General features: G+C 44.3%; 1 protein-coding gene and 3 pseudogenes across 1 annotated transcript; 2 read left to right on the top strand and 2 right to left on the bottom strand.

Annotated features, from left to right (window-relative positions):
- Nucleotides 1-29,791: 29,791 nt before the first annotated feature.
- LOC146200799 (uncharacterized) lies at nucleotides 29,792-37,665 on the bottom strand (annotated as a pseudogene).
- A 2,292-nt stretch (nucleotides 37,666-39,957) lies between these two features.
- LOC146200798 (uncharacterized) lies at nucleotides 39,958-42,045 on the top strand (annotated as a pseudogene).
- Nucleotides 42,046-47,208: 5,163 nt separating this feature from the next.
- Nucleotides 47,209-48,641, top strand: LOC146200797 (uncharacterized; annotated as a pseudogene).
- Nucleotides 48,642-59,457: 10,816 nt separating this feature from the next.
- On the bottom strand, nucleotides 59,458-62,009 carry LOC146200796 (uncharacterized). Its single transcript, XM_084592979.1, has 2 exons — nucleotides 61,656-62,009; nucleotides 59,458-59,543 (listed from the first exon to the last, which is right to left on the bottom strand). Exons 1-2 carry the CDS (start codon nucleotides 61,909-61,911, stop codon nucleotides 59,458-59,460), a joined length of 342 nt encoding a protein of 113 aa, XP_084449105.1. The 5' UTR covers nucleotides 61,912-62,009.
- Nucleotides 62,010-72,089: the final 10,080 nt, after the last annotated feature.

The following is a 72,089-nucleotide window of genomic DNA, read 5'->3' as shown; positions in this document are numbered from 1 at the left end:
TCCCCACCAAGGGCAGATACAGAGGGCTTAAATCTAAGCGCTCTGCGGGAAACCAGGGCTGAATTCGTCTGATCAACGGGTCAGTCATTTTAATAGTTTTCTCCTTGCTTGTGTCTTCTTATGTGTAAATAATCAGTCGTGCCATCAAGTGATGTGAATGTGTGCGAGTCCGAATCTTCAATTTATCAAGATCAAGAGCATTGATCAAGTGTTTCCTCACCTGGCCACCTGAAGGGTAAACTCAACTACCCCTAAGAAATTTTAGTTCCTTTTAGGATAAACGTAAGTAAGGTGTGCTAACACATTCCTCGTTTGCGTGGTGGATTTCGCGTGCACGCTCCTCATTTTTTTTCCACCGCCATTTCGATCGCTTTTAAACGCCGTGTTGGCTGTGTATACTGTTCCTTTTACCGATTCTATTTTGTTTTGTTTTTTTCCATGCCTTTCACACCGTCGATTTTATCGCCTTAATTCTTTCCATATTTTTTATTTTACTTTTTGGACGTGAATAACTGCCTTCACAGATCGCAGGGCCTCACCTTGGCTCCACCCCTTTATGCATGTTTACATACATGTATGCTATGTTGCGAAATAGAATTTTTCTTGTTGGCGCCTGCATCTGTACTTTCTTTTGTGTGTTTTCGTGTAGTTCTTACCGCTGTTCTTTAGATGAATGCAACACCAACTAGCCCGGCACTTCGCAGTTGTGAAGTTCAATACAAGTGTTTCATTAGGCAGTCTCATTGAGGCAATTTTATAAAATTCGGATTCACTGCGAACCGAGCACATAAAATGGAAGCACAAAACAACTTATATACAATTACCTGATTAAAATATTTTATTGAAACCGCTCTATAGACTGTTTTTACTAAAACAAAGAAAGCCCATATAGTAGGAAAGCAAAACGCTTTCGATACATTTGACTCAGGAAATTTTAGCCAGCCAATTCTATAAAATTTGGATTGACTAGAAATAGAGCGAGTTTATATGGTGAAAGCTGAAAACAAGTTCTGTACAAAGCAGACATTAAATAATATTATTGAAACGTGTTCATAGATTTTGTTTTGACTTAAACGGAGCGAGTTCGTAAAATAAAAGCACCAAACAAGTTCAATTACTAAGCCAATGCTATAAAATTTGAATTGACTACAAACAGAGCGAGTTTATATAATAAAAGCTCAAAACAGCTTCTATGCAAAAAAGTCATTAAAGTGTTTTATTGAAACCTTTCTATAGGTTTCGTTTTGACTAGAAACAGAGCGAGTTCATATAGTTGAAGCACAATACAAGTTCAATATAGCTGACCCATTCAAAAGTTTTACCTAGCAAATTCTTTAGAATTTGGGCTGGCTCTGGTTAGCGCAAGTTTACAAAGAAAAATACAAGACAAGTTCTATACAACTAACTCATTAGGAAGTCTTATTAAGTAAATTCTATTTAATTTTTTTTTGGTGCATATATATGTGAACTTTATAGTTCAAGGTCATTTAAAAATAAATAGCCTCCTTAATGAGCTGGATCAATACACAGTGAGTCTTTATGGAGATCCTTTAGACTCATTAGGCTCCATATAAGAGCTGGAAAGGAACTCGACATGCATTTTTGTAAGGGAAATTTTGGAAATGGCTATGGCCGATTTGGTGGTACCAGTCTTGTCGGGCACAGTCAATAATGGTTGGATACCAATTGCAAATGTCAAACTTCTGGGCCAAATTCTAGAAATGGTCATGCCCAACCTGATAGGCAACCATGTGTCGAGGATGGTCAATGCAATTAGGAATTGATCGCTTTTTATGGCAATTGGCCAAAATAAAATTTCGAGGGTTGGTAAACTGTGTGTGACCCAAACCAAAATTTGGAGGTCACCATCGTGTTAGCCGTAATCGAATTAGGTTATCCGTTTATTTTGGTCCGAAATCTGCTCAGGTCAATCTGCTGGGGTGAGGGGACCAAATTTGAGGGTGGGCCCGGTCAAATTTGGAGGTGACTATCTTGTTCGCCATAGTCTGATTTTTGCCCAAATAGTCGAGGCCAAATTTCGGCGGTGGGTGGGAAAATTTACGGAAATAAAGTTTTCACCACCACCACCAGGCGGCTCTGGAGGTCACCATCGTGGTCACCGTAGGCGAATTATGTTGGACAGGTTTTGGACCAAATCGACCGAAGAAAAAGTTCAGCTATACCAGAGTGCGCTTAAATTACCGACGTACTTAGCCGCACATTTGTGACTTCCTCAAACAGCCTACCCAATTTAGAGCAAGTGCACACAAAAATTTCGGACAAGATTCTTGCTGTGGTGGTGAGCCGATTACTTCTTTCGCAATAAGAAAGAATGTTAGATTTTTGTTCCTTCAGAATTTTTCTTCGCATTTTTTCCGAATCTGCTTTTTTCTTCTTATTGTAAACTTAAGTATTGTTATGATGTACTCAAAATTGTACTCAACCTCTTGCTGCTGCCAATTTTTCGAACATTTTGATGCTCTCAAACAGTTACTTCGTGGAATCAGTTCTTGCCGTTGTATATTCCGCTTGGTGACCTAAGGCTTCGATACACTGCAAGCCAGCATATAATACAAGGTTTTTCCCGATTTTGTCAACTCTGTTTTGCGCCTAATGTTAAATGCTGATCTGAAGAAATTTCAGCCTAAATTAGCAATTCCGGTATCATTAAGCGTCATCAACGTCGGGCCTCCAGCGAGAGGAGGCAGTATTCAGTGGTGGCGTCGGTTTACTATTTCGATAGTTTCGGTTCAACCGCGTGCACTGGCCTCGCGACCATGCGCGGTTTTCGCGACGAACAGGCGTACAGCAGCAGTTCGAGCGCGTCTCGCACAGTGTCGGGACCGTGAATTTGGCACTAGATATTTTGCAAGGGCCTCTGCAGCCATGCCGAATCGCGGATGCTTTACCTTACATTCCCAAGGAACCTGTTGGCAGCGCTATCAAGAAATGCGGAATATGGAATGCGTTTAGACGCACAGAAGAATAGTTTATTCGGAAAGATAAGGGTCTCTATCAGACAGTACGTAGAGCATGACAGTGATCGCGAAAGTCCCGAAACCGAGAACACCTTCTGGTGCACATGCCGCGCACTTACGAGCAAGCGGTGCTAGACGCAAACATGCCCGAGCACGATGCATGCATGGTAGCCGGCGGCTGTTGCGCTGCGTCCCGCTACAGCGGTTGTAGTCCCACTTCCGAACCAGGGGACCGTGTGACTTTCGCGATTATCGGGCCGAATTTGATCTGCTCTTCTCCTCCCGGTGCGTGAAAATCTCTGATCAAGCGTGTAGGGAGCTAACCAGCACCGGCACGACAATGCGTGGCACTGTTCGGCTCATGGCGCGGGATGCCGTCGGTAACGCAACATGTTACGCGAAATGTTGCTTGAACGTTATCTGAATAGTCACAAATGTCGGAGAGTAACGTTGCCTGATTGTTGCTAATGTCACTATTTTTGATCACCAGGTAACGTCATAGAATAACGTTTATACTACATTCAGGGGACGTTGACGTGATGTTATTATGACATTATGCTAACAAATCATGCTAAAAGTTACATTGCCTGAACGTTAGCAGAATGTATTTTAATGCAATGCATGCACTAGCTCCTCGAGGAACTTATGGGTAAAAGCTATATCCAGCACCATCCGTTCATACTAGGAAAAGTGTGGCCAGTGCTGATGAATTGTACATCTCCCTGCTGCCTTCCAGAAGTCACTAATGTATATGCGCTTATACGAAGACGAGGCACACACCAAAAAGGTGGTTACACAGTAATTGTGGTCTACAATAGAATTACTCCAGTACTGCTCATCTGTCACAGTGAATGACAGGCACTACAGTGCAAAAATTACACCAGGTGCTCATGTGCGAGCCCTTCACATCATTTATTTTGCATTACACGTCATTTGGGTCATCCATTTCATGAATGAGACTGCACATCGCTGGGTCATCCCCTTCACTGGAGTCACTGGATTAAAAGAACAAAAACACAAAAATTACCATTATTCAGCCAAAGTTCAAGACAGCACTTACAAAGTAATCAGATATCTAAATAATTCATATGGTGAGAGTTGTGTATGAAATGTGCCAATATTTATTAGAGATAATGCGGAAACCAAAAAGACTAACCCCTTCTGAGTTTCTGCTTTTAAAACCATCAAAATTGCCGTAACACTGACGGCTTTAAATTCAATACTGACGGGCTTTCCAGGTTTAACATGTCTAACCAACTCGCCCGAACGCAGCCATTATTTATATTGTAACCTTAATTTTTACTTGCATTTCCCATAGGTTTTGCCTCTTCTGTCCCATATGACGTGCTTCACGCTGGAAAGCTAAGTGGCTGTGACAAGTGAACAGTTTTTGCACAGCTCGACGCACGAGCTTACTAAACGGTAGTCCAGCTTCCCTACACAAGTGTAATAGACTTGCCGTTTTTTTGCAGCGTGCCGGCGCATGACGACAATGGTCCCCAATATCACGTCTTAAGTCCACTCCTTTGCCCAACGGGCAAGACTGCCGCAGGGCCACTGCAAGAACGAACCAATATCACCGACTTACAGCAGTAAACCTAGAATCTGATATTTGCTACAAATATATCACCCCCCCCCCCCCCTTACATCTTTTATGACCTGTGAACATGCACGTGTTGAACTGTGCACCTCATTCTATTACATTACTCAGAAAATCCACTTTCGAATTGGTATCTAAAGTAACCTACTTGAGTATGAATTCTTCACTCTACAATAATATATACAAGGCAGCTTGCCCTTGACTTGATCGATATAGTGACATGCAAACTAAGTTTTTTTTTTTCCGTGATGAATTAAAATGACAAGTAAAGGTTCCTGCAAAAATGAATTTCTTCTGCAGTGAAAAAAAAAAATTGGTACCCGTGTACCCATGAATACGCTCATGATATTCAGGTTTGAAAATAGCTCCTTGCCCTTTCGATCAGTCAGGCAATATTCCTCTGCCAACTCGTCTGTGATGAAGCGCTTCATCATTTGGCGCACTATATCCTTTTGACACGACCCTCCAATTAATGCAAGGTGCGAAATCTGAACAGAAAAAAAAATGCAAGCAACTTTTAGATGGTGAGCTAAACTCAACTAAAATTGGGTCCCTTGTGAATAATGCATGAATACCTAATAAGTCCTTGACTGACAAGTATATACCCCAAAACGCTAGCATTATGCATTTTTATGAGCTGTTTTAATGGCAAAAAGCAGAGCACAGGCTGAGAGAACCGTAGTAGAGATCTTGATTATTTAAAAGATCTTGGATACTTCCCTTGCGCGCTAACATTGCACGGCATTTTTTTGCTCCTCCGAATGAGGCTATGGCAGCTAGAATTTTATTCTGCATTTTGACTTTACAGCTAAGCCCTGCAACTATTAGATCACCACAGTGAGTAAACTGCCTTCTCTCACAAGTGACAGCAATTGGAAATAATAGTATAGCTCTGCAATGTAAAAAAAGCCAACTAGCAGAACTTGTACGAGATAAAAATGCACTTGCCAAGGTTCTTTTGTTTTCTTCATCACCCAGTGTGTGTTCCATACTGGTTACTCCTTCTGCATTTTTAAGAGGCAAATACTGCAAGACCTCTACTCTTGCTGAAGGATCCACAGCGCTTTCCCGAGCATGTGCTATTCTTTGACCTTTTCTGTTAGAGCATCAATTTTTTCCTCTACCTTTGCCACCATTTGTGCAAGGTTCTTTAAAAGCCCTAGAATGAGCAAAAGCAAGGAATTGAAAAAAAAAAAAAAAAAAACATACCACAGCACAAATTACTGCTGGCTAGAATTTTAAAACTATCCAAACTTTTTATTTGTGCCAAAATGAGCACATCTATATAGAGCTAAATGTACACAGCACAATAAAATGCTGCTTACAATTAACTTGCTCGGTAGAGGCACGAAGTTTTTACCTTAGATTCCGCTTTCTGATTGTACCAGTGGGCTCGCACGTACTTGCGCTGGCTTCGGCGCAGGACGGCCAACGAGTGGTAGTTGCTGGAGTGGCTTTGCAGGGACTGCAGATGGTAGGCGACAATCATCGCAGCTTTCCTCGCTGTCCTCGCTTGCCCCAGAAACAGCCCTTTCTTTTCTTTTTTTCTTTGGTGCTTCAAAGCTGTCTTCTTCATCCGACACTGCATAGTTAAAAATTGTTTCAATGCAATGATTTCGGCATGAAAGTGGCTTGGTAAAGAAATATTTAAAAATTGGCAGCTAAGTTTTAGAATATGCATATTTAATACAAAATATGTGAACATTTCAACAGAGAAACCGGAATCATACTTCCATAAAGTGCCTTCTTTGTAGGCTTTCTCGGCCTCTTCATTCTTCGCTCTTCATCGGTGGTCAAATCTGAGACCTCTTCTGCTTTTTTTCCCCTTCGTTTTGCTTCAGCATATATTGCTGCATGCAAAGAATTCAATATAGAAAGATTTAATCACACAGCCAAAGCAGAACTCTAGGAAAAGAGCAAGCAGACTTTTGAAACCAATGTTTACAACCACCTAGAAACAGTAATAATTTGAAATAAGATCATAACAATAGTATCACCATAACATGAATCTCGAGCCAGACAATAGCCAACATATGATTACTGATGGGAGTCAATGTATCAAGGAGGTATCTGAATATTTTGCCATTTTCAGTCAAAGGTTTTCCACTCTGGTCACAACCCAAACTCAACCCTCCAACAGTGTAATATAATCACAATACTCTCTTGTGACGCAAAAATAAAAAAAAAAAGTACTGGCCTCGCCCAAGATTCGGCATTTATGTGTCGTCCATTCGTTCCCAGGCTCCTCGGAGTTTTTTATTGCATTCCGGCAACGAGATGGATTTCTGTATGGTGGCCAAAAGCTTTCGCCAATCTGCACCCAGTGTTTGGGAACAGCAGCGACTGCGTCCCCACTGCTAAATGCAACAATACAGAACATCCTGCAAGAACATAGCACAGTTAGCACACCGACACACTGCTGCCAAGAGACAAGCATCATTTTCTAAGGGCCTTTTTGATGAGACACAACTGATTTGAAGTTTCCGCTCTATGAGACCAATTCACATGATGTTGCTTGCATGCCTGGAGAACTAGTTATTTTCTTTGCTATCTCTTCGTTTTTTTTCTTCAGGAAAAGAAATCGCTCTGAGCACTCCTACTTGACATGTGATAGAAATCTTCAACAAAAAGTTTACTGGCGCTTTCCAATGTAAACATTGCGCAGCACAGTCGTGGCGTGGAATTTCAGCATGTTCGTCATAGAATGCAGTCCACGCAGATGGTACTCAGGAGAAAAAAAGCGCCAAAAAGCAAAACAAAGACGGTAAAAGACGTACAGACACACTGAGCATTGCATGTTCTATTAGCATACTTGGCTGGCTGCATGGTGGCTCCAACCAACGGCCTATGGGCCATCAAAGTACTTTAGACGAAGTTTCATTCACACTAGGAGCAGATAACCATTAACTCGCGCTAATGAATTGCACAGACCTAACGATGTGGCTCACGCCACGTGTGTGACAACTGATGCTTTATCGTGGCATTGCCGCGGTCGCTACGCCGTCAATGAGTGAAAATAATTTGAGCATTTGTCTCCTGATCAGACCTGCACACAAGCAGCTCTGCTTAACATTACGACCCATCTCCACGTTTTTACAGCGGAAGCAGCGCATCACCGTTATGCTGCGAATATACACGGCCAGTTGTTAACCAGAAAATGCAAGATTAACAAAGCAGCAAGAAATACACAGAAAAATAGTAACGCACCTAATGTGGCACATTCCAGATGCCGCAGTCAAGTCTAAAAGCTAAAAGAGAGGTCACCAAATCAGTACCAACTCGCCTGTCAGCGCTGAAAAGTGCAAGGAATCGGGCGATCGAGTTCACACGTTTTCAAAACGAGGCTCCAAAGTCTGCATCAAAGCACTCATGGCGCGAGCACATGGCAAGGCGCCTAACAAGGCACAAGAGTCGCAATATAATGGGCACGGTTTCTTTGTCCCGCGCCCTGACAAAAGTTTTGTAGCTCGCCTCGATGCGCGCGCTCATTTTGAACGTTTGGGGCGCCACCTGAGCGCAACAAAATAGAAATAAATATTTTTAAATTTTAACTTTTGAACTGAGGTAAGATACTGCGCGACAGTTCTTCTATTTACCAATAAATTGTTTTTGAGGGTTATGTATTGTATTGAAGCTTTTCCTAAGCGCTTCCAAGCCAAGCGAAACATGGCAAGCCGAAGGCTGGGGAGAGATGCACTCGAGCCAAGCCTAGCCAGCATGTTCGTGCGCAAGATAGTTTGGTTTGGTGTGGTGAATGCGGAAGCGCGGCTTTTTTCCCCTATAAGTTAGCCTTGCGCTTCAAATATCAAGAGTCTTCTGCGTAGCTGAAGCAATTACTCGTGCTGCATGTATGTGGATGACCTTCAGTGCACCATTATGCGTACTGCTAGTGTTTCCAAGTAGGACTGTGTCTACTACCAATGGAGAGGACAAAGCGACGTATTACTGATGTTGGAAGACGACAGAAATTCAGGCGCAGAGCAACCAAAATAGCAGCGCTCTACCAATCTGATGGTTATAAGGTGCAGCAGCCACAGCTGCAGACAGGCCGCGACTTACCTACTACCGATGAGCAGTTTCACGGCAGTGAGTCCAGTGACAGTTCCCAACCTGATGGCTCTACGGTGCAGCACTCGCAGACAAGCCGCTACTTACCTACTGCAGACGAACATATTGTGAGTGTGGTTGTGCATCACAGTAGTGAGTCCAGTGATAGTTATCAGAGCAATGACGATGAAGAATTTGTTTCTCCATTGTGCATCGCTGGTCCGCCGCTAACTGGCGAAGTTGCCGAGCCTCCAGAACAAATGCTACAGCAACTCATGCAGCGGTGAGGTTTATGATAGTTCGTCAAGCAAGAGTGAGGTGAACTTAGCGCCGCCTTTGCACGATCCACTTCGTTCATGGGCTGTGGACAACATTTGTGCCGCCCACGTCACTAAGCTTCTGAACATTCTGCAGCCGCACCATCCAGAGCTCCCTTCAGATGCCAAAGCACTGCTGCGGACGCCTCATGCCAGCAAAGTCAACAGCATGGGAAGTGGCGCTTACTGCTTTTTAGGCGTCACTGAAAACCTCATTCAACGACTAGAAAGTGGCGCCATAGCAATGAGCACTTCAGTGATTTTTCTGACGATAAACGTCGATAGCGCGCCCATATTTAGGAGTTCGACAAAACAGTTTTGGCCCGTGATTGTGCGGGCCGAAGAAAGATCACGAGATGAACCTTTTCTTGCAGCTCTCTACATGGGGGACTCCAAACCTGAGAGTGTTGCGAATTTTATGCAAGATGTGTTGAGAGAGCTCACTTCACTTCTAGAGCTCGGATTGCGCTATGGTGAAGCTGTGTTCCCAGTCATTGTCCGCGCATTTGTTTGTGACATGCCTGCGCGTGCATTCCTTAAATGTACAAAGGGACATGCAGCGTATTTTGCATGTGAAAACTGCATGCACAAGGGCTTGTACTCTGCACAGCACAGAAAAGTAATATATCCCGATGTATTGGCCCCGCTGCGCACAGACGAACACTTCGCCAACATGTCACAGCCTGAGCATCATAACTGCAAATCACCGTTGCTCTATCTGGGAATTGGACTGGTTAGTAGGTTCCCACTTCACTACATGCATTTGGTATGCTTAGGAGTTATGAAGAGGCTTCTGGTGCAATGTTGGGCATCCACTGTCCCATCAGTGTCAAAGCTACCTTTGAGTGCGCGTAGGGCAATTTCTGAACACCTGGTGAGTCTGGCTGTTAACATGCCACATGAGCTTCAGCGCACTCCGAGGACACTGCGTGTTCTGGAATTTTGGAAGGCATCCGAGTACAGGAACTTCCTTGTTTATTTTGGCCCCATTGTCCTGAAACAACATCTTGCTCGTCCGTTTTACATGCACTTTTTGAAACTAAGTTGCGCCATCACACTACTGGCCTCTCCTGATCTTTGCACGACTTCGTGCGACTATGCTGAGCAGCTGCTGCTTAGCTTTGTGGCAGAGGCAGGTAAGCTGTAGCTGTATGGCAGTGGTATCTACACTGTCAGCATAAACAGCTTCTCACATCTGACAGATAGTGTACGACAGTTTGGCCACCTTGCCCTATTTTCAGCCTTTCCTTTTGAGGCTTTTTCAGGAAAGCTGAAGAGACTAGTCAGAGGCCACGCCCTTCCAACAGAACAAATTTTTATGAGAGTAGCTGAACTAAAGCAGCAGTACAAACAACCAGTGAATCCTAGAAGGGGTGGCATCAAGCTGTTTAACAAGCACACAAGTGGATCAGTACCTGAAAACTTTATCGGGCAGTAGTTCAGCAAGGCTATGATCGGCAAAAAAAGTGCTTTTTTACAAAGCCAAAAGGCAACGGTTCGAGAATAAAAGATGGTAATTTTGTCTCAATTAGAAATTTTCTAACTGCTGAAGGTGAGATCCTTATTTGTGGACAGCACTATGCCGATATTAGCAACTTTTATGATGCAACACTGTGCCCTGTTGATACAGGTGTTTACAGCGCCCGAGGGCTCTCACAGTCTCTGAGTATGTATACATCAGTGAAATCTGTACAAAGTGTGTGTGCTTACCATTCAAGAAAAATTCAGATGTTCTTTTTCCTGTGCTCCCATTGTGAAAGTGATACTTTTGCTAAGTAAACTGACAATGGCAAAGCAACTCTCCCACAACAGTGTTTGTTTTCACTCGTGTGCATGATAACGCTTTGACTATATGCTAGGCTCTTGGTGTAGGAGCAGCAGTATTGCATATGAATAAAAATTTTCTAGGTCATATTTTTTACCTTGGTGATATGAACCTGATTTCTTCAAAAATAATTACAATCTAAAATGGTCCCCACATCGTAAATCTACCATTTATCACTGAGCATGTTTTTGTCCCACCAAGAGGTTTGCATTTCACTGTTAGAGCTTAATTAGCTTAGTAATATTTAATTCGAGCGTCTACTTAATGTTGCGGTATTAATGCTACCGAAACGTTAGTGAGATGTGCATACCCAACGTCAGTGCTGTGTTTGCCTATTAACGTTATGGTGACGTAATCACTAACGTCATGGCGACCTCTGTCAGGTAACGTCGAAGCAATGTGATATTTTGTCGCATAACGTTGTGTGGAAGTTCATACATACAGGCAACGTTTAGGCAACGTTTTGCGTTACCTGGGGAGTGACCGCGAATGCAACGCTAATTATTCTCTTGAGCTTTCCTTACTTTTACAAGCGGATGAAAACGTTTTTCCGTTCTTGTAACCCTGAAATTACACCTCGTATTATATGCAGGTCCGCATTATATTGTGGTTACGCGTTAAGCTGTCCGTATAAACAAAACAAAGCAAATGTTTTGATCTTTGAAAAGAAATTGAATACAGCTTGAAAAAAAAAGCATCTAGTCTACTGCCATTTTTTGCGCAGGAAGACAAGCAAAAGAAGCACAAAAACTTAAACATCACTCCCCAAGGAAAGAAAAACTGCCGACCTTGATTGTGGTGCTTGGTAGAGGTGGCGTTGCCTTGGAGATGCCTTGTTTTAGCCTTGACTTGAAATCATGCCTTGGAGAAGTTGATGTCTCGCCTGTGCATTAAATTCGAGGTTCTAGAACACGTCTACTAGTCACACATATAATCATTTAACACGTACGTGAGCAAACTTGGCTACTGCAATTAGTACTATCAGACAATTCCATATTTCCTAAAAATTGGCATTTCAATCTCCTAGTCAACGTAGTTGAGTGACAATGAACCTCCACAAATAATGAAACCTGCACCATATTTCCCGACTGCAAGCGTTTTTTTAAGCTTAGCTTGTGGGCTGTCCACAGCACTTGGGAAGGGCCTCCTTTAGCACTGCGCTCCGTGTGACAAAGTTTACGACATAACACAGGTGCGTCCAAGTAACCTTACGAACACCGCAAATCGAGGCACGCAGTTACAGTACTACATGTTAGAAGCAGCCACTACGAAAATCCAAGATATAAGAATTAGTAAAGAGTCACAACTTCTATCACATTCACCTGGACGATAATACTGGACGATAATAAGCCTGGGTGATAATATTGGTGACGAATGTTGAATATGAAGTTATAGTACCGCTAGATCGATCCCTGTTTCCAGCCGTTCCCAGAGAAGACCAGGGCCCGCTTGCGCGAACGTGAGGGTATAATTCCAGTTTTAAGACCGAGTCTAGTCTTATCCGAATCTAAAATAAGACTTGGCTTCCCGGCGGCCGCCGGGCGCTTGCACGAACCGATAAGACTGAACTACAGTTCAGACTTATTGAGGACTGTAGGTACTTTTCGTTCTTAGGCGAGGATTTTAGCCACCGGCAGGGAATGAGACGGGGAGCTGGCGGAAGTCTGCCGCGAACGCGGCCGGCGTTTGCGCCGACCAATAGCTGATCACAGTTCCATGTAAACATCCGGCTCCTTGTGCTTGCGCGCGCTTTTCGAGAGTTGAAAACTGAACATTTAGACAGCGCTGAATGTCTGATCGTGTATAACATTTATAAAACAGTGCGAGACACTGGCTATGAGGTTTCGCTCAGTTGCTCAACAGTAGCGTCGCTAGGGTCACCCGCACCCGGGGCGGAGGCGCGACACGGCACCGCCCCCCCCCCCCCCTCCCTTCCCGTGCCCGCTTTTTAAGCATCGATTCGTAACTTCCTTTCTGCCTGCTCTGTCCTAAAGGTTTGCTTTGAAGTCAAATTTGCTCTTACACTCAACCACGCAGTGCGAATGAAGTAGCATTTTTTTCTTTTTAATACTATGACGCAGCGATCGCGCCCAACGATTGGTAGCAAAACATCACATCAAAAGCACATATTTCCAAAAATGCGGAGGGCGTCTCCAGGATCATATTTTTAACCCTTTCTAATTTTAACAATGACTTTGCCTTTTCCGAGAAAAAAAAAGGCAACAACCGCATAATGCCCCGCGTGAGCACCCTTGGGTACATTCGCTCTCAATTCCCCTTTTAAAGCGCCTACTAAAGGCGTCCGTCTAATTATTAATAATATATATATATATATATATATATATATATATATATATATATATATATATATATATATATATATATATATATATATATATATATAATGTTTTTTTTTTTTTTTTTTTTCTAGTCGGCGAGTGGTGTTCAGACCAATTGCCCATTGGTCTGAACACCATTGTCCATTGTCCATTGAGCAACAGGCCGTGCCTTTCGGCGTTTTAAAAATGCTAGGGATGCGTGACCGGACCGAGGAGCGAGAGAGGCACAGGCGATAAATGAAAAAGACAAAAGACTGCCGGAGAGTCATCGCTTGGGAAAGGAGAGTGAACTGCATATACATAGAGGCGATGCGGCGGTGCGGCCGCTGATGGGTGTCGTCTGACACGCTCCCGCGCAGGTGTTTGCGATGGGTATCGGGTTAATGCTGGGTACACGCACGTAAACAGGCCCGGTCCAACGTCAAAATGGTGTGGTGTCTGGGCTAAATTAAGGCTTCCGTTTCCAACCACTCGCAACAGAATAATTCGTTCTACGAGATCACACTTACCAGTCAGTGGCACCGATGAACGCCTTTTCGCGTCTGTACACAATAATCCATTTCGCCCCCGCCTCTTCCTCCCTCTCACTACCAAGCTGCACCCCTCTGAGCTCTGCACCCGGTGCGGACCGCACCCCCCGCACCACCCTCGCGACGCCACTGCTTGTCGCTACAGCAGCACGAGTGAATATGACCTCTCAACCGCCGGCGAAGCGACTTAAGAGCCAGCACTGATGTGAGGCCGAGAAGTTTGACTTTGTGCAGCTTATCAGTGAAAAATCGATTGTTTTATTCTCTAAATTTAATTCGACCATTGCGAGGAAAAAACGAAAACAAGCTTGGGCAGAGATTACTCGAAAATTTAATTCGCACCACACCACGAAGAGGGACACAAAGGAGCTGAAAAAACAACAGTGGCAGAACCTGAAACAGCAGCTGAAGGTGGCCATTCAGCGTGTACGCCAGCACGAGCGACAAACCGGTGAGTTTACCACTTCTCCTTGCAGTAAATGTTCCGCTGCGTTATACATCGCAGCGGCCCTTTTTGTACACCTCAAATTGTTTATGCTCTCAGGCAACACTTACGTTTTATATAAAAAAAACGCATTTGCACTGCATTCTGAACAAGGCTAGCGCTAGGGTATGTGGTTCTAAATACGTACTGTTAAATAGTTTTATTTCGATCGATGCCGTAACGGTCATGCTGTTTGGAACTGACTCGCGGATCTAGTTTGAGCCGTTTTGCACAACGCGACTGCAGCCTGCTGAAATGTGGCCTCCTTGATTCTGTCGAGTGCATTGCATGTGAACCATATATCTACTCCGAGCGTGAAAATGCTGCTCGTACAGTCTGCGTCACCCTTGTGTAGAGCGCTCTGGCAGTGTTCATCCCGCAATAAAGGCTAAAATTAGAAAGCAGCGCATGTTTTCCACGCAAAGTGCTTCCGCTCACACTCTTCGCAGGTCTGTGTGGACCTAATTCACAAGCGTTGCCTCTAAAAAATGGGAACTGCGGATGATGGGTCGAATTTTATGCAGGGAAGTGCGCCGATCGAGCGCTGTACACGAGTGACGCAGACTATACGATGATGGACGACAGCGCGACGACGAAAGGAAAATCCACATCCATCCAGTTTCATTTTGTTGCGTGTATTTCGGCGGCTGCAAAATATTTGCGTCCTGTGCATTTTTCTTGTTCATGTTTTCAACACATTCAGTAAGAAGAGAAAACTGAAATTTGGCCATTTGATGTTTTTCAAAACCTGCCATTTATTGAACTTACTCAAAATAAGAAAAACGTCATTCCTGCAACACAACAAACAACATCAAGAATAATCCAAGTGCTGCAATTCTCGCTAGAATTGCAAAAAAAAAAATGAAGTTACACAATAGATAGCACTTCATAGCATACACAAACATTACAAAATTAGAAAGAAGAAAAACTGCTTTATGCTACTACACCAGTTATATTTACTTTTCTTTCTTTTACAAAAAAGGACTACTGTGTTCCCAGTGTAACAAAGGCATTTTCCCGTACTACTCAATGAACATGAATCATGACGATTTAGTATTTGTTCTATTTGTGTCACCACTGAAGTTCGTAATTAGTTACTACTAATGCACACGCTCTAAAAATATCTACAGAAGACGCATAAGAAAGCACAAGCCAGCAGCAATAGTCGGAACACATTTTAAAGGAGCGAACAGTCACGGGTCCAAGGCAAACGTTGGGGATCTTTTTTTGGTATTAGCAAGAATTAGTCGTACGGTGATTATCAGGATAAAGAATATGAAATGCAAAGCTGAAGGAAAAACAAGGCGCCGATGGTGGATATATATATATATATATATATATATATATACATATATATATACAGATCAATTAAGGGGAAGTGAGGGTGCTCGTTATAATACATGAAGGAAACAAGCCAACAGTCGGCGAGGCCAAGGAAAGCGTTGGGGATGGTACTTTGTCTTTTTTTTTATGTTTACTTGGATAATCACAGAGATTAGTAATGTAATATATATATATATATATATATATATATATATATATATATATATATATGAAGGAAAGAAGCTAACAGTCGGCGAGGCCAAGGAGAGCGTTGGGGATGATAATTTGTTCTTTTTTTTATTGTTTACTTGGATAATAACAGAAATTAGTAATGTAATCTGTTTAGGGGAAATATAATTAAACACAAAGTAGAAGAAAAAACAACGTGCCAATGGTGGGAACCGAACCCACGACCTCCGAATATCGCGTCCGGTGCTCTTCTATATATATATATATATATAGTCGACGTCGTCATCGCTGCTTCCACTGAAGGTAGCGGGATCCCGTTGACGAATTGCACCTGTGCAGGTGACGGGCGGAGGTAGGTGCAATGAAGTCGGCTCCGTCATCGGGGTAGTCAGCGTTCTGCCTCGAAGTTACAGGGCGAGATGGGTACAGGGAACCTCATGAACTTCAGGGAACCATTAAATCCACATTATCTGCAGACTGACCTCCACCAAGTGAAATGTGGATTTAATAGTTTGGTCGAACGGCTTGCGCTGCCAGTAGCTCGAGCACAGCAGGATCGAATTGCCAGCCGCAGGGCACAGCTTCAGCGCGAGAGATGGGCGCCGGAGACAAGCGATGGCGATGCCGCAGCGTTGTCTATTTTTTGTCTTCTTTACATTATATATATATATATATATATATATATATATATATATATATATATATTATACATACAAATGAAAAAAGTGAAATAGGAAAGTGGCATGCACAACACGCGGCTGAAGAGTGTAGGGAAGGAACAAGATTTTTTCTGTGGACGGACAAGAGAATAACAAATTGTAGGGCTAAAAAAAAATCATTCAATCCACAAGATGGCATGTGCTGCACAGGAGTGTTCAGTACAAAACTTTTGTTGCTGGCAATTACAGCTGAACGTGGTATTTCATTGTAATGTATATATTGTAGTGTTAAGGATTCTAAAGCAATGCTAGATGAATTCTAATGTTATTTTTTTAATCTGTGCAGGTGTTGGACGCAATGACCATGAGCTTCCTGCCCTGCTGGCGGCTGTTAAGTATGTCGTTGGCGCCTATAATCTTAGAGGGCATACCTGATGCGGTGAATCTAGACGAGTAAGTATGACGATTCTTCGAGTGCAGTGCACTGCAGTCATTCTGGCCTCACGTTTGCTATTAGAACAAAGAGCTGTGGTGTGGAAATCGCGTGGCATATGAATTTTGAAGTTGATGTTTGGTAAAGACACACTAAAATGACTCAAAATAATTATATAAAGCAAGAATGCATGTGTACACATCTGACAAGAACAGGTCACATCAGTTTCCGCTATTCATCACTATGAAGCTTTATTCTTAGTGAAGCAGCTGTGTCACATAATGGTTCTTTATTGCTTTTAAGAAAGTCTCAAATAAAACTTTCACACTTCTACCATTATGTCCAGTTCCTTAAAAAAGAAGTGAGGAAATTGTAAGCCCACTATGTGTGTCACTTTTCGTACAAGTAAGCCAACCTCAAATCAGAGCGCATTGAGCAGAATTGTTCACAAGCAGAAATGCATTCTCGCGAGTGTTGACTAATTCTACAGGATTACTAATGGTCAAATCATTAATACAGGCTCGTTGAAGATGGCTGAAATGAACCTTTGCCAGGCACTGCTGATGAGCCAGAAGAAGATGGGCAGCATGACAGCAGTGCAACAGAGTTATTTGCTGACTTCCAGCCACCAGCAGATGCCATTGAAGAAAGTTTTTTTTCATGCGGTTCACTAAATGGACAAAGAAGCCCTACAAGTTCTGTAGATATAAATGAAGTGGATTTGCACAATTCGAATGATGAGAGTGCCATGGAAAGAACAACTGTGGTGCGACCAGCAATGGTTGCCACCACAGCGCAGCCATCAGCAGCACCACCACAAGCAGCAGTAGCACCAGCAGCAACAACAACAGCAGGGAGACTACCTGCTCCACGCCTCTCAAGGCCAGCCAAGCAAGCGCAACACCTTGAAAATGCTATAGAGCTGAACAGCAGGAACGCAGAGTTGGAACTGGCAGTCCTGCAGGCCAGAAGGACGGTGACAAGTATGGAAGAGAGCGCAGCAGGAGCTGCCGCAGAAGCAGCTGCACAAGTGTCAAGTGCAGCTGAAGGATTGAAGACACTGTGCAATGCTGCGCTGTCTGTTGTTTAATAAATATGGGGCTGTTGCGGATGCAGTATTAGCAGCAACACAAGCTCAAATGAGAACGCAGCAACGCAAGAGACAACTTGAAGTGGAGCTGCTGGAGCTCGAGAAGAAGCGTCGCAAGCTTTAGCTGAAAAAACCTAAGCTGGAGCTCAAAGAAAGGAAAAGCACAATTCCTGAAGATGAGGAAAGCAACTGAGTGGCCTCACATTCTCCTTACGAAGAAGCACTGAACAAGGGTCAGTGCTCCTTCATACCATGTAAACTTTCTTCCTCTCGTTCTACCTGGATCCTCACATCAGTATCTCTTGCTGGGCTAGTTGGTGTGACATTGCGTTAAACCAAAGGAAATAAAAACCTACCCGCCCATTGCCGCTCTTGATGAAAATAAAAAAATCTGTGAACCACGATTTGGAGAGATTAAAATTCTAACCAGGAGTAAAGACAGATTAGCTCGCGAGCTCGCAGAAGCCTTTTTTATCAAAGAGAGGGGGGGTAAGTGTGTCAGCACGACTTCTTTATCTTTACGCGAAAGTGAACACAGATTGTTAAAAAATACGAGATTATGAGAAGGTTTTTACCTTAGGGTGTTTGTTCTGAATGGTTTTTTCCTTCTTACTTTGGGGACATGCGCAAGCGTTCACTGTCTTCGGGTCATATATGTGCACATGAATCTTTCAATAAACTTAGTTGGAGTTAGCGCCTGTCCCGTCCGTCTTTCTGTGTGGTTCGTCTAAAACTTAGCGCTGTATTTCCTTTGGTTTAACGCAATGGATCCTCACATTCTCCTTACATTTAAGCCCTATTGGCACTTATAGTTACCCTACATTTTATGTTACACAACCTATATATATATATATATATTCAGTCAGCATAACTTATAAGCATAGGAATCTGCAAGGTTTATATGTGAAGATTTTTAAAAATTTCATTACAATATATGCTGTTCAACATGTGAAAGCAATGCACAGCGGCATTATATTTCGTGCCTTTCCTATTTCTAGACTGTGATATGTGTAGTTTTCACACTGCTGTAAAAAAAAAACCTCTACAGATATGTGCCCAGTCCTGATGCAACCGTCTTTTTTTTTTTTTTTTTTTATGCTGCTCAAGTGTGCACTTTCAGCCTTGGTTCATGGGATGTTTCTGTGTATCATAATTCCGCACATAAACAAGTGATGACTGTGATGACAAAATTCTGTGTAGGTCTCATGAGTCGTGAAAAAATATAAATAATTGTTTCCTCATCGTCTTGATTAGCCAGAACATTAAAAAAAGCCAGCATGCCTCAAAAGCTAAAATCGAGACGAGTGAAGAAACAGCAATTGTATCATAATTGTCCATACCTCATGTGACTTATGTTGTGGAATGAAATCACTGCTGTCACTGTACTGCTGAAACAGAGACAGCAACTGTAAGAGAAGAAATTGGATAAAAAATATTGGCAGTCATAGCAAATACCATGTGCTGATCTGTGTATAGGAATGTCTTTCATGCTGCTGCAAATAATAAAACAACCAATATAGAAGTCTACACTCCTTTAACAACAAAGTCTTAACGCACAATCATCTTTCCTACTGAAGTTCAGAATACTGTACCAAAGTGAAGTGCTAAGAAGCAGAAGAATTTCGACATTATGCAGTCCAGCTTATGCACTACTTTCTCTTCTTTTGGCCCTAGCATGTTAAGTTTTTCCTCTGTACACAATTAGAAAACATGTTTCTGTCCACCTCCTGCTAGATTATCATTGATTATAATGAATAAATGCGGGATAATAGACTGGAAATCAGTGTAGTCTGGGGCAAGAAACATCCATGTCGGCGCATTCACATTGCCGGTAACATCTTGTCTCTCGCATTTAGCTGAGAAACGTCATCATAGATTTTATAGACAGTGATATAGATGCATAGGTCTCATATTAATTCAGTAACATAACTGTAAGCGATATGTGTTTCCTTGTTGCAACCACTTTTTGGACCAACATGCAGTGATCAACTATACGGGTTTACCCTGCATGCATGATGTGCTTCCATGTCCCAAAATTCATCACCAACTTGTGCTGTCATGGCAACACACACTACTCAAAGTGTACAGAGTAAGGTTTGAATACTCAGTCAACTTTTGGGCGAAATGTTAATATGCTTATAGAAAAAGCTAGCAAGTAGTAAGCGTATTGATGTATTTTTGTGAACATTGTTTTCTTTTTGCTGGTGTTAACTTTTGAACTTTAGTAATGTCTCTGTACACAACTGAAATAAATTGTCTTGCTGTGCACTGTAATTGTTTGCTTACAGTTATGTCAAAATAATTGCTCAGTACGCAGAAGCATTTGTACACTCCAGGGCAAGATTTGACTTATAATACAGGGGATAAAAATATTTACTTTAGAAATTACAAAATAATTTGATACAGGGAGAAAAGTGTTGATGCACCAGTACATTCCGAACCGTGTTGCCATCATCGGTCATGCCACTGGGGTGAACTGGCACTTCTGGTGGTAGAAGGCATTCTTCATCGCTACTGCATGCGTATTCGTTGCCAATGTGCAGCACACAGCAGGCGACAATGACTGGAGAACACCGATGAGGTGCCATTCGGAGCTCCCCATGCAGGCAATGGAAGCGCCGTTTCAGCTGCCCAATTGTCCTGCACAAGCAAAATGCTGCCCTGAACTGCCACAGACATGCTGAAACAATAATACAGTTCAAACACTGATGCATGCATCTGCCTCAGGATATGTGCATTGTCAGCTGTTAAATGTAAACTGTACATTTTGCAGTAACATTTAGAAAGTTGTTTTCCACTCAATAATGCATTTTCGCTTGGAAAAATATACCATCAAAACACAAAGAGCACAGTGCACTCAAGGTTAATGACAGATGAGCACACTTCCAGATAAAATGATTGCTAATTGAATGAAATGAAATCTAGTAACATGTACAAAATATAGTGGACCTACATATAGTCTGCAGGCTAAGAGAGCATTTCACCGAGTCTGTTCTAATGTCTCAGTGAATGAAAAGCAAATCAGAATAAAACAAAAAAGCTAGCCAATAATTCTCCCCTAATGTCATTGTTTTTTTCCATGGCAGTATGACAGACTACATGAGATGTCGATCGCGTACATAACGGTAGACGTGCTTGTTATTTCGAAGATCATCTTGTGCGTTCATTACGGCCTCAGACTGCGTATACGCAATAGTGCGAAAACATTGACAGCGGTGTTTACTTTTACAAAAGCGCTAAACTTACCTGTCCACAATCGACCTTGTAGTGCCATGTACTGCGTTGTAGCGCCGTTTCCCTGGCGTGTCCGCTGTCCGGAACGGCGTCATTAGCCAGGGCCTGCACGGGTACCCGCTGTCTCCAAGCAGCACTCCGGTGTCAACACCGCTGTCGAAGCATTCGGTGATACTGCTGTTCACCAGCATCGTCGTGAGTGCCACCCGGCCACCGCGAGTTGACGTCCATGATGCGGCAGTGGCTGTCAACCACCAGCTGCACGTTTATAGAGTGGTAAAAGTGTCGGTTGACATAGGCCTCCTCATGTTCTACTGGTGCCTGTATCCGCACATGAGTGCTGTCGATCGCACCCACGACGCGCGGAAAACTGGCGACCGCGTAGAAATCTTGTACATCCCGCAGCTCGTTCTGCGACGGCCAACTGGAAAAAAAAAAAAGGGCGTAGTGATCTTTAGTTCCCCGGCTATGTCATGCGCAGGCTTGCACACCCTCGCACACGCACATATGATGAAAAACACGTCGGCCGAACTAAGTTGCGAAATGCGCACGGTGAGTGATACCTTTGCTTTACTCTGCGCGTCAAATATTTGGCAACAACTTATTTGATTGTGCCAGAATATAGGGCTAAATATTAGCAGTCTTCAGTAGACGCTTTCAGTTTTATAATAATCTTTATAATTTTAAACAATAAACTGCAGCGCCTTTTCAGTCCCTAATAATTCTGAGGTACTGAGGGTTCTAGAGGGAGATTTCAATAATATTCGAGGGTGATTGTTTTCTTATTTGAATCAAAGTTGCTCCTTTTTTTGCTGTTTTCAAAGTTTCGCCGAGCAAATATTTGTAACTTCAGTACTAATACTCACTGTATGTAGAAATTTCTAAATACAGTTATAACTATATGTAAAATGGCTGTACTTTGCAGGGTGTTGATAGCTGAGCTTCTTTTACAACAGATAGTTCTCAAATATAATGCACTACAGCCAAATAAAACGAACTTTAACACACTTCTTAACATTGTGAGCTTCGTTAAGTTTCATGGCAAAAGTTGCTTCTGAAATGATAATGTATATAACATATATATATATATATATATATATATCACCAGTACCTGCGAAGGAATGTTTACATCCATTCAGAAGCTGATATATTTGCGTTATTTGCTTTTATGCGCAGGAACTTTAGTTTTCATGTTCTCGTTATATGTATTTCTCACAGTAAACACCTACAAGGATACACGCACGCACGCACGCGCACACACACAAAGCAGGTACTACATATATACACACTTGAGAGATTCTATACTCCGTTTCATACACCAAGTGAAACACTGCCAAGGCTACAGCTCTTGTTTGCGCTCTCCGAATCCACGATGAAAAATAGTGCCTGCTCTTTACGAGAGGAAATAATAGTTATTCTGTCTACAAGCTTAATACATCTCACATTTGCCATCAACTTCATAAAGAGCACCATTTTTAGGGAGAAAGGATCGGATTAGGTGAACTTGTATGTTTTTTATGTGATTTTCGTTCGTGTCGCGTTTTCGCTGCCCCGCAACCTTGCCAGCTGTGCCACTAGATGGCGCTGTAACTGAGTGGATGACTGTGGTTGTGCGTGGTGTAGTAGTGTAGTGTGGAGCCAGCTACCCCACCCCGAACTTCACCTGAGAGGGTGTGGCATCATCCTAGCTGTTCGTGCTTCTCTTCTCCCAGTCCTCTGTCTTTTGTTTGTTCCTTTTTTTTAACTTTCTTCTTTCTCACTTTCACTTTTGGCCTGCGCACCAGTTTTGGTGCCTATCCGTTTCAAAGGGTATGGCCCTGAGCATCATCATCACCAGCAGCACTGCGCATCTCTTTTTGAGAAAATAGTTCTTCGGTGCGCGTTTTTTCTATAAGATCCGCACTGCGAAGATGTCTAGGCATGCGAAGCAAGTTATTGCAAACGTGTATGCTCGGAATAGAGCTTGTTTCCGCAGGAACCACTCGGTCACAAAACGAGCGCGTAGTGATACGCCTCCTTTTTTTTTCTTGCGGACTACTTGCGTAGCTTTCGCTGCGTTGCACCTGATGTATGAAACGGAGTATACGTACAGCACGCATGCTCAGCTGCTTCGACCGCGCGGCTGGCCAAGCCGCGTAAGCTAACGCACCCAGTCAAGATAGGCAAGCGGCAATGAAACAGGCAAGGGAAACAGATCCGGATCCAGTCTTTGCTGCGGTGGACGAGGGCGAGAGCAACTCGACGTACTGTGCGGCTTGCTGTCAATTCGTGGGCGCCGATTATATTTCCGGCAGTAATCAAGAAACATCCGGAGGCAAGAACTTTGAGCGCCAGCATCACCTGCAGCTCGGCGCTCAAAGCACCGCTCCGGCGCGTCGGGCGCTCGATTTCAGGGCGAAGCATGTCGGCTATGCCACCCCGCTCGAAGCTTAGACGGCGCTGCAGCTGCTCCTCGCTGAACGCATCGAGGGGATTCGTCCTGTCACGAAACTTGGAACACTCGTTCGCGGTGCGACAAGAGTTCGGCGAGCATCTCGAGGCAGACCAAGCGCAGGGCAGCCACGTTGGACTGCCTTTAAGAATGGGATAAGACTGCTCGAGGCAGCTTAGGTTCCAGTCTTATTCCAGTTTTAAGTTTGTCTTATTCCGGTCTAGTTTGTTTCGTGTAAGCGTCTTATCGGCTAGGGAACGTTTAGCCTCTAATAAGATCGATTAAGCCTGAAGATCAGAATAAGACGACTTAAATTTCCGTGCAAGCGGACCCAGACCAGGACTGCCGTCCGTCGAGAGGTCACTTTGGCCCCTCGCTCCAAAGAGGAAATCTAGTTATCGAACACCTTTCTCTGCGCAGTGAAAGCAACCGCTGTAGAAAAAAGAACTCAGGCGGGGCGGCCTGGGTGTCCACGCAAACAGCTCCTTCGTGTTCAAAAGAGCAGAACCCAGCAGCCGGCAGCTCTACTGTTCTGTTTGGTGTTGGCTGGAGTCGTGTAACGCCTCGCACGCGGCTTTTTTCCCGCGTACATTCGTCTACTAAAACAAAGAGCAAAGCTGCAGCTGAGGCTTCCAGCGATCACCTTCCCAGCAAAAGGCGCGGCACATATGCCCAGCTTTACGTTACCGCTCATACAGGCACCGGGAGCCGCACCGGGAGCCTCATGCAAGTCACTAAGAAAAACAACTGTCGATCGCTGGGTGAGCCGCCATCCGTTAAACGAACGTTCTCAAGCTCTGCGCGCGCGTGCGCTCGCACACGCTGAGTTGCGTTGGCGAAAACACTCCGCCGATAGTTCCGCCCAACGTAACCGGCGGTGGCCAGCGCGCGCCGGGCCCGATGGCTCCTTTTCCATTCAAGCGTCGGCACCGCCGACCGCGTCAACCCGCAATGCATCGCGCAGAGAAAGATCAGTTCAGTTCAGGCGTTCAGTCGTGTCCGACTCTTCGTGACCCTATGGACCATGTCACGCCACGCTTTCCGGTCTCTCACTATCTTCTTAACATCACATAGCTTCATCTGCAATGCCTCGAGAATGCCATCTAACCATCGCGTTCGCTGCCTACCCCTTCTCCGGCGACCCTCAACCTTTCCCAACATCAAATCTTTCTCCAGCGACTCCTCTCTTCTCATCAGATGACCAAGGTAGCTGAGCTTTAACTTTAGAATTTGACCCTCCAATGAGCAGTCAGGGTTTATGGTCGACAATATCGACTGATTTGATCTTCTGGCAGTCCAAGGAACTCTTAAGAGTCTTCGCCAGCACCACAATTCAAACGCGTCAATTCTTCGGCGGTCAGCCTTTTTCACAGTCCAACTCTCGCATCCATACATCACAACTGGAAAGACCATAGCACGGGTTATACGGATCTTGGTTGGCAGACTAATGTCTCTGCTCTTTACTAGGCGGTCAAGGCTAACCATTGCTCTCTTTCCCAGAAGCAGGTGGCTGCAGTCTCCTTCCGAGGTAATCTTGGCGCCCAAGAACAGAAAATCTGTCACAGCTTCCACTTCTTGTCCATTGATGCTCCAGGACTTGATAGGGCAAGACGCCATGATCTTCGTCTTTTTAATGTTCAGTTTAAGCCCAAACTTCTCACTCTCACGGCCGCATAAACAACGTGAGTGGCGCGAGCGGCACAAACATTGAACTCGCTTCCGACAGCTTGGTGGAGAGGTTTATCGAAGCCAGCGACTGACTTACTGCGCCGGGAATTCCCTCCTGGGCCTGGGCGGCGGCTGTGTGAACCTTGAACCACACGTCCCGACGTGAGTGCGTCTTGGAGCTTGTAAACTGATAACCCCACCTGTAGCGTGCCTCCGCCGAGTCGCCGCCGTGCCATCCGTCCGTGTTTACTTTGTTTTGGTTGTGTTTTCTTTTGAAATGGGCCTAGTGCGCAGCGAATACAACGTTCATGTTTTGGTGCGAGAGAGTGCGATCACGGGTGGTGGGATACCGAGCAAGGTATATATACCGAGCAGCAGTGTCGACAATGAGAGGGGGAGCGTGAAGAAATGTGCGAAGTAGTCAGCGGTGTGTCAGCACGCATAGTGGACAATTGAAAACTGTGTGCGAACTCGCGTGTGCGAAACGAAGAAGTGTATTTGTAATCGAGTGATTAATTGTTATTATAGCCATTGTTCTTTTTCGTATTTTGTTTGTGTGTCCAGTCTTTTCTTTCACATCTTTTTTTTTTTTCGTTCTATTGCTAACCCTAGTGAGTACGACACGAAGCGACTCGACTTCAGAGCTGGAATTACCTGGCGAAGAGCGCTGCATTGGCTATCTTATCCGTGGCCGCAATAGCGCGCGGCTACCGCGCGTAGCCAGCAGTGAGTAATTCAGTTAAATTAAAATGAGAAAGCGCAATGTACAAGAAAGACAAAGTCAACATTGCTAAACTCCCGAGCCTATTCCTAGCGCATACAAGGAGGACGACGATCTGAATGACTGGAAGTGTGTTTCAACTGCCGACTCTTGACCGCGCATTTCTAGCTGCTTCAAGCACTTTCACTTAAGGAACAATATTATCGGCAACTATATATAGCGAGCTAGAAATTCCATTTCGAGCGCACTTTACCGCCAAGCTAAGTCATGGAATTTCATATTTAATAAGCACTCAATCTTTCAGTAATTGTAACATGTTCGCATAGTGCGCTGCCAACTTGTTTTGGCCTGCTCGATAAAAAGGGCGTTTGACGCATGTCTCATCTTACATACGTAGCCAAGGTCATTCACAGGTTAATATATACATGAATGCCTGTGAGAATGCTCTCATTTTTGTTCTTTGCTCTCCAGGAGAGACGCATGAGTGCAGATGCAAATTAACGTTCTCCACGATCGCTTGCAGAGAAATTTGCGCGATCTCCTGATGTTCTTCATTATACTTGGAAATTTTTTATTCGAATGCACGTCATATATTATGCTTATTTTGCACCCCTCATAGCCGATTCCATTTTGGGACATTAAACTCCATGTACCATATATACTTAAATATCCTGCTCGACCAGAGCTAGGTTGTACGTGGATATTTAATTCGTACGTTCGTCAGGATCTTAATGACCTTCAAAAAGGAAATTTATGACTATGAGAAATAACGCTGCGGGACTGCCCGGATCATAACGATGTTACTATATAATCGGTGATGAAGAGACACTCGAAACTCGCGAAAGTAAAAACAAAGAAAAGCTACTTTACAATTAAGTCCGCGGGCCTGTTATATCGGCAATATCGCGCTGGAGTGACCGCTCAAGGTAATTGCAATTACCTTCGCAGCAGCTTTTGTGACTTTTTCTGTGTGAATACATCCACGGGCAATACTGCATGTGAATGGAACTAGTGCAGCTTCCCTGCGGGATCATACGCACACGAAATATTGCGTCTAAACTCCTTATGGCTTGATAGTATACCAAAACGGGCAGGAGCTGCAGGGGTTTATTATTTCGCTCTTCGTCGTGCCGCCGAAAAGTAACCACGACAATTAAGGGCTGCAAAGGAACTCATCTAGTTGCAGTGAAGAAGGCACGTTAGCCGCGAATGTAATCCGTCACCGAAGTCTACTTATCGCCCTCGACGCCGCTGCCCTTCGCACTGATCTTTATCCGACCGCAAGAAACATGTTAAAACAAGTGCCGTTTTGTTTTTGTTTTGTTTTTGTTTTGTTTTTCCTCGTGGCGCAATCAACCGCACCACAGCTTCCAGAAATATCGGGAATTATGGCCGAAAACGCAGCAAACGCCGCGCATCCAATGCAGACGGTTCGGGCTTTTGCCTACACCATGAAAGTCACTACTGTCGCCAGCGCCGCCGCTTGATCCCGCATCTTCACTGACGTCACTGGTTGACGCTTGTTTATAAAGGGGATACATTTCGTCTGGCGTAGCGTGACTGACCGCGAGCGGCGCTTGCGCGCGCGCAGAGCACGTCCGACTATATACGCGCCTTAAGCCGCGTGCGCGAGCAGCGAATATCTGCTGGCGCTACCGTGCACGGTCGATTTGCTCAAGCGCAAGAAGGGTAGGGAGTTCGATGCTCAACAACTACACCTCCACGTGAAGAATCACCGCAGAACTAGCCAGCTAGCAACCTGAACACGTGCTGACCTTAGCGGCGGCGCTCTTTTGAGCTGTACTTCGCCCCTCGCGCGCCGACCATGCCATTAGTGATTCTTTTTTTTTTCTTTTTTTTTTTTTTACCGTGGTCGCCTTGAGTGCACAGATGAAGGTGTTTCTCCCGCCGAAGGAAGAGACGGGAAGTATTGTTATGAAACACCTTTCTCTGCCGACTGCAGGCGGCCATGGTAGACGAAAGCAAGTTGGACTGAGCGACGTGGCCGTCCTGTTGCCCGTAGCGGCGAGTTATATGATAGCTCACAAGAGCAGCGTCGAAGGACGGCACGTGTTCAGGAGGTCGCTAGGCCCCGCCGCTTGATCAATTCGACCCTTGAAGCGTCAGCAAGACGCGGTCTTCGAAAGAAAATATCTGTACCACGCAAGCCGCATACACTGCCCTGGCGGCTTAGGCGTCAAATGCGAAAACAATCTTAAAACAGATGGCAGCTCGCCAGTCATCGGACGTTAATTCTTCCAATGTCTGCAGTCCCATAGGTAGCAAAAAAAAAAAAAAAACTCTCCTATAAATACCCTTTGATAGAAATATAATAGCTCAAAAATCCCCAGCCAGCGTTGTCCTCTGCTTTAGCAGCCGAATGAACACGTTGTATTATCTTTGTATTTTTATGGAAATAAAGAAAAAATTTATGGGGTATTCAAGGAACAGGTTGCTCACGTCAACTTAGTGACGGGCCTTAAACCCAGTCTGAGGACAGTGGCAACAGACACAGGCACTGATTCAGAAAAGAACAATACATAATAAAAAAAATGTTATATAGATGTTGGTTAGACATTATGCCAGAAAAAAAGAAATACAATATAAAGTGTACACTTACTCTGCTCGACACCACAATATTGCAGCCCGCTGCTAGGTTTTGCGCTTTTGAACATGCGAGACCCCTCTCTGACTGCTACTCATGAGTCACCGAGAACACGTTTAACATATGCGCCTGTGTCGCCCAGCGTGCCCCATGCACGCTTCGAAAATTACATGCACATTGCGCCGTGAGGGACGCTGATAGATTCAATCTACGGTTCAGATCATGAATTAACTACAGCGGTCATCCAGAATCAACAACAGCAATAAAAATAGACTCTGTGTTTGGGGCTTAAGGACGTAAGACATCTCCGACTGTGAGGGACGCCGCTATAGAGGTCTCCTGATAATTTAGACCACATGTGGCTCTTTAGCGCGTTCAAAACCGTGTACCACATTAGCCGCTAATCCATCGCGGCGGGGTAATACGTATTAAACAAGTCAATAAAACAACTATTTCTCAGCCTTGCACTGGGCTAACATTTCATTCGCGTCGCTGCGTTAACATATTTCTCTTCAGAGAATCAAAAGCCGGACATCTGCCTTCAATATATGCGTGCTCCAGCAAGACCGCGCGCAGATATCGTACAGCGCACGGGTGTCTTCTGCACAGTAAAACATTTTGCGCCCTTAAGGGTGTAAATGGCTTGTCGCATGGGGAGCACCCTAAACAAGTCTATGTTAACATCCTTCTGCTGCAGCACCCTTCCTTGGGTAAGGGTGCTGCAGCCAAAGGGTGTTAATATAGATCCTTCTGCAAGGAAGGGTGCTGCACACGCTATACGTTCTCGTGCGGCAAAACCCACCCTGAGCCTTTCAAATGACTTTGTAAGTCATTCGTAAAGCAAAGGGTAGGCTTGAGCACAATACGTGTTTGTGTGCAGTTGCGAAGAAATGAAGTAAATAAAAGTAAAGTAAATACAGGCAAAAAATGCACACAAACTGCTTGCATCAGACATCCTCTTCATCCAAGCATCAGACCAGCTCAGCGCATCGTGTGTACTGCACTGCATAGCTTTCTGAATCTAAAAAATATTTCCAGTAGAAGTACACACTTCTTTCAATACCTACTCATAACCGCCTTGGACCCCAAAAACCTATTTGCATGCATTGCCGCCATATGATTTAAGCTATGTCAACGATTTCTTCAGCCAGTGCTGCGAAAAAGAGGTCTCTTTGCATTTATAAAACATAACAATGAAGTCTCACTGAAACAGCATTTGCACAACTGACAAAAACAATATTTATTTAAATTATGTAAGCATGAACATATATGTACATCTCACAACTGTTCTGTTTAACAAATTGAAGCAGCAATCATTTCAAGCATCTTTAAAAATCCTGTTAATAAATTTTGTCACAACTGCTCGTGGAGCAGTGACATTCATCTTTAAGAACAGCTTTTCCATGACAGTTAGCGTATTAAACGCTTCGCGTGCATAACAAATGTTAAAAAGCCAGTATGCCCCAAGCAACACAATAAGTCCTTCTGCGTTGGTTGTAGAAAAAAGGCGCTTGTGGTCAACAAAAAGGTAGAAGTCTGCCTCTTCAATGCATTCACCACAGTACACAATGCAAGGTGTTATTGGAGTTCTAGTGTCTTGATCCTGCAGAAAAAGAGATAAACCTTGTATGGGTAATGGTGAAAAGCATCAGTTTGCACTTAGCAGCTCTTCTCAGTTAAAGCTGGCAGGTACCATTTAAAATGCAGTATTTAGGCCTGATAGCAAAAAAATATTGGGTTCAGCATAATAACTTGCTATTTTTCGCTAAGCTGAATGTAGAATGACATCATTCTGATACATGTGTATTCGTCAGAAATGGTCTTGCAGCCTCAAATATAGCAGTATCTTTCTTTGGATAACTGTCAGCTGTTACATACGAATTAGATTAAAAAGTAACCAATACCATTTTTTTTTTCTCATTTGTTGCAAATGTGCAGGCAAAAATCAATTCTTTGGCAGCAAAACACTGAAGAGTGTAAGGCACATATCTGAAGAAAATCAAGTTGGCAGTACTTACACCCTGTTGCACGAAGGTGACTTCAAGAGCTTTGGGTTCTTTGACGTTTAATGCGATGATCTTCATTACAGCAATAGCCAGGAGATCTGGAAAAAAATATAGGTGCACACGTCACATTCTGCACATTTGACTACTAAGGAAAACCTTATGTTGGGGCAGATTTTCTTTTCAAGACAAGCAAACCCGGCTTCTTAAGAGATCACTGCTTATTTTGTAAGGACAATAAATGCTATTCCACGTTGTTTTTAGCAAGGCTTGATATCTAGTGTCAGTTCAGTGGTCGTCATTTATGCCACAATATAGCATGAAAATTTGTTAAAAAGTATTTCTATATTTTATAAACATTTAGACATTTAAAGTGAAAAGTGAATAAACAGATATTGACTATTTTAATAAGGTAATTGTGTAAAAATGTAGCTTATGTACATATTACTGCTCTTCACCTTGCGAGCATAACAGTAAGGGAATCAAAAGTTGTTTAAAAACATTTTAAGAAAAGCAAACACACTTGTAACCAGTGGGAAGAAATCAATCATTAAAGGTTGTTTTTGAATAGGAAAAAATAAAATCTGAGAATTCTTGTCCCTTTTTAGCAGCTTTATCAAGGGCATAAAACACTAGAGAGCAAGCAACAGTCTCGCTTTTGTCAGGTAAATTCTGCTTAACTGAAAGTCCTATAACATCGTAACCCAATCAGTAGGTGGCAAATGTGGTGGAAAATTTAGTAACAAAATTGTATTGCGGTAGCCTTCACATTAGGTAAAAAAGAGCACCAATCACTTACTCTCTCAGACTGCATCATATGCGGGTATAGCTTTTTCACATCCTCAATCTTCATTCCTGCAATACTGTTCAGCCTACTGTTCGCAGTCAGAGTCATTCTATCTCGTATGGCAGCTTCATCAGGAATCTCCTTTTTTTGCCTCATTAAGAAGCCATTCCTCATGAGCTACCAAGCTGATCTGATCTTCTCCCAAGATGACTGTATGGTTTATATACTGGAATATTCCAATCAGGCTGCTAAACAATATATCTGTCTTCTAGCAAATAAAAGAAAATGGCAACTCTGATCACATCCTTCAAATTAATGGTTTCATGCAAGCTGACAGTTAAGAGCAAAATCTGATAACTAGAGTACAAAAATGAAGTTTAAACCTCGCCAGCTTACACGCACCTCAAGATACATTTCCCTGAGGGATCTTACAATAAACACATTTTTTTTCCTCAGCTGCCACCATTCTCTTGCAAGCTTTTTGCTTACCTCATATGATCCAACTAATTTACCTTAAAGACTGTTTGCAATCTTTGCATTGGCTTCATCACTTTACTATTCAACTTGTGAAATTGCAAAATATAACATGGTTTTTTGCAGCAGCCATTCAATAAATTTAGAGTGCTTTTAAACAACGCTTTGACTAATAAAAGGCTGCAGCATATATACCGTGAATCATCATCATCAGCCAGACTATAGTAACTGCAGGGCAAACCTCTCCCATTTTCCTTCAATTAAACCTGCCTTGTGCTAGCTGCATCCACTTGACCCCTACGAATTTCTTAACCTCGTCCGCCCACCTAATTTTCTGTCGCCCTCCACTATGCTTATCTTCCCTTGGAATCCAATTGGTTGCTCTTAGAGACCATCGGTTATTCTCTCTTCAAACTACACTTCCTGCCCATGCCCATTTCTTCCTAATTTCTGCTAGAATGTCAGTAAGCTGAGTTATTTCCCTGATTCAATCTGCACTCTTCCCATCTCTTAACATTACACGCACCATTTTCTGTTCCATGACCCTCTGCATTGTTCTCAACTTAAGTCGGGTTAGGTTGGGTTGTGAGGTTTAACGTCCCAGAGCGATTCAGGCTATGAGGGACGCCGTAGTGGAGGGCTCCATAAATTTCGACCACCTGGGGTTCTTTGACGTGCACTGACATCGCACAGCACACGGGCGCCTTGCTTTTCGTCTTCATCGAAAAGCCGCCGCCGAGGCCGGGATTTAATCCCGCGTCCTGAGTAACAGAGCGCCGTAAAACCCTTTTCATTAACCTCCATGTTTCAGCCCCGGTCAGTACTGGTAGGATGCAACTGTTACACATTCTTCTTGAGTGATATTAGTAAGCCTCTAGTCATGTTTGAATAATTTCCAAATGCGCTCCATTCTAACTTTATTCTACAAGTTATTTCCCTTTCGTGGTCCAGACCTGTGGTCACTACCTGTCCTAACTAGACATATTTGCCTACCATTTCTAATGCTTCGCAACCCATTTTAAATTGCTGTCTTTTTCCCCTTCTGTTCATCATCCTTAGGCCTACCTTTCTGCTTCTCCTGTCTAGATCATTTATCATTAGTTGCAGTCGGTCTCCTGAGTTACTTAAGGCAATGTCATCTGCAAATCGCATATTACTGAGATATTACTGCTTAGCAGGAAATGTGATCAGATTGAAACCTTTATGACTAGAGCATAAGTAACTGCATGCACGTAGTGGTAAACTATTTCAACAGGCATGCACATTCAATTCTGGGTAATATCAGTCCTGTAATTGTCTGTAGACTTCCAGAATGCAAGAAAAAATCATTCCATTATTTCATATTCTAGCAACAGAGATATGGGTTGAAACAGGCGTCTCACCAGCTTTGGCTTCTTGTGCCTTTGTTACTCAGCTGTAGCGATGTCTTGCGTCTTCCTTTGAGAACCAAATTTTCTCTTGTTCTCAACTACTCGAGCATCTTCTGAAAGCCATCGTCTCTGATTTTTAAATTTATATCGCAATGTTATTTTCCAAGAATCCTGCAAGGAACAGACCGCAAGAAAAAGCAGCAATAACTGGTAGACGCTCTTGTAAAAATAGCCAAACATTAAAACTGCTTTACAGGAATAGAGCATTGAAAATGCATGAAATATTAGTTAAAGTATTATAGACATCTGTGAAACGATGTCCATACACAAGAGCTATGAATGGTTTTAAAATCCTAATGAAAACGTTTCATGCAGAAAAAGCCCACCAGGTAATAAAAAGGAGCCACACTAGACTCTTAAAAGCCTGAAAGGAATGAATTTTTCTTACTGATCCAGTTCCCACGACGTCAGTCAGTTGTGGATACTTCTGTAGGAGAAGGTGAGTCACTCTGGAGTAAAACTGTCTTGTGGGTACCCTGTGCCACAATCCACATAATTTGTATAAATTCTGTAATGCTGATATAATTGGCTAGCTAAGAATCTTAAGACATTTGTAACCTTGTTCAAAATAAACCCAGGAATATAGCCAGGCTAACTGAACTGAATTAGCTAGCAGTTATTTCACCAGTTACGAGAAATAATGTAAAGTTATCACAATGGTCATACTGCATGCAATTAAAATATTGGTGGCAGAGTTTGCCAAGTTTACCTTTAAAGCGGATGTGTTCAGCATTACCATATGATCCTATGTGGGCATTATGTAACATGTATTGTTTTAAATGTGCAAGTCAAATTTTCAATTTGTAATCAGATGCCACCAACAACTTACCCATTTTAGTTCCTTTGTGATAATTAACAACTGTTCAATGCCATATACTACATACACTGGGGCCAGCACGAATCATGCTCCAAGTTTGAATTATCTGAATATATATGAACAGCACTCAAAATAACGAAGTTTTACTGCATGCACAATAAATTACCTTATAATTTGAAAACTTGATATATTTTTTAACATACTTAGGTTATTTTTGAAAGTGAGATGCAACAAAATGCTCAAAAGCATCTTAGTATTACATGCTTAAACACAAGTGCAACTATGACTGAGTTCTGGAAGAGAGAAAAATGTAATATTTTACATACATAACACAGCTGTATAGCCCTTGCAAATGCAATAGGTGATGACTAGTTTAATTACACTTACACTGTGTACTTCAGCATGGCATGGAACAGAAAATCCACAATCTTTCGCTGCACTGACAAAGTTAGTGGCTCATCAGACATGATTATATCATGAAGTCCACCAAAACTTGGCAATTCAAATGCTTTTCCATCTTCATCTGGAACTGGTAACCTAAACATGAAAAGATTTCCCGCATATAATTGTTGCCAGTGAAACAAGTCGGATTGCATCCACTTTTAAAGAGTCAGCAGAAATGATGCGAAAGACAGCAACAGATTTAAAATCACCCTGAAGTTACCTAGCAGCCTTGAATATAAAGATGCGACCAAATTAAAATGTGCCAGGCGTAACATTGGAATTGATGAAGAGCCTGAAGGATATCCAAACGTGACAGTAGTCAGAAACGCATCACTCTCAGTACCTTGCTAGTTAAGAGGATGTGTTTTCGGAAATATTTCTTACCCCTCTTGCCTGTGAGCTCACATGTGCAACATGACTCAAAATTTGTAGTCAGCTCTAACTACAGCACTGGCATTTTTATACCCTAACATATAGCTTTTCACCTATTCTCTAAGTTACAAGACAACTTTATTTTGGAGTAGAATATCCATACTTCAACTTACCACCTCTGATCATTTTTCCACTACTTGAAAAAGCAACTATAGCTAAACTGCACTCTGACAAATGCTAATAGTTCCATTACTGTTTTCAGAGTCCGCAACAGATGCAACCAAAGCATATTTGCTCTGAAACAATCTTTGTGTTATTCAGCTTTAATGTTTACCAAGAGTAATGATGATTACACGAACCTCTGTAATGTAATGAGCACAATGATAGTCACTGCATGAAAAGAGACTTACAGATCAAACGACACGGGCTCTTGTGATGGTTCAGCACCAATTCTAGGTTCAGCGCCAATGTCAGGGTCATCAAGCACATTATGCTCTGTCTCAAGCGCTGTCCTATATTCACCATGGAAAACAAATATAAAATAAAGGAAAAAATTTTTTCTCATCAAACTTTGTACTAATTACTTTGAGAGTTTCAAGACTGTTCACATGGCAGTCGTAATGGAGGCTATTAGTTATAAAAGAAAATAAATTGTGCGTACTCCACACACTAATAAAAATTGCTGTTTTACAATTTCTACTTTGGTACAGATGCAAGAGTTCAGTAATTAAAAGTAGTAAATTATGAGTGCATTACGGTTCTAAATAACAAGAACACTCTGATAGTGAAGAGGTGTTGTCCCCAAGCATATTTTATGATGCAGCTACAGTTTCAATGCATTTGATATTAGGCTGGCGATTGGCCCCCTGACTTTCATTGTCGGTGCACGATGAATTAGATTTTCTTGCGAACACCGAATATTCTATTGAATTGCCTACATAACAGTGCATAATAAAAATAATCAAATATTAAGAAGATACCTATCACATATAATTAAGAAATCAACAAATTAGTCATAATAGATGGCCAAAACATACAGGGACTAAGAGTTGGTTTTTAGGAAGGAGGGGCGCAGTATCTGTTCTCAGTGAACACCTGAACTTGCTTGAATCATAGGGAATCAGGTGAGAGTTATAGGGAAAGCAGTGCCGCATGGAAGGCTACTAACACGCCCCGACGTCTTACATCTGCGTTTTGCCTCATCTAAACGCGGCCGCCATGAGATTTTTTCTTGGGGGTTTTACAATTAGTGAGGTCCACATAAAATAATAGGCATTGAGACATAAAATTTAGCATTAGTGCTGCAGCACTACTATCCGCATTCTCGCTGATTTGTTTTTTGACCTTTCCGAGAGATTTTCCACAGAAAGAAGTGACAGATACTACGCCTTTCGTTTCATGTTGACTAATTATAGAACGCTGGTGAATTTTGATGGCGTTCGACAGAACGGTGGTTGTGTTCCACAAGGGGGCGCGATTCTCTTTTCTTTTTTGTTCTTTCCTCTCTATTTTCCTTTCTGTCCGCATGAGGCAGTGGAGGTGGCTCAGCTACAGAGCCAGTGGCAGGCCTGTGCATTTTCTTTTGCTTCTGCTTACAGTTGCAACATGTACCGTGTGCAGCAACAAGGCTTAGGCTTTCGTACAAATTGTGATTCGTTTGGTTGGTTTGGTTTGTGGTGTTTAACGTCTGAAAGCAACTCAGCTAGGCTATGAGAGATGCCATAGTGGAGGACTCCGGAAATTGCGATCACCTGGGGTCCTTTAACGTGCACTGACATCGCACAGCACACGGGCGCCTTGCTTTTCGCCGCCATCAAAAAGCGGCCGCCGAGGCCGGGATTCGATCCCGCGTCCTTGGGAACAGTATTCGAGCGCCGTAACCACTGCGCCACCCCGGCGGGGCAAGTTGTGATTCGTATCCAGCCTTCACTAACAAAAGCATTACGTTAAGATAGTATCTGTGAAGCAGATGCAATGTGTGGTCTAGAAGCATGGCTGCCTGATTAACACAGCAAAATAACGTTTAATAATTGAGAGATAGGAAACAATCCTGTCAAAACAACCTGCTGCTGCGCGATATTCCTTGATTAACTGAATTAAACCATCTGTATTATTTTTGCTAATTGGGTGGTGGACTGTTACAATTAAAACCAAGAACATATAGAAGTCTCTCAGATGAAAGCTACATTAATCATATTTAACTGAAAAAGTCACCTTTCACCTTCGGCCCAAGTTAGAGCAAACGAAACGGAAAGCGCAATGGCGTCAAAACTGCACTAGACCACTAGAAAAAATCGCTGAGGCAATCAAAGGGCTTCAAATTGCATTGAAAATATAGCTGGCCAAACAAAATCTAGAAGCCTGTCCTAAGTAAAGGATAACGCAGATTATAGATAGATTATAGATATAGATAAATATAGATAGATTTTATATAAGATATAGATAGTGCAGCGCTCCACATATCGCGATTCTTGCGTTTTGTAATAAGCTCAGAAAAAGAAAAAGAGACCCAGATTCATGAAAATGCATACGTCCGAGTATATCGCAATTATTACTGCGTGTTGCTTACTATTTCATTTCTAACTATGCCTTGAATATTATCGTTTACAACATACTTGGTTGAAAATGTCCCTTTGTGAGCAAATAATATTGAAAATCGAATGCGTTTTATGTGGTGTTACAAATTCCACAAAGGCATGCGCATACGCACCAGAGACGAAGGTTCACACGAATCATTTGGGGCTTGGGCGTCAGTGGGTTTTAATGTAATTTTAGCCATGTCCGGAATTTCGTCTTTTGCTGCCAAGTCAACGTGCTCTTGGAAATGGACATCCAGCATCTACATAAATTTCCAAGAAACATTACACGGACACTATGAATGACCAAAATGATGTTCGAAAAATTATTGTTATAAACAAGTATTTTCATATTCTATAGCTGCAAAACTTCAACATCCCATGAAATTTGAACAAATTATGGATATGCAGAAGTCACAAGAATGGCCAACAAGCAAAATGTCACCACAAAATATACGATCTCCTTCGCGGAGACATGATGCGACGTGGTAGCGACGGCGTCTCCTACCAATATCCGCGCTACACCCGCACGAAGGTCCGAGAGGTGGTTGAATGAAGTCTGCGTTCTGCGGTAATGGCGGTCACGCCGTGTCAGTCCCTCACTCATCATTCGTTTTATGGAGGAAAAACAATGTTTAAGACCAAAAGTAAAACTCATTTACGTAGCAAAGTGACTTTCACTAGTGGGAGCAGTTCAGAATTAATGGCAAAGAGGCCTAGAGTGGTACAATCCGTCGCTGCATCCACCTATAATGATATACCAAGAACGCGGAGACAGGTTTGTTTTTTTGTGAGAAAATCTTTTGTTCTTTTTGTTCTTTTGTTTGGTTTGTCAGGAGTCAAGTTTGTTCTTTTTTTTTTCCGGAGAAAATCTAACTGGCATAGCGGACTTTTACAACGATCAGTGGCAGCTACGTGGTACGCTGCCCGTGCGAATTTGGCTGCGCTCACAGTCGGAGATAGCCCTCGACGCAACTCATGTCATCTATCCCCGATTCACAATCTCCGTTAAAACATTTTTTTCTGCTGTGTCAGTTTCACGCGGACACGTAGCGGACGGAGAAAACAAAAGGTCAATTGCTAGCCTAAGTTGCCACAAATTTTATTTCTATGCGCTTACCTGTCCCGTCCTGCGTACCTAAAAACCATGTCGAATAGAGCAACTTGCCTGCCAGGTCTCCAAAATACGTTGAACAGAGCTCGAGTGAACAGCACGTTGTCAACAAACACCACCAACTATATATCCCACTTGCGTCAGTGACATTTGAATATAAAATCCACAGAGCGGTAATTATAAAATTTCTACAACTACAAGCATTCGTAATTTTACCCTCAAAATCTGACAAAACGAAGCAGTACTATAAATGCGCTTACCTGAAACTTCACGGACGACGGATTGACGAGCCCTCCCAACACGGGGCATGCCGTGATTGCTTCCGTCAAGCACGCCAACGAGCCTTGAGCGATAGTGAACGTCATCTTCGCATTGATATGCGGTACAGAGACCAAACAGCTATCCAAAGCACTATATAACAAAGAGCACGGTGGCTTCGCCGTCAACACCAGCGCGCCAGCCTTCACACGAAGAAATGGCGCGAAGAATCAAGTCATGTGATCACAGATTCAAACAAAGACTACACAAAAAACGCAGCCCCGGGAACACGTGACAAAACCACGTACAAGGCTCTCCAGATCTAGCGAGCGGTAGCTTTGGAAGAGCGGTGCGAAGCTAAAAGTACAAAAAGCAATGTTTCGGACGTGTCGACGCTGGTCTGTCGGCCTCTGTGAGTTCCACTCCTAAGAGTTTGCCGGACACCGAAATCCGAGACGCCTAGCAACACGAAACAGTTTCAAGCGTAAGGTTTGCGCTCTCTGCAGCCAGACCAAGCGAAGCAAACATGCACGCATATACACACAAACACAAGCGCGCCCGCGCGCACAATCATGCAGCTCGGACAACGCGGGCTTCTCCTTTCGCTTCCTTCCTCAGTGCTGCGCGCGCGCACACACGCACACACACAGCCGGTCACACTCATGCAGTGGGTACAGCAAGGGACAGCACAAGCCTCTCCTTTCCTTTCCTTCTTCGATGCTGCCCTCCGGGCAAGAGATCTTCGACGGAGAAGGAGTGGTGTGGGCTGCTACTGGCCCTTTCTCCTTTTGGTCCTGTTGCCCACCGGGCAACGGGGAATATCGCGACAATATGGCGTTCATGTCTGTGTGAGTTGCTTTGTTACTGTCAAACATCGAGGAGGTTCACGACTGCCGAACAAATGCAACCGACTTTCCAGTGAAGCAGTTTCTGCCAAGGTACGTTACAGCAACGTCTATTTGTTTCGCAGCCGTTAAAATTGTTGCTAGAGCGACATGCGAGAACTGACAGGAGGCCATTGCGATTGATGGGGGCGGGGAGAAGGGGGTGCTCTAGAAAAAGGCGGCGTGGACCCTCGCAAGTAATTCGTGGGACTAAATGTATAGCGGTGATTTATACATACGACAGTTGGTTTTTAATCGCACAACAGCGTAGCTTACAACTGTGTCCTAATGAGTGTTAGGTAATAGATCGACAAATGTCGAGAATATAGTGATCAGGTTGGTAACAAATTGCATGTGCACGAACAAAGATTCGCAAGGGGAGTCGTAATACCGATCTCGCGTGATATTTTTGAAGACGGAGTTTGTGTCCCCAGTTTTGCTGCTGTTGCTCTTGTGTAATACCTGTTGTTTAATGAAGGAAATAATCTAGATGCAAGACATTTGGAGGTCGTAGTCACTCACACGGGCACATTATTCTGATTTTAAATGAGCGACACCCGTCTTTAGATTCATTCTCGCCGTACTAATGAAAATATGGTCGCTTTTGTTTATTTTACAGATGCCAGGCATCCGCTTTTTTCGCTGTCCTAGGTGCGGCTGTCAGCGGTTTTCGTTCAGGTGTCTCTTCAGACATCTTTGGTTAGTGCATGGACACGAGGCTAACTGGGTGTGTGGACTAAATGGCTGCATGAATACTTTTAGAGTGTTTACTTCGTACAAGAGGCATGTTTACAGGAATCATGCCGATATGATCAAAACAGATGCAGCAGCAGTGGATAAACAACTAGTTCCTGTCGGACCAGGCGAAAGTCAAAGTACTCCAGCAGAAGGCTTTGAAGAAACGTATCCTGAACATAAAGAACAGGACGAGTTGCGCAGTGGGACAAGTGACTATGTGAAGCAGCTGGCAATGCTGCTGCTTAAATGGAAAGAAGGAAAGAAACTTCCAGAGTCGACCGTGGATGAAATAGCTCGTGACGTGATTTCATTTCTTAAATCTGTTATTGAAGACGGGCACTCTACCACAAAGCAGATCGCAAATTTTACACATCTCTTATACAGCCCTCAAACGGATGAGCTTTTGACACGACACGGCAGGTTCATGCACTGGAAAATGCACCTACCACTTGTTGAACCCCGTACTGTTGTGTTAGGAAGGAGAAATGGAAAAGTTGACTGCATGCAGTATGTACCCTTGTGCACGGTACTCGAATCTCTTCTGGAAAGTCCTGTTTTTTCAGATGATTTCAATGATTACCTGAAGCATAGTACCAGCTTGTGTTCTGTGTTTGATGGAAAGGCTTTTCGTGAACACGCATTCTTTGCTGGTAACGACAGTAAGACTTGTTTGCAACTGTACAGTGACGAATTTGAAGTGTGTAACCCGCTGGGAAGCAAACGAGGCAAACACAAGATGATTGCAATGTACTTCTCATTGCTTAATTTCAGCAAACGCTTACGCTCCAACTTGTCACACATTCACTTGGCTATTTTACTTGAAGACAAACATGTGAAAACATATGGCATGACGGCAGTTCTTGATCCATTGCTTGAAGATATTAGCAGATTGGAAGATGATGGCTTAATTGGTAATGAAAATATTGTGAGAGGGTTCATCTTTGTTTTCACCGGTGACAACCTTTCTACCATAGGACTGGAGGCTTTCAGCAGAACTTCAGCCATGGAAGAATTTGTAGGTTCTGCATGGCGCTTCACCATGAAATCACGTACAAGTATCTCGAGAGTGATTTTTCTCTTCGCACACTAGCAGGACATCAGCACCATGTAAATATGTTGAATGCTGGCTTGCCATCTGGACCTCTGTATGGAGTAAAGCAAGCTCGTGCTATCACAAGCCAGGGATTCGATCCAACCCAACATTTTCCACCAGATGTTATGCACGATATGCACGCGGGTGTCATACCGTTTGCACTTAAACACATCATATCTGCTCTAATTTCACAAGGTTTCTTTACCCTTAACCAGCTGAATAAATTAATCACTGAGTGGAGGTATGACCCAAGAGATGTGCGAAATAAGCCAGAATCTATCGGTGAACGTGCCATCTGACAACGAAATTTGGCAGCTTTATTTGCTTCTTCGCGAAATAATGGACATAATAATGTGCCCGGAAATTTCTTCTTCGTCCATTGCTTTTCTACAGAGAAAGATTAACTTTTTTCTTCTTGACTTCAAGGCCCTGTTTCCAAACGTGACATATCCTTGCAAGATGCACTACATGATTCATTATCCGTCTTGCATTGAAAAGTTTGGGCCTTTAACCGAGCTTTGGGCTATGAGGTTTGAAGCCAAACATCAATACTCCAAGGACATTGCTCGCAGGATACACAATTCCAAGAACCTGGCCTACAGCCTGGCAGTGAGACATCAATATTTTCAGTTTTTCTTTAACGGTCGGGGCTGGCAGAACTACACCAGAGACAACTGGATGTGTGCCTGTCAATTTTGAGAATCTTCCTGACAAAATCAACGCATTATTTTCTGAGCAAAACCTTGAAAGCACTCATGCTATGCAGTAAGAACAGTTCTTATAGATGGAAGAACGTACGAGAAGGGATGTGTTGTTGTAGAAGATGTACCAAATGATGCTCTGCCAACATTTCTGCAACTCAGTGACCTATTTTATGTCAACAAGGTCTTGATATTCCTCGGCAGACTGCTTGAAACTCTTTGCTTTGATGAGCACTTCCATGTTTATGTTGTGTCTGCTACTCAGGAAGAAAAAGTGTTAAAATTGTTGCCCGAATTGAACACCGAAGTACTGTACATGAAAGAGCACAGAGGGCGAACTGTTTTGAATCCACGCCACTTATTATTTTAATGATTTCTGTATGATTCTGAAGACCCTCTTTCCTTTTCTGAACCTTGGCATTGTGTTTTACGACGATTGCGGACAGTGCAGATTTTATGTAATTAATTGTTCACACAATCAATTGATTGCTACATGCCTTTTTCTATATAAGCGTGCATTGCACTACCACACGTGTCTTCATTCACATTGCGGTAATTTTGTTGTGAACATATGTAATGTGTGTAGGCTGCACTTAGCTAAGATCAAAGTGTTGTTGTTGTTTTTGCGTGCCCTTGTTTCCTCGTTTTGTTTTGGGTTTTGGCAAGAATAAATATTGTTTTCCAAAGATATTACTTTGTGTCTCTTTTCCTGCAGGATCGAAACAAAATATGAATTTTATCAGCAAATATGAAGTCTCTTTGGATGCGAGGTCCTAAAACAAAATATAAAATTCATTTTTTATACTAACAGAACAGAAATTGCAACCTATATCTCAATATATGAATAGGTGGGCTCTGCGGCTGTGCCTCCGCACGGGCCGCTAATCCGCTTATGTTCGCCATGCAGGTCATTGTCCAAATCGTCACGTTTGTTCTTCTGCCAGCCTGGACGGCAGGGACATCTGGCTACACAGCAGTCATCCGGACGCCCCATCAAGAAAGCGAACTTGGTGCACTACACCTAGTCGCCACCGACAATTGGAAACCCCCGGCAGCGCCACCTCTGGAACGCTGGACCAACGAAACTACCTCCGCAGCACCATCGTCACCGACAGCACCGTACGGCTTACCTATAAAGGAGCGACACCCACCTTCGGCACACTGTGGGCTCTGCTAAAACCCCTCAATAAACTAAAAGTAGCGCCATCTCCTCTCTCCTCCTCTGGCGGCGCCGCTCCTCCTCTCGCATTTCGACCGTGGCTCCACCTACGGGGCGCGCGACTAGCGCGCGCTCTCCGGAGCAGGCGCCCTTCACAGCCGTCTCGATCAGCGCCGCGCGCGCGCCGATCGAGGCGGCCGTGCGCCGGGTCTCACCAGAGCCTTGCATTTTGTCGCAATGTGTTCAGGTTAAAATATTACTCACTGCTGAAACATAATTACCGAATGCTGACAGGGATTTCTCGCCAGAATAGTTTCAGCTGTGTCATACACCACATATACGCGATTTCGGCGTTGGTTCAACTCGCCGTCATCTCCGTGTGCCCGTAGTTCGTCACATTTGGCCACTCTCAGCGGCATGCTTTATAAAATTTGTAACTAGGCGGCGGAGGGGAACAATTTTGGAACAGTCTGTGTATGGTTTCTTTGCAGCGTTGACTGGATTGCGAGCTGCCGGTAAACTTGAGAAGTGTGGCAGCAGCTGTCGTCCATGTGTTTTCAACTTCAGCTGCAGATCAAATTAACTATAGGCGGCGGAAGCTGCAGTCTGTGTGGAGTCTTTGCAGCTTTGATTGACTTGTGAGCTACCGGTATACTTGGGGAGGGAGGTAGCAGTTATCTTTTTTTTATATTTGCGTTGAGACGGTGCCGTGTTCAGCTGCCATGGTGTGTCACCATACGTACACGATTTTGGCGTCGATTTAATTCGCCTTCACCTGCTTGAGTCCGTCAGCCATTGACAAAAGTGCGCAACATACTTGAAAAAAAAATTAACTAGGCTGCGGAAGCTGCAGTCTGTGTGGTTTCTTTGCAGGTTGAACTGAATTGTAAGCTACCGTGAAACTTGAGAAGCGTGGTAGCAGTTTTTTTATATTTTGCGCTGAAACGGTTCCGTTTTCAACTGTCAGTGCGCGACACCATTTGTACGCGATGTCTGAGTTGGTTGAACTCGCCTTCACCACCGTGCTTCTATCAGCCGCCGGCCAAAAAGTGCAACATGCTTGAAAAAAAATTAAATAGCCAGCGGGAACGATTTAGTAGCAGTCCGCGTGGCAGCAAAACACACGGCGATATGTGCCGCGCGCGCGCCGCCCGCCCCGCTGGAAAGGAGGAAGCTGCACGCCCAGCAAAAAAAAAAAAAAGCGCGCGCGCGCACGTGACGGCGCTCGACCAATGAGAGGGTCGAACGACGAAGGAGAGCGCAGGAGAGGAGGCGGGCGGCAAACTTCACATGTTGGCGCTACTTTTAGTTTATTGAGGGGTTTTAGGCTCTACGGCTGTGCCTCCGCACGGGCCGCTAATCAGCTTATGTTCGCCATGCAGGTCATTGTCCAAATCGTCACGTTTGTTCTTCTGCCAGCCTGGACGGCAGGGACATCTGGCTACACAGCAGTCATCCGGACGCCCCATCAAGAAAGCGAACTTGGTGCACTACACCTAGTCGCCACCGACAATTGGAAACCCCCGGCAGCGCCACCTCTGGAACGCTGGACCAACGAAACTACCTCCGCAGCACCATCGTCACCGACAGCACCGTACGGCTTACCTATAAAGGAGCGACACCCACTTTCGGCACCCTGGGGCTCTGCGGCTGTGCCTCCGCACGGGCCGCTAATCCGCTTATGTTCGCCATGCAGGTCATTGTCCAAATCGTCACGTTTGTTCTTCTGCCAGCCTGGACGGCAGGGACATCTGGCTACACAGCAGTCATCCGGACGCCCCATCAAGAAAGCGAACTTGGTGCACTACACCTAGTCGCCACCGACAATTGGAAACCCCCGGCAGCGCCACCTCTGGAACGCTGGACCAACGAAACTACCTCCGCAGCACCATCGTCACCGACAGCACCGTACGGCTTACCTATAAAGGAGCGACACCCACCTTCGGCACACTGTGGGCTCTGCTAAAACCCCTCAATAAACTAAAAGTAGCGCCATCTCCTCTCTCCTCCTCTGGCGGCGCCGCTCCTCCTCTCGCATTTCGACCGTGGCTCCACCTACGGGGTGCGCGACTAGCGCGCGCTCTCCGGAGCAGGCGCCCTTCACAGCCGTCTCGATCAGCGCCGCGCGCGCGCCGATCGAGGCGGCCGTGCGCCGGGTCTCACCAGAGCCTTGCATTTTGTCGCAATGTGTTCAGGTTAAAATATTACTCACTGCTGAAACATAATTACCGAATGCTGACAGAGATTTCCCGCCAGAATAGTTTCAGCTGTGAGTGCCATACACCACATATGCGCGATTTCGGCGTTGGTTCAACTCGCCGTCATCTCCGTGTGTCCGTAGTTCGTCACATTTGGCCACTCTCAGCGGCATGCTTTATAAAATTTGTAACTAGGCGGCGGAGGGGAACAATTTTAGAACAGTCTGTGTATGGTTTCTTTGCAGCGTTGACTGGATTGCGAGCTGCCGGTAAACTTGAGAAGTGTGGCAGCAGCTGTCGTCCATGTGTTTTCAACTTCAGCTGCAGATCAAATTAACTATAGGCGGCGGAAGCTGCAGTCTGTGTGGAGTCTTTGCAGCTTTGATTGACTTGTGAGCTACCGGTAAACTTGGGGAGGGAGGTAGCAGTTATTTTTTTTTTTATATTTGCGTTGAGACGGTGCCGTGTTCAGCTGCCATGGTGTGTCACCATACGTACACGATTTTGGCGTCGATTTAATTCGCCTTCACCTCCTTGAGTCCGTCAGCCATTGACAAAAGTGCGCAACATACTTGAAAAAAAAAATTAACTAGGCTGCGGAAGCTGCAGTCTGTGTGGTTTCTTTGCAGGTTGAACTGAATTGTAAGCTACCGTGAAACTTGAGAAGCGTGGTAGCAGTTTTTTTATATTTTGCGCTGAAACGGTTCCGTTTTCAACTGTCAGTGCGCGACACCATTTGTAGGCGATGTCTGAGTTGGTTGAACTCGCCTTCACCACCGTGCTTCTATCAGCCGCCGGCCAAAGAGCGCAACATGCTTGAAAAAAAATTAAATAGCCAGCGGGAACGATTTAGTAGCAGTCCGCGTGGCAGCAAAACACACGGCGATATGTGCCGCGCGCGCGCCGCCCGCCCCGCTGGAAAGGAGGAAGCTGCACGCCCAGCAAAAAAAAAAAAAAAAGCGCGCGCGCGCACGTGACGGCGCTCGACCAATGAGAGGGTCGAACGACGAAGGAGAGCGCAGGAGAGGAGGCGGGCGGCAAACTTCACATGTTGGCGGTACTTTTAGTTTATTGAGGGGTTTTAGGCTCTGCGGCTGTGCCTCCGCACGGGCCGCTAATCCGCTTATGTTCGCCATGCAGGTCATTGTCCAAATCGTCACGTTTGTTCTTCTGCCAGCCTGGACGGCAGGGACATCTGGCTACACAGCAGTCATCCGGACGCCCCATCAAGAAAGCGAACTTGGTGCACTACACCTAGTCGCCACCGACAATTGGAAACCCCCGGCAGCGCCACCTCTGGAACGCTGGATCAACGAAACTACCTCCGCAGCACCATCGTCACCGACAGCACCGTACGGCTTACCTATAAAGGAGCGACACCCACCTTCGGCACCCTGGGGCTCTGCGGCTGTGCCTCCGCACGGGCCGCTAATCCGCTTATGTTCGCCATGCAGGTCATTGTCCAAATCGTCACGTTTGTTCTTCTGCCAGCCTGGACGGCAGGGACATCTGGCTACACAGCAGTCATCCGGACGCCCCATCAAGAAAGCGAACTTGGTGCACTACACCTAGTCGCCACTGACAATTGGAAACCCCCGGCAGCGCCACCTCTGGAACGCTGGACCAACGAAACTACCTCCGCAGCACCATCGTCACCGACAGCACCGTACGTCTTACCTATAAAGCAGCGACACCCACCTTCGGCACACTGTGGGCTCTGCGGCTGTGCCTCCGCACGGGCCGCTAATCCGCTTATGTTCGCCATGCAGGTTGGTGGTCCATATACGCTTTTCACTAAGAAAACTAGTAATTATTGCCTGGTACAGCTGCCGAGCCCGCAGTGTTGCTTTTGTCTTGCCGCCGAATGTGTCGATGTCATTCGCGCTTTACTAGTGCTGTCGGGTGATGTAGAAAGCAACCCGGGACCAGGTGGCCTTGATGCAGTTTTGAGCGAACTACAAAAGTTGTCCGCCGGACAATCACAACTTATCACTGAAATACATGACCTCAAAAATCAACTAGTAGCAACAGATAAAACAATATCTGCTCTAAGCAATCGAATCGCTGATCTTGAAACCAAATGTGAATGTCTTAACACCCTGCGAACAGAAGTAGAAACCCTTCAATCCAACACAGATAGAATGACTTTGCAGCTTTCTGAGTTGGATACACACCTCGATGATCTCGAGAACTGCTCGAGAAGAAATAACTTAGTGTTCTATGGGCTTCCTGACCCAAATGATAAAGAATCTTACGAGCAATCAGAAAAAATTATCACTCAGCACTGCCTTGACAGCCTCAATCTGGTAATCCAGCCTAAAGACAGAGCGCGCACACCGCCTTGGCCGCCACAGCACAGACCGCCAAAGACCAATAATAGTGAAATTGTCATCTTTCAAAACAAAAGGAATCATACTCTCCGAAGGCCCTAAGCTTAAAGACACTGATTTTAGTATTGGAGAAGATTTTTCTCGACCCGTTCGAAATGCACGGAAGCACCTTGTGGCTTTTGCTAGAGCTAAGTCTGGACCATTTTCCCTCCGATACAAAACGCTACACATGGGACCCAAACGGTTTATTTTCGACCAAGGTTCACAATCAGTTGAAGAAATCACATGGGAATCCTTTCGCCGTCGGAAAGCGCGCAAGCAGCCGCGGACTAACCTTCGAGATAACCTTTCCTTATCCATAATCTACACTAATGCTCGCAGTTTCCTTCCAAAGCGCGAGGCCTTGTCGAATCTCTTTTTATCTTCCGGCAGCAACGTATTAATCCTAACGGAAACATGGCTAACAAGCGACATCAGTGATAATGAAGTTTTAGATGACTTACCCAATTTTACTGTGTACCGTAAAGATCGTCAAGGCACACGTGGAGGAGGTGTGCTTATTGCCATTAACAACCAAATAGCATGTTCCGTTGTTAACATTACTTCAGATCTGGAAATATTATGGTTAAATTGCAACGCTCCACCGCAAACCGTTCTGCTTGGCGTGTGCTACAGGGCCCCTAACAGCAATCCCGGTTTTGCACCTAAACTAAACGATGTTCTGGTCCAATACTACGAAACACCCCAATGCTCAACTGCTTCTCTTTGGAGACTAACTTCCCGAGTATAAATTGGCAAAACGTAGGTCCATTAACAGCTGGTAACTCTGAAGCAAGAAACTTTGTAGATGTTTGCTTAAATTTCAACTTCAGGCAAATGGTGCTTGAACCGACTCGGGTTACCCAAGGATCTTCAAACATCCTGGATTTAATACTAACCAACAGCCCTGAAAGCTTATCCTCGATTACTTACTTGCGTGAGATCAGTGATCATAGAGTTATTCATTCCACGTTCAAATTCTCGCCCGCATCCCGCGTTCAAGAAAACCATCCGCCTGTACGACAAAGGAAACTACCAAGCAATCAACAACGAAGCTTTTCTGCCCTGTTTTCAATCCACGTTTCATCTCCGGTCTCTTACTGATAACTAGTCACTTTTCAAAAACAAGATAAACGAACTAACAAACAAATTTATTCCCTGTATCAGCTTTCGCGCAAACCGCCAGAAACCGTGGTTCTCACACAATCTGAAAAGATTAGAAAGAAGAAAAAAACGACTTTATAGTACAGCAAAACGGAACTCAAGTGCTGAAGCATGGGAACGGTACCACGCAGCTGAGGACTCTTATTATGCTGCAGTTTGCTCCGCCAAACGTGCTTTTCTTCACAATGACCTACCAAATATCCTAAAAAACAACCCCAGGAGGTTTTGGGAAATAATAAACCCGCAAGCAACGTGCCCCACCGCTCTTACAAGTGCCGCGGGCGAGGAAGCCACTGATGACGAATGTGCTGACATATTTAACCGTGCGTTTGTTTCCGTCTTCACAGATGAAACTGATTCCTCATTGCCTACCCCGCCTAGCGTATCATTACCAGCAATGTCACCCATCGAAATTACTGTGCAAGGCATCATAAACCATATTGACAGAATTAAACTTTCATCAGCCCCAGGAGTGGACGAAATAAACTCTAAAGTGCTTAAAAACACGAAACACACCTCAGCCATTTATCTTTCAGTGTTGTTTTCTCAATCGCTTTCAACAGGAACCCTACCGGCCGACTGGAAGGTGGGGAGGGTCATTCCGGCCTACAAGTCAGGTACAAAGGACTCTCCACTAAATTATCGCCCCATCTCCTTAACAAGCGTACCTTGTAAAATCATGGAACATGTCATCTATTCTCATGTAATAAATTTTCTAGATTGCCACAACTTCCTTCATCCGGCTCAACATGGGTTTCGCAAGGGTCTCTCCTGCGAAACCCAATTGGCAATTTTCACTTTTGACTTGCATAGTAACCTTGACCGCAACCTGCAGACCGATGCATTATTCTTAGATTTCGCAAAGGCATTTGACAAGGTACCACACCAACGCCTATTACTAAAGCTTGCCCTTTTAAATTTAAACCCCAATGTTCTAGAGTGGATTAAAGAATTCCTTGCTAACCGATCTCAGTTTGTTTCTATTAACAATCACAGCTCAGGCACCCTGCCTGTAACATCCGGCGTTCCGCAGGGATCTGTGCTCGGCCCGCTTTTGTTCTTAATTTACATTAATGATTTGACACTACAAGTATCATGTAATATTCGCATTTGCGCCGATGACTGTGTAATTTATCGTACCGTTACTAACATTTGTGATCAAATGGCCCTTCAGAATGACCTTACCTGTGTCCATGAATGGTGTAACAATTGGTTAATGACGCTAATCGCCAAAAAATGCAAACTCGTCTCATTCCAACGTCATTACAACCCCCTTATGTTTTCATATACAGTTGATAATTCACCCATAGAAAGCATTCAATCCTTTAAGTACCTCGGTGTAACCCTGTCTAGCGATCTTTCTTGGCGAACACACATCACCACAATCATATCCTCTGCCAACAGATCTCTAGGTTTCCTAAAACGTCATCTTCGTCATGCACCGCAGCACGTTAAACTTCTGGCTTATAAAACACTTATCAGACCTAAACTTGAGTACGCTAGTCCCATCTGGAACCCTCACCAAATGTACCTAACAAATGCACTTGAATCAGTCCAAAACCGCGCCATCCGCTTCGTTCATTCTGCATATTCGTATACCATCAGCGTTTCATCTCTGAAGAATATTTCCGGTCTCGAAAGCCTCGAAGCTCGCCGACGCATCGCGAACCTTTGTTTACTCCATAAGTTGTACCACAGCACTCTGAATCAAACACCTTACATTACTCATCCGACCCGCATATCTCACCGCACTGCACATCCGTTTCAGATTGCCCGGCCCCTATCTCGTACTGCAACTTTTTCAGGTTCCTTTTTCCCCCGCACTGCTGTGGACTGGAATGCCCTCCCCACCAACGTCGCCACTATCATGTGCCCATCTTCTTTTTTACATGCTATAACTACTTTTATCGTAAGGCAATGACATGTATTTATTATTGTTGTATATATTAACCCACCCCTTATGTAATACCCCCGGAAGGGGGCCTTTAAGGTGAATAAAGTGAAGTGAAGTGAAGTATACATCAAAATTAGGGTGCTAGAAAGGCGTGCCAGTGGGTGTATTTTGCAGGAGCACCCTTTTAGCACCCTTAAAGGTGTACAATTGTTTGCTGTGTGCGGTTCGCTTACATGCAATTCACACAATTATTCAGCAACCTCATCTCCGCAGCAACTCCTTCCTAATCCAAATCGTAACGCTGCCGGCGCGGTCGGGCTCGCTTCCGCGAGTACTTCGGCTCGATGTTCCGTGTATTTGCGCAACGCACTTGATGCCGAAGGCGCTGTAGCGATGAACGCTCCAGACTTCGATGGAAGCAAAACGCGCAAGGGGCCTGTGTACTGTGCAATGCCAGTGCACGCATTAATGAACAGCGGTTGGTGAATATTATTCCGAGCCTTCCATTATACGTACGGCATCTCCCAAATCCAAAGTCGCTTTGTGACCTCAAGCCGCGCTAACCAAACCAGACTAACTTTGCGCAAACAAGCGCGAAAAATGCATATTCGCTATACAAATACCTCTTGCCTACAAATTTCCTTTAACGAATGCTAGCGCACGACCATCTGTCGTCATGTGGAGCACGGTGCGAGTGCGCGCTGGCTGCCTTCAGATGCATGTTTCGCTTAAGCTCGGCGCACACGCTTGTATCCTACACCACAAGCTCCACAAAGTCTTCCTCGAGTAAATAGAAAACACTCAGTACACTTACCGTAATCAGGCGGACTGGGTCGGAGACTGCAGGTCCATGTGCGTGGCAGACTCCGAGCCTCGCCGCCATTGTGCAAAGCGCAGAACAAAATGGCCAGACACACACAATCATACAAAGAAGACCGGGAAATCGACGAAAACGGTAAAGCAGACGTCAAGAAATCCCTGCAGCCGCTGACGTCGCAAGCAGTAGCCAGCAGCACGTTTGTCTCGCCCGACGCGGAGCGAAACGCAACTATAATGCGATAGCTCAATTGCTGATCACGGGTTGTGTGACGTAACCAAACAGCAGCGAATGAACACGCCATATCGCTGCGCGCATTGTGTTTATTTTTTTAGGACTCCTGGCCTGTTCTCCTCTCCCGTTACTTAAAGGGACGCTAAAGAGAAAACTGAAGTGGGCTTGCATTGATAGAATGCAAATTCCCGATTACAGAGCTGTTATAAGGTAGTAAAAAGGAAGAACAGCAATACATTTATCGCTGCCACAATCGAAACTCGCAGCAACAAATCACGTGACGCGCTAGGGATCCTGGAGGCTGACAAATGCGAATTACTTCGCCCGTTTGAATTCGGTCGTAGGTTTTGTCTCGAATATGATAACAGACTTTTATCATACGTAAACGACGGCGAAAAGACAACGTAAACGTTGCAAGGCAAATACAAAAGTATATTTGAAGGCGCCACAGGCGCCCACTTCAGTTTCGGTTATGTTCCGGCTCAGGCACTTCCTGCAATTTTGGATCTGCAGCGCCTGATTTACAAGATTGGAGCAGCAGATGCGCCTGGCTCGATCACATTTGAGCATTCGGAGGCGCGAGCGAGCGAAATCCGCTGCCGCCGACACGCTCCTTCGTTCACACTTCTGAGCCAGCATATCGCCGCCGTCGCAACTTCGGCTGCGAGCTCCCGTTAACCCTGACCTGACCGCTCGATTGCAGCTATGTACGCCACGAAATGCATACATATGCTAAGTGTCAAAGGAAAAACGCATTATCATTCAATTCTTTACTAAATCATGGCACATCTGTCCCACATACTGTGGCAACAAGAGCTTCAACGTACTATTTGCAGACATCGTAAACAAAAACACATACTTGCCATCTTATTCCGAATGTCATTGTTCCCCTATGGCCTCCTTGCCTATTGCGCTGGTCGCCAGGCGAAAAAAGGGCCTCGGATACGAAGCACCACAAAAACATTAAAAAGGTAATTAAAAAGGCAATTTGTAGAAAAAAAAAGTTCCACCACCAGGATTCGAACTCGCCACTGCTTGCTCCGTAACGTTCGGCGCTAACCACTCTGCAATACGAAGTTCTTTTTTTTCTTTATTGCCTGGTCTTGACACGAGAACAAACAACAAAAATCATTGAAATGCTATTTACATACGCTATTTACATATGACACACTAAAATTCATGCATAGACAACAAAGGCTCTAGCCTTGAGAGCCACTCGGGAGGTTCTGCTGCAGCTTTCTGGATTGCCAAAGCCTGACCACGCTTTCCCGAAAATAAATTTTGGCAGGCCGTGCATCTCTATCGCAATGGTAACCCGCCATTCTTGAGCGCCATTACAGTGGAGGCCCATGAGCATAATTAAATCAAATGGTGCCCCATCCTCACTTTCTACGCATAAGTACCGAATCCTGTGCGGGTCTAGCCGAAAATCTTTCATTCGCGTTCTTTGCAATACGTCCCAAAAATATACTCCTTCCCACAGTGTAAAAAAACATGGTCTATGGTTTTTGGCCTCCTGCATATTAAACAGTGTGATCCCCAGGGTATGAACAATCCCTTTTTCTCCAAAAATGTTTTCACGGGCAAGGTTCCGGTGTGCAATTTAAAAAAGGTTTTTGCTCCTGGCGTCACCTGCATTCTTTTTACCCTTTTTAAAACATCTGCACCTGGGCCTCCATCGTACAAGGCCCTGTACAAAGGCACAGGGAACATAATGTCAGACAATGCACGATACAAAGTCTTTCGTTTTACTGTAGACAAATAATCATTTGAAAACTGCGCTGAAAGTAACCGAACACTTGCTACGACTTCTGTATAAAAGCCTCTAATCCCTGCGGAAAAGTCTTCCGTTGAAACAACGTACTCCGGTACCAGCCGCCTCAGTCCGACTTGGCATACGGTGAGTAAGAAAGGGTCCGGTCGTATCTCTAAAAAGAAAAAAACGACTGACCAGCTGTCGCAAAAACAGGTGACCTAATCCTAGCCCACCATTTTTTACTCGTCCGGCTGCAGCGCTCCTATTCAGACGCCCAGACAAATACAGCGAAATTCCTGTGCAGCTTCAGAATATTTAACCGAGGAGAGTGCAACACCTGCATAACATACCAGAGCTTACTGATAAAGAACCATTTGTAAAGTTGTGTCCCTTGCAAAAATTGTTAGGTTGGTGCCTCTCCACTTTTTTTTTCAGCTTTGTCCTTTATCTCTTTATCCTCTACTCTCACGGTAAGCCATGAGCGGAACTCCCAAGTACCTATCTAAGGTCGTCGTTCGAGGCACACTGGCAAATCTTTCAGGCGTAGATGGCCACCTTCCATGCCAAAGTCCAAGGAATTTCGACCAGTTAACTCCTCTACCGGTGACGCGACTGAATTCGCGCAAACACTTCACAGCTTGCCATATGCACCCCTCATCATCTCTAAAAACAGCCATGTCGTCTCCATAAGCTAACAGCTTTACTTCGGCTGCTTCTACACTGAATCCCTAAATGCTATTATTCTTGAGTATTTTCAAACAAAGGGTCTCTATATACTGTGGAATACTGCGCTACTTGATAGACAGAGGACAAATGGAAGACGACACACGAATTTGTCTCTGTCTATCAAGTAGCGCAGTATTCCACAGAATGATCAACCAACTGGCCCCCGAGTTTGCATTGTTGGTCTCCATATAGATGCAAAATAAAAGAGGGCTGAAGGGCCAGTCCTGGCGTACGGAACATTGTACACTGATGGGGTCCTCTAAACATTTGTTAACAATCAATCTCGTCGTGCAGCTCCGGTACGCCAAAGCCAGCCCTTGCTCCACTTCCTGCTTCTTCCGCCTCGACGACATCCATGAGCTCCGCAGAGTCGCTTGCCGCTACATGCCCGATAGCCGGCGCGTAGGTACGGACCAGTCCGCCTCGGCGTGTCCATAGCGCCGGCACTTGGAGCACCTGGCACACTGCAACGCAACGCACGCGCGCGCGTGCGCTCGCACACGCTGCTTTACCTGCATTACGCTGGCGAAAACACTCCGTCGATAGTTCTGCGAGCTCCAGCGCCCAACGTAATTACAGTCACGGCGAACGTGGCCTGTTCCACCGCAACGCAGGCACACGCATAGGCCTCCCGGGCACCACCACGAGGGCCAACTCGCCAGCCACTCGAACCTGATGGGACAGCTCATCGACACAGTCCTCGTAATTAATCCTTTATCTTTCATGCCAGCAACGCATCAACGTCCTCGGGTCACTTCGGTCACGGCGCCAAACGCCGCGAAAGCGGTGCGGATGTCCTCGTCGAGAACGCCGTGCAGCATCCAATGCAGACGAAGGTTAACTTGCTGTGCTTCTGGGTCAATGACGATGCAGCGGCGTCCCTTGACCTCGATCTCCTTAACGGCAGCCAGTTTCTTTGCCTCTTCCGCGCTGCTGAAGGTAACAGCCTACACGCAGGCCACAGCCCACAAACGACACGACATCGGGGAGCACAGCAACATTGGCCAGGGCGTCCCTAAAGTCTTCGACCCTGTAGGGCCTAACCCGCACGTCGTCGTGCAAAAAAACAGTATTTAAAACAACACTTCCGGTGGGCAGGATAGGCAAAACTATCTCATATTCCTTGTCTTCTCCACTGGCGAACCTATTACCTCGGCCAGACACGGCCGCTATCGCCGCTCCTTGGGAGCTCATGATCCTGCGTCCGCACCAAACGGTAGCCGGAAGCAGAATGACTCGGCGTAGCCGAGTCATAGGATGCCGCGAAATAGTTCTGCATATTATGTCACCGCCACATGTATAATAGAACATGTTTCGAGGTGTACATGCCATTGCTGTCGGTCTAAAAATGACTTCTTGACCATCGGAGCATGCTACCTGCTCTCAAGACTTGCAACTAATGTTCTGGATGCCTTCGCACTGGAACCATTTTAACATGTGGAATTTCACAGCGCTGGCAAGTTTAGGGGCGCCGGCTTTTTGGTCATGCTCTGCTACCGTGGACGTAATTTTCGCTGAACACAGAGCTGTAGCACATACCTTGAAGGAAAAAAGAGCGACGAAGCTTCAAAACTGGCAAGCGCAGCAGCGAGGACACGATTTTGCTGGTAAATAAATCTTATTTGTATGTAAACATTTCGGGAAGCGTTGCGATGACCGAGGGTTCGGTTTGTTTATATGCAGTGCGAAAGGAGCCCAAAAGCTTGAGAAACACGTAAAGTATGCGCATTACAAGTGCTCTATGTATTTTTTCTTCATTTATGGGCCCATCGTTCGGTAAATTATTCTCTTCATCGTTTTATTTATTTCGGCTCTGGCCGTCACTTATTGTGAGCCAATGGTCGATTGCGAGCACGCTGTTGCCTTGTTGGCCCCTGAGGGATGCTCGACGCCGCGGGACGCGCCGGCTCGCTAGCAATCACGGAGTCTCCACTTACGTCATAAGTGAGCATCGCTCTACCCGAATACGTAGTCGGAGGAAACAGTGTGAATTCGACTGGCGGGAACAACAAAAATACCTCAACTTCTCATCGCAATATCTCAGCAATTATTAGATTTTTTTGCTGCCGGATATGCGGCGACAGTATTACCAAATGTAGTTTATTAGATTTTCATAGCATCTTTAGGTTTCTTTAGTGTCCCTTTAACACCGCGGCGCCGTTTATTCTGTTGACGTCGACCATGCGTCGAGGCTCCATCAAAACTGAGGAGAGGGTAGCCGTTAAAGTAACGGATATTTTTTACACTGTAATCAATAACAATATTTATCTTTTCAGCAGAAAAAGTTGCACTGCACTGTCAAAGCCATTCTGCAATTGCTGCTATGGCGGCAACAAAAAACGCATCCAAAATTATGAGCGAAAGAGCAGAAGTGATTTGCCGCTCTGGGAGCGAAATCTTGAATTTAAGTGGGCCCCGGAGTGGCCAACTGGTAGAAAGCGTACATGGTAGCGTGTCGACTCTGAGCGAGGCTTTCGTTTCTTGGCGCTCCCTGCGAACTGTGCGGCAAGAAAACACGGGACTTGTGACGTCACAAAAGCTCGTGACGTCACAGCGACGTACTATTGGCGGGGAATTTGATTTTTTATTTTAAACCAAAGACATGGCCAACGACGACGTAGGCAGAACGATACTCGGATAAGGCGAAAAAATGGACACTAACTGTTCAGTCAGCTTGACATGGATTTCTACTGTGAAGATTTACGTTAACTGAAATTTTACGGCATCTTCAACCACCTTATCAGTGCATCGTTCTGGCTCCGTCGTCGTTAGCCTAGTCTTTCGTCGCGCGTCATGTAAACGCACTCTGGAGCAATTTTTCCGGGCACGTTTTTGAACGTAAAGGGCGTTCAGCAAGCACATGGATAAGAATCACATGGCTTTACGGATTTCACTAAGACAATAATGAGTGAAGCTGTGCTGCATCGAAAGCCAGGCTTTATCAATTCACGGTTACTTACATAGACGCGTTACGACAATGCAAACCTTGAACTGTAGGAAAGCGGCCACCGTCCATTCGTCTGTCATGGTCTTCATGAAAGCCTCGTGATAACAAAATGATCTGAGCCTCGGTCTCCAAACGAGACACGGCGAGATTATAAAAAGGTAGGAGATTTTGCGAACAAACAAAGCACGCATTAGTGTCAAAAGAAAAAAAACAACAAAAAAAAAAACGAGCGGAATATCTCTAACGCTAGCGTTAAAACACCCAGCTGTAAGAGCTTAGGTAAGAGATTCAAATGACGATTTTTACCATTCAGAAGTTAATGCGCCTGAGAAGTGAAAATAACTGCGATACAGCTTCGCTCCCTAAACTAAATTCTAGTCCTGTTCACGAATCCATTCTTTAATCGAGCTCCATTTGTCGCTGATGTCAGGCAACAAATTTACAACTTAAGCATTTAACATGTTCATGAGAAAGATCCCACTGACAATAGGAGCATCCATGTGATAACAGCTAAAGCACATTCAGCGAACGTTGGTGCGGTAATACGACGCAGTATAGCAAAAACACGCCGCAAGAGGAGCGGAACGGAAGGCTTTGAGCAATGCAACACGCTTCTTGAGGGCAATAAAATCTCACCTTCACCGTTCAATTAAAACATGCAGCGATACGCCGCTCATGCAGACGTGTATCCGTAAAACAAGCCACCACTTTTGCGACGTGCCTGGGAGGCCGAGTCGAGCCGCCGAGCTGTGACGCAGCATTGTCCCATCGTCCGGAAATGCACACATACAGCGGCAATCAGTTTCTAATCGAGCACACACAGTCTTCGCCTTGCTGTAACTGCTGCAACGCTCTGCCACAACCAGCAGAACGAAATACTGACTGTTTGACACAGATATCGCACTTCGTACGCAGCATGCAACGTTGAACGCTGAACCGGGCCGATGACGCACCCAACCCGCTGGTGAAAAAGCTTCGGTCTGAGCCATACCTGATCTTTGGGCAACTACGCAGCGGATACAAGGTCTATGTACAACTGGTCGCGCAACTTGGAAGAAAACGCGTGCAGCTGCCTACTGCCAGCGGCATCAACTCGATGATGAGGGCTCCTGCGAACTGTGAGGCAAATTACTAGCACACAGAAAATAAGATCTGCCAGAACTCCAAATTAGTAGGAAGTAAACATAATATTCGAGCTCAGGAATGAATGCAGTTTTTGTTTCTAGCGTAAGAAAAAACGTGTAACATTTATAATAATATTTTAACTTGTTTCTAACGGCCTCTCGGCCATTTATTATCCGCTGCATAGTTTCCCAAAGCTCAGAAATGGCTCAGACCAAAGCGTTTTTCATCCGCGAAATGGGTGCGTCGTCGGCCCAGGTTCAACGTTCATCGTTGCGTGCTGCGTACAGAGTGGGTCATCTGTACCAAACAGTCAGTATTTCATTCTGCATGTTGTAGTAGAGCTTTGCAGCAAGGCGAAGACTGTGTGTGTTCGATGAGAAACTGGTTGCCAATGCATGTGCGCATTTCCGGACGATGGGACAATGCTGCCTCACAACTCGCCCTTAAGAAAATATGCACTGTGTGTGTTTAGAAACTCCATTGACTTTATACATTAGACTGATTTGTATGTCTCATGACTGTCTTGTGAGCTTTCCTCATGCATTCCTAATGGCATTCAAAACCATATTGGCCACCGTGAGTCTAGTGAGTTCCTAATGCATGCTTTTCTGATGGCAGGCTAATGTGTACTTTGTGTCATGACGGAGCTTATGCATTTGAATCCTTAATGCTCACCAGTTGCCATCCTAATGTCTTGTACGGCTATTTTGCTCCCTGTAAACACTGCCAGTGCAGCAGGACGTTTAACTGTTTGGGTTGTGTAAAGTGGCTACCGATGTTTTGGTCGCTGCTAACAAACATGCAAATATAAATACCCATATGTTGTTTGCAACTTGTATAATAAATCCTTCAAAACAAAAGCTGCCTGGCTGGCAGAGATAGACCCACACATAGTACGTGTCCTCTATTTAATTTCACGACTTAACATCGACGACAGGCTGTTCTTGAGCTGTATCATTGTTGCCGTCGGGAATCGGCTGCAGGTGAATCCTGCAAGAAAGAAAAAAGGTTTGCCACTTGGGCTGTAGCAAAAAAAAAAAAAATTAATGCCGCATCGATTCAATTCACAAATCTCCTCATATTATCATAGATCTCCGCACAAAGCAGTGAACACTATGAAAGGGGTGAGAGGTTTGTAAAACTGATTCAATAATCAAAACTGCACCCATGCAAAGATGACTTCAACAGTACCAAACTTCACAACTACTATATACCAGCAACACACTGCTAAAGAGAGGTAATACACACGAATGCACAGTCGCTACACAATACCTAAAAAAGAAGTAAATGCACTAAATAATGGACACTAAAAAATTCATTTAATGGAAGAACACGTACATTAAATGCATCCATTTATTGTTTGCACTGCAGATAGCTTTGAGAACAAGGACGACTCAACTTGTGAAGTTATATATGCCTGCAGGAGTCGCAGCCCTATTGCAAAAACCAGCGCTACTGGTTCCCAGTGCCCCAGCGCCATACCTGATTATGGGCCCAGTATGACGCTGAAGACTGGGCGCACTGGGATGCGGCATAATGGAACGCTCCGCACTGGTGGTACTGGTCGCCCGGAGAAAAAAAGGCCTAGGATAAAAATTAAAAGCTAAAAAGTAACGAAGCACTTCCAGTACATTAAAAAAAGCTTAAAAAGCAAAAAAAAAAAAAAGAGCAGCACCTAGCGCGTTTATAACTCGGCACCTCTTAATCTAGCTCACTACGCTAACAACTCGGCCATGCCAAGAACTGGAAACCTTTGAAAGATTTTTGCATTTGATTTCATCACAGCATTTATAAGGTTGGGAATTCCTGTTTTGTAGTCTACAGCCCCCCCCCCCCCCCATTGCTGCCGCTCTAACAATTACAACTTCTTCATCATTGGAGCTTGCTGCCTACTTTCACGACTAGCAACTAATGTTCTGGATGCCTATGCGCATTATTTTGTGCACTGGAATCACTTTAAAATGTGGAGTGTGATATCACTGGCAAATTTACCAGCGCCGACTCTTCAACGCTGCTCTGCTACCGTGGGCGTAATTTTCAGTGAACACGGAGCTGTAGCACAAACCTTCAAGGAAAAAAGTGCGACCAAGCTTCAATACCGGCAAGTGCAGCAGCGACGACACTATTTTGCATGTAACTAAAATTACTTGTATGTAAACATTTCGGGAAGCATTGCGATGACCGAGGGCTCGGCTGCTTTATACGCAGAGCAAGAAGGAGCGGAAAAGCTTGAGAAACACGCAAAATATTATGCATTACAAGCGCTGCATGTTTTTTTCTCCCATGGGCCCATCGCTTGGTAAACTACTCTCTTCCTTGTTTTATTTTTTTTTTCTTTTTGCTGTTTATACTGGGCCGCGGTGCAGGCTACGCTTGCCTGCGATTGAGCCCCTATTGAACATTTTGGCAGTAATCATTGTGTTAGAGTGCCCTTAAGGTCAGCTGTGAAGTTTGTTATGCCTGGTAGCCTACATTATTCAATTCCAGTTTTAGCTGTATGTTAACCCTCAGTGTGTCATGAGATATCAGAGGAGCGACGATCGTAGTCTCTCTCGAAATGACCTATTGAAACATGGAAACTCTAGAAAAAAAAAATACTGCCTTTGTTTTCTTACAGGTTCGCAACGACTTCGCAGCAAAAAGTGCTTACTTGAACCATATTTTTCATATGCGCCCCGATGGTCGATTGCGAGTACGCTGTTCCCATGTTGGCCCCTGAGGGATGCTAACTGGTCGATGCCGCGGGCCGCACCGATTATACTGGGTAGGACCAGTGCGGCCCCAGCACACATAAAGAGCTTCTTCCAGTGCATCGCGGATGCCAGCGACACACCCAGCTTCAAAAAGCTAATCCCAGCGCTTTTCTCCCATCGTACCAGTGCAACCAGTGTCTTCCCGTCACTGCTCCAGTGAGTATTGCAACCCCCCCCCCCCCCCCAGATCTAGTGCAAAACCAACGCGAAAATCTTACTGGTTTCGTACTGGAAGACGCTGGTTCTTGCAATAGGGAACTGATACATTGACCAATGCATTAAATGTTCTGTGCAGAACTCCGGAAGAAAAAGTAAAAGTCAGGAATGACAAAAACCCCCAAATGCATACCTAGCACAGCGTTGAGCCGCACAGGGTCCAAAGGGTCCTTATGTGTGCCATCTTTATGGGCGTTGCTGCCCTTCCCAAACAAGGATTTTCCTTTCATCTCTTCCTCTGTAAACACCTGCCTCAGCAGGCTTCTTGCAAACTTTGTCGGAAGCCCTTGACGATGAACAACAAAGCGGTCGATCGTCGACTTTTCAACTTTTACTCCATTCCCAATGTCAACCTGCATAAAAAAGAAACAAGCACAAAAAAATGCCATAGTTACACATCTGCTATTAATAGGCGAGAAATCACTCAGTACCCTTAGGGTTTAATCTGGCTCGTAGTTCGTTGAACACCAATAAGTTTTCATCTGAAGGACTCCACCTGTGGTACACAGTGACAGCAAGGGGCTTGTGAAATGTTTAGAAATGATAACACTGCAAAGATATGAGCAGAATCACTTCCACTCTTAGAGGCGATGCTTAGAGCAAGGAAACACATCAAAGTGACATTGACCAGCCACGATTTTTTATAGGTGTGAAAGCAAAGCACTGACAAGAAAAGCAACAGTTTGGCGTATCTAATCAGCATACACACAGGAGGCAATTTACCTTTTGCTGTCAAATATGTGTCTGGACTCATGCTCAATAAAAAAACTCAAGTGCCAGACACATTTTCATTCACAATTACTCGCCTGCTTCTAGAATCTGGCATAAACATAGCTCTTGCCATTTTTTTTGCAACTTGGTGTGCAGCCACCAGTAAAGAGAGGTCGACATTGAGTGCTTCCTAAGCTATGTCTTGTTTTCTATATGTAACATCCACTGCAACTCAATAACGAGATTTAGCATACAGGAGACTTATGCCTGTTCACCACCCCCCATGCACACATAAATAAAATTAAATGCATATAAATAAATGTGCATAAAATTAAAGAGCACTGAAGAATCTGCATTGGTGTAATGCGAAAGCACGGATGCTGCTGTTAGTTGCTTCTGGTTGCTTCTAGTTGCTTAATTTACTTCTCTTTTACCCATTTTAGTCTTTGATACTTTCAAATTGCAGGACAATTTCTTCATATGCCCTTTTTCGGCTCTACTTCCGGTTGCGTGACGTCACATCCTCTATCTCACAATAATTCAATTCTTGTTCAGCCATTTTAGTCTTTGGTACTCTCAAATTGCATGCCAATCCCTTCCTATGCTCTTTTTGGGCTCTGGCTAGCAGCTTAGCACTCCTAGCTATCACGATGCCAAAATACCCTCTAACAGACACATTGTGCAAGGATATGTGCATTTCCTATTAAAACTGGTATTCCAACAGTTACAGAAGACTATCTGCATTAATATTTATTAACAGCAATCGTTAAAGATAAAACTTCAATGGGTAATCGATTAGCGCCCCTACAGAGTACCTGAGAGATAGGCAAAACAATTTTAGTACCGTGGAAACAGGTGCAATCCTGCAGGCATTGATTCAATCTAGAGCAGCCGCCATTTTGGCACACATGGGGCACACACAGAAACACCAAGTGTAGCTCGCCACTCTACGGTCCTAATTATACTGTTACAGCCTACTACAGCTGACTCTAACTGGCTGAGACACCTGTTTAGTCCTGGAATCAGAATGGCTGGCACATTGGATTACCATGGCTTGGTGACATCTGAAGCAGCTCGACCGAACTGTAGTTAACCAAGGTCTTTAAAGGCTGTCACAATACTGTGCAGTGTTCTTTATCTCTTTTTACTTTTTCTGCGGCTCTGACGAGCATGTGCCCTGAGTCAAAAGGGATCCGGACCTCTCACATCGTTAACTAAAATCATTAACTAAAGTTACATTTTTAGCGTTTTTTCTTTTCTTTTCCAAGACAGTATTTTCCAAGACAGGCAAACAATTCAAACAAGAAGCCAAATAAAACACCTTCAGTCAGAAAACCGCTAAACATGAAAGAAATGTGAAGTCATCATCAGCCTGACTATACACCCGCTGCAGGGCGAAGGCCTCTCCCATATTTCTCCATTTGGCCCGGTTCTGTGCTAGCTGCATCCACTTGACTCCTGCAAACTTCTTAACCTCATCCGCCCACTTAACTTTCTGCCGCCCCCTGCTACGCTTTCCTTTCCTAGGAATCCAGCTTGTTACCCTAAGCTACCATCGGTTATCCTCTCTTCTGTGAAATGTGAAGTATTACAACACGACCCATTGTGTGCCATGGAAGGGGAAACAAGTGGAAGAAAATGCGATCTACAAATGCTGCAGAACAAATTACCATGCATACTGAGCAATTTAGGCACTCGAAATATCTAGTTTGAAAATATCACGTTCAGGACGTTGTGCAATCTTTACAAAATATATTGCACACATTATTGCTTCTTACTTCTTTTGCTTGTGTGTACCAAGATTCAGCTTGTTCCTATGTGCAGTTCAGATGTGTATATGTGGTTGCTAAGGGATATAATGTCTTTCTTGTCATGTATGCACCTCGTATTATTCCATGTACTGTACTTCTGTTTTCTTTTGCCATGAGAAAGAGGCTGTTCATATCATTTTTCAATGAGAACTGCCAATGAAGACAGCCTGCAGCCATAGCTTGCGAGCTGGCTTTTGGCAGCCTTTCTGCAGGCTTCCTGCTTCATGTAAAATGACAAATAATCCTATTGTATTGTATATGATGCCAAAACATTTACCGAATCTGAGAAAATAGTCAAATTGAATTAAGAAGTTGGTCTGCCATTCATTGTAACAGAACTGTGAGTGCACAGTAATGCTAGTATATATTGACGTGACTTTCTTTTATCTCAATTAGAATTGCTCGAAGAAAAACATTGGCTTTCTTAAACAGAAAAACTGAATCCGTTTTTGTTGCGACATTTGCAGCTTCCTGAATAGTTTTTTTTCTTTAGATAGATTATGTATACTGTGCTTTAGAATGCTCACATATCTATGATTTTCTGCCTTTTCACTGGTCAAAGAATGCTGACTGAAATGATCAGGGAACATGAATAACATAGTTTTCATGTTCTGGATTCTCTGCCGCAATTAGATTTGAGGGTGTGCTGCTATTCTTTATGTGAGAGGTACGGCGGCTCTACCTTGAAATGTGCAGCAGCTCTACATTGTGTTTTATCTTTCGAGCCTCTCACAGTGCTTCATTTGAAGGCATAAATTATGGAGTGTCAATATGTATATCTTTATTTCAACGTGTACTATAATGCCTGATTGCAAGTTAAAGTGTTTTAGTGCTTCCTGATAGTAGATACTTGACACCTAAAAAATCTCTTCTTAGTCACCTTGATGACCACTGTGGTCTGGCTGACATTTTTATTTTCTCTATTTCTTGTTTTTCATTCTTTTCTTTTATTCCATGCTGAATTCCACTTCGGTTCCTACCCGATTAAGTTGCATTTTCATTGTTGTTTCACCTGCATCACTTCTATTGTACAGGTCCAGGCTACCTTTAGGCCTGTGATAATAAAAATTGGTTTCATTTGAGTCCTTTCTGCACATAACTGCAAAGAATGTGTAATTTCATACGGTTTTTAATATCATTTGTTTCATCTTTGTGCTTACTCTTCACTTGCTTCAAAATTACGGCTACATGCATGGAAGGTTTCTTGTATGTCCACACTGATTCTGCTATTTAGCTTTTCAGTAATGCTCTCAGTAAATACAAATGGGCACTTACTTAACAAGACAAAAATAGTTCAGTGAGCATTTAATTTATTAGGAAAATATATAGTTCCATTTATCACTGGTATCTCTTCCCATCTACTTATTTGGGGACATATGTGTATGTGTATTCAGTGTTGTTTATTCCTCCCTTGGATGCTTAATCATATTTTAGTTGGCAATAGATCTATGCATTTCTTTTGCAAGAAGCTTGAAAAATAAAGCTGCTTACTCATTTTTGCAAATCGTGGGTGAAAGATAAAAATTCACTTGTTTTGCTGAATGTAGCACCATGATATATTTGCACTGCATGCACAAGTCAGGTGCAACATAACTGCAAACCATGGGGTTTCATGCATGCATCCATTTCTTCTAGAATAACTATTGAAGCCTTTTACATTACTTAGAACTTTGAAAACTAAAATGTACCAATCCATCCAGGCCTTGCAGTCGTGCACCTGAGGGCAGATATAGGAAAAAAGGGTGCGCTCATTATAGCTTTGTCTGCAAGGGATGCATTCTTCACTACACTTAATGGAAGTGCAGTCCACAACAATGTGCATGCGCGTGTGATAGTGGGTAATAAGCATGGGTAAAGGTTATATGATGAACTATTCCGTGCTAATGCATAAATATTGAAATATGTCACTGGAGTATCTGATGGCTACCCGAGTAGCACACATTACATGGCCCACCGGGGGCCCGTATGGGCAAGTTGGGCTTGGGCAACCACAATAACACCCACGAGGGCCCGCTTTAGGAATCAAGCGGGCAAGCCCAAATTGGGCTTGCCCCTGTTTTTTCCATTTGGGCATTATATAGGCGTGGGAAGGGCTAACTGAGTACATATTCCCACATCAGGCCCTCAAGGGTCCCGCTTGGGAAATTTTAGGGCCGATGCAAATGAATTTGGGCTTTGTGTAGGAAACGCATGGGCTGATCTAATTGGGGCTGCCCACTCAAAAGCCGAATAGGTCCCGCATGGGCCGCGGCGGGGCTAAATACGGGTATGCCCACACATTGCCTACATGGGACCCTTGAGGGGTACTTGAGGGAAGGTCAGACGAAAATCTGGAATTCATGCAGAAAATTCCTGGGCTGCCCCAAATAGGTTTGCCCACCAAAAACCTAGATAATTTCCGCGTGGGCGGTAGCGGGGCAGGCAATTGCTTCTTCCCACTTCTGTCTGCATCGGTCTCTTGCGGGGCAATTTAGGGCAGATGCGATGCGAATGTGGGCCTAAAGCAAATAGAAGACGGGCTAGTCCGATTGGGGCTGCCCACGCAAAAACCGAATAGGTCCCGCATGGTTTGCGGCCGGGCTGAAAAGCGACCGCACCGCCACGCTGCCCACACGGGTATTTCTTGGGGTACTTGCGGGAAAATGCAATATATATTCGTAGTCCATGCGGTAAAAACAAAATCAGCCCAATTGGGGTGGCCCATGAAATGCTGCAGTGGGCCCCAAATTGGCCGTAGGCGGGCTTACCGCTCTGAAACGTCTCCACCCTATCTTTAAGGCACCACTTTATTTATGTAAATCATGGTATACCGGCTACTAATTACCTCTTCTGGAGGTTTCACATAACTGTCCTAAGCATATATCTGCTATGAATAAAGACTATTTCTTTTTACTCTAACAACTACGTTAATTATGCAGTGTCGACAGAAAATATGCAACAGTAACTGTTCCGCTTTACGAGTATGCACTGAACGACCTCCAAATGTTTCCTGCGGCATTACTGTTCTACACGCACCACCGAAATAAATATTCACACCAACATGTTGGGGTTGATGTGGGCCAGCCCACATTATTGTAGCGTTGGGAATAAATTTCTCTCATGTTATTGAGTGTCGCATACAAGCAAAAAAATAGCGCGTAATGTTTCCAAATTGATGATTATTGGAATTCGGGCAGCCCCGAAAATGCCAGATTCAACCCATCAGGGCAGCACGTGGGCCAGCCCGAAACGAACTGGATTTCGCAAATCCCGCGCCTGTATAATTCAGGTATTGGAGGGATTAATCGACTTAAAAATTAAAACCTTGATCAATGGGATGGCATTGCCTGCACAAATGTGGGGCCCATTAATGATTCTGGTGTGCTACCCACATTCGTCTACCTGGGCTGAATGCGGGCAGCCCTATTTGGGCTGCTCACATGGATACAGATTGGTACCGATAGCGGCAGAATTGGGCAGCCCATGCGGGGCCCCTCTGGGTACGTGTTGCAAATCCCGCATAGGGCCCGTATGGGCTGTCCTCACGGGCCCAACGCGGGCCCCCACGTCAAAGCCCACTTTGTGCTACTTGGGTACTGACATAATAGAGATCGATGTACTATCTCAACTGACTCTCTGATGTGGCCCTAATGCAAAAACTCATGGATAACCTGCTCGGGGGTGACTTTTTAATGTGTCATAAGGGGTACATTAACCTGACACTAGACATGCAAAGTGCATTTTTATACCACTTTTGCGGCGTGCCTGGGACGGCTCGGCTCGGCCTCCCAGGCACGTCGCAAAAGTGGTGGCTTGTTTTACGGATACACGTCTGCATGAGCGGCGTATCGCTGCATGTTTTAATTGAACGGTGGAGGTGAGATTTTATTGGCCCCCAAGACGCGCGTCGCATTGCTCAAAGCTTTTCGTTCCGCTCCCTTTGCTGCGTGTTTTGCTTACTGCGTCGTATTACCGCACCAACGTTCGCTGAACGTGCTTTAACTGTTATCACAGTGATGTTACTATTGTCAATGGGATGTTTCTCATGAACATCTTAAATGCTTAAGTTGTAAATTTGTAACCTCACATTGACTCCTCTCAGTGGCAAATGAAGCGCGAGTAAAATAATGGAATCGTGAACAGGGCGAGATTTATTGGAGCGAAGCTATATCGTAGATATTTTCACTTCTCAGACACATTAACTTCTAAATGCTAGCAATCCCAATTTGAATTGCTTACCTAAGCTCTTACAGGTTAGCGTTCTAGCGCTAGCGTTAGTTATTCCGTTCGTTTGTTTTTTGTTCTTTGGCACTGATATGTAGTTTGTTTGTTAGCAAGATCTTTTACCCTTTTATAATCTCACCTCGTCTCGTTTGGAGACCCACGCTCAGGTCATTTTGTTATCACGAGGATTTCATGAAGACCGTGACGAATGAGCGGTGGTCGCTTTCCTACACTGAAAGATTTCATTGTCGTGAAGCGTCTATGTAAGTGATCGTGAATATAATACAGCCTGGCTTTCTATGCAGCACAGCTTCACTCATTTATGCCCTTAGTGAAATGCCTTAAGCCATGATGATTCCATCCATGTGCTTGCCGAATTCACGTGAAGACCCTTGTTCACAAACGTGCCCGAAGAAATAAGCCCCAGAATGCGTTTACATGACGCGCGACGAAAGACTAGGCTAACGACGACGGAGGCAGAACGATGCTATAATAAGGTGGTTAAAGATGCCGTAACATTTCAGTTAACGTAAAACTTGACAGTATAAATCCATGTCAAGTAAAGTTGGCTGAACAGTTACGGTGTCCATTTTTCTGCCTTATCCGAGCATCGTTCTGCCTCCGTCGTTGTTGGCCTTGTTTTTCGTTCATAAGTAAAAAGACAGTCAAATTCCCCGCCAAAAGTATGTCACTGTGACGTCACAAGTCAACGTCACATGTTTGTTTTGCCTCACAGTTCGCAGGGGGCGCCGGGAAACTAAAGCCTCGCTTAGAGTCGACACGCAGGCTTCTATGGTAGTTGCGCTACCATTTGTTCTTCTACCATGGCGGATACTAAATGACCGAGACAGGTCGGTAAAAGCAACACTAAGTATTAATGTAAATGAGACCCGTTTTTCTTACGCAAGAAAAGAAAACTGCATTCATTTCTACACGTGAATATTATATTTACTTTCTAGTTCTTTGTAGTAATACTATTTTCAGCGCTTTAATATTTTGCCGCACAGTTCGCAGGGGCCCGTTGCTTCATCATCATTATCAAACTGATGCCGCTGGCAATAGGCAGCTGCACGCGTTTTCTTCCAATTTACGGGACCTGTTATATTGGCCTTGCCCTTGCCCGTACCAACAGTGCTACGCCCGGACCATGACAACCCTCGTCAGCAATGCGTTGATGATATCTCAAGGTGTACCAGACCATGACGCAGCGCCAGGCGCAAATTTCGCGAGCGGCAGCGGCTGCCTCCGGACGGCTGGGTTTTCTCGGTGACGTCACGGCTGCGTAACTCGTGGGCGTGCATAATTGCACGCTTCTTCTGCTAGGTTTCGTTTTTGTGCATTGAAGGTGGCCAAAATCGCCAGTGCGGCAGTGCTTAAGAAATGTGCTTTTCTTGTCCTTTAAATTAGCATTTGGCATTCTCACATCGGCAGCTCACTGTTGCAATTCGAAAGTACCTCCTAGCAGGTATAAATAAAAAGACAATTAGTTATTCTTAGTTAATTTTAAAGTTAATGAGCACCTGACTGAGCTCCTGATCCTTCTCAACACATACCACATTAGCTAAATAGGAATCGACACTAAAATTTAATTTTGCTATTTAAAAAAAATATAAAATCTTAGGTGAAACATCTGTACAACTCGTTCGGTCGACAAGCTGTCGGCGGCGTCGACATTTCGTGTGGGAATTAACCGGAGGCTGCGTAAAAAATCGTATCATGGTAATTTATGGTTCTAGTGATTGATGATTTATTGATGTGTGATAGGCGATGACGAGTTCATTGAATCATTGATTGAATAATTGTTAACTAAGGGAATCAAACGAGAGGAAAAAGGGGGATGCAAAGATGTAAAAATACTCACAATAAAGAATCAATGCATGCTCATGCTATTTAAGAATTTAGTGTGAACTTTTGTGAAAAGTTGTGAACATTTAGAAATATCTTTGAAATATTGGTGCTTCGCTTCGAAGCGCATTGACCAAAGTGTTTAATTAAAGCCCCAGGTTTTTGTATGCATGATGGGTAGTGAATGAGGTAGTTCGTTTTGCATGGACCTGAGACAGATGGCGAGAACGTGGTAAAGACCGGACAGACATGTGATTTTCTGCTGTAAATAGGGTATGTGGCAGACTAGAATTTTCCGGCTCATGACAATATCCATTATTTCACGTAGAAGCAAGTAGAAGTGTCAAGCCTTTTCGGTATACTGTCCCCAACAGAAAGTGCGAAATGGCGAAAAAAGCGGAAAGGCTGACTGCTTAGCAGATCCTTTAAACGGTGCTTTCCTTGCAGGAATTATTTTGTTTGGGTTTCTCACGTGTTATGAATATCACTTGCATCATATAGTTTCACGAATGCACTTGTCGAAGTGCGAAATATTAAAAACCTTGTGAAATTAAGCAATTTATGATGTATCTCTTTGAAAATTGTATCCCTCCTTCGTGCAAATCATGCATACATAATATATGGCGGCAGGTGCTGTGTAGGGACAAACTATCACATTGGATTGCACACTGACTCCTAACACAATACAGTGGTGCTGTTTCCAGTCTAGTTCTTAACATCGCTAGTGATGCTGGCGCCCTGCTAACGACCGCAAAGCATAGGCACTCTCTACATGTTTAATAAATTCAATGCGGAATGCTACGCAGAAGCGGCACATCCGACCATGCGAAAAGCTGCATTTTAAGCCACCCATTTGATGGCTAGAGAGATTGTCACCAGAAAAAATACACGCAGGCACTTTTAGCACCATTGACATTTATACCACCCCTTTCTAAGACACACCAATATCTGAAGCAAAGAGGAAAGAATCTTTGCTTGTAACCTGTACTTGCCTGCATGTTTCGCTGCAACCAAAAGCACCAAATTAATTCCCGACAATGCTGGGCGGCTCTTTGGCGCTTAAATTCATCACCGAGGAATAAACTGCAGTCGTTTTGTGTTTGCCTCGGAGGCTTCCCAAACGATTACTTACCTTAAATTCATGTTTATGTCGTTGCAGACCGATTTATCACCTGTAAAATATACTCTCAAAAAAAGGTAGTATTTTTACTAACTTTAGGGTAGCAACAGCTTGTCACATACGTTACTACCTTGTTAGTAAGTGCAGTTAGCTATGGGAAGGTTAGTAACTGTTACTAACCTTCCTGTTGCCAACTGCAGTTACTAATAGGGTAGCAACCCATTGAGTTAGTAAGTGCAGTTAGTAACGGGTAAGTTAGTAAAAGCTACTAACCCTGCCGTTACTAACTGCAGTTGCTAAAAGGGCAGTAGCTCATTGAGCTAGTAATATGTATACATATTAGACATAAAATTCCGGCTGCTCACATCAGAACCGCCAATTGAGCTGAATTACATGGACAGAAAGAGCACGTTTTCCTCAGCAAGTAATACGAATAACGAACATGTTTAACAAATCGGTAAAATCAGTATTACATTTTAAATTTAAGCCAGACTCACATAATAGTAGTCCATTAATATGCACAAACAATTCTGCTGATGCACATTTTGTATCAAGCCACACTTATAACTACAATTGATTCATATTCGGTGCTTTGCACTTGGTGAGGAGCAAATGTTCTGCTCTATTTCGTACTGCTGGAGAAATGCAGCATGCTCACGAATCAATTTATGCGCACACTTCTGAGTAGGTGCATCTCAAACAGCTGTACGTATAAATTTTGTTCGCATAAAATATTTCATCATCTCATCCCGGGCTTCTATTTCGCAAGCACAACACGCTTATTAATGGTGCACGTAAAAAATTATTCATGACATTTTTGCTAAATATCCGCATTTCCGCTGTGATATTTTAAACAAAAAAGGAAAATTTACACTCC

The sequence above is a fragment of the Amblyomma maculatum genome, chromosome 2, assembly GCF_055883805.1.
Source record: "Amblyomma maculatum isolate TAMU_Amacu chromosome 2, ASM5588380v1, whole genome shotgun sequence".
Lineage (NCBI taxonomy): Eukaryota > Metazoa > Arthropoda > Arachnida > Ixodida > Ixodidae > Amblyomma > Amblyomma maculatum.
The sequence above is the reverse complement of the archived record's forward strand: the minus strand, read 5'-3'. Positions and strand labels throughout refer to the sequence as shown.

What these genes read in the sequence shown, in the direction of transcription:
- LOC146200796 (XM_084592979.1), bottom strand. Translation starts at nt 61,911, where the DNA reads ATGGCATTTTTTTGTGCTTGTTTCTTTTTTATGCAGGTTGACATTGGG. An exon ending in GCGGCTCAACGCTGTGCTAG is followed by an intron (nt 59,544 to 61,655) that starts GTATGCATTTGG and finishes TCTTTCTTGCAG; the next exon opens with GATTCACCTGCAGCCGATTC.